The sequence below is a fragment of the Telopea speciosissima genome, chromosome 8 (genome assembly GCF_018873765.1).
Source record: "Telopea speciosissima isolate NSW1024214 ecotype Mountain lineage chromosome 8, Tspe_v1, whole genome shotgun sequence".
Taxonomy (NCBI): domain Eukaryota; kingdom Viridiplantae; phylum Streptophyta; class Magnoliopsida; order Proteales; family Proteaceae; genus Telopea; species Telopea speciosissima.
The window spans coordinates 45619460-45676830 of record NC_057923.1 but is presented as its reverse complement, the minus strand read 5'-3'; the positions used below and the strand labels follow the sequence as shown (position 1 = coordinate 45676830).

The window sequence follows — 57371 nt, the reverse complement described above, 5'->3', positions numbered from 1 at the left end:
ATCAAGATCTTCTCCTGTTTTCTTATCTCACATGTACTTCTCAAATTCTTAGTGGGAAGAATAGAGAATGAGATCAAGTGACTGCAAGGACCCCAATTTTGTATTTATAATAAAAAACCCTAATCCTTGTCCACCCCACAATAGAAAAGATTAGTATACCCCCATTAACCTTAAAGTGGTTACAAACCGGATTTTATGCCTATGGACCCACACCAATCACTAGGGTATAATTAACTAAGCCCAATGTACTATTGGAAATATCTTACACCAAAGAGTATGGACTTAGTTTCTGGCCCAGCAAGATCTAACCTTAAGAGTATGGACTTAGCTTCTGGCCCAAAGAATATGAATTTAATTTATGGTCTAGCAAAGTCAGACCCAAAAATTGGGTGACCCAAAGAGTATTTACTTAGTTTCTGGTCCGACAAGGTTTGTGACTCCAAGGTTGGGTGACCCAAATAGTGGGAAGTGTTGCAGTCACTCTCGCGTGCATAGTGGGCAATGGGAAAGTATGCCTAAGTATTAGGCGGGCAGTCATTTCTCCGTCTTATGGTGGTTGAGTGGTTGCCGCAGACTCCTGCGCAGAGTTCTTTTTCCCTTCAATAAGTAGAGTTCTTTTCCCCTTTAGTGTAAGAGAAAGAAGTGTGAGAAACGTGCAATGAAAACCCTAGCTGGATTTAAATGAAATTAGCGGAATCTCATCTCTCTCTGGAGAAAGCCTATCCGTTCATTTAAACTACCTAAAACCCTACCTACGAGCTGAATAGAATTAGGGGAGTCTCATCTCTCTCCAGCATTTAAGTCTTGTACTTTACCTACGAGTTGAACATAACTAAGGGAGTCTCATCTCTGTGCGACGTATGCTGCATCTTAGCTATTTTCCATATACAAATGGAAGATCAAGGACATTTAGTAAATGTTCATATCAATGTGGTTAATGAAGATTCCATGTTTCTACGACATGAAACTAGTATTTCTAGGGTTTTAGCTACTAATCAAGGTTTAGCTACTAGTTAGAATAACTGTCACATGTTTAAGGATTTGAAGGATTATACTTTCTCATGGCGCAATTTTGAGATATATCACAAAAATTATTGGATAGTGAAGTTGAATTTGTATTACAACCTTGGACATATCTACCTCCCACTTAGGGGTGTCAACGGGCCGGTTCAGGCCGGTTTTGTTTTGGGCTTTTCGGTTTCGGTGTGACTTTTATACAAACCGAAACCAAACCATTAAGAAATGTTCGGTTTCGGTGCGGTTTGGTTTCGTGTCGGTTTCGGTTTATGATAACGGTTTGAATTCGATTTGGTACCGGTTTTATATAACTACTAAGATCCGATTAGTGCTTAGTAGTATAAAAGTAGGATTCAAACATGAGGAAGAAGGACAGCCTAATAACATCCAAGAAAAATAAAAAAGAAAGTTGTGACTTGTGATTCAAAACCAACCTCAACCTTCCAAGAAATGAAAAACACAGAAGGAAGAAACAAAAAAAGAAAACCGCCCAATAAATAAAGAGATGGTGAAAGCTTTCTTCTTAGATAAGAATGTCGGTTTACTGGTATTCTTTCAAACTTTCCTTGGACATCCTGATAACATTAACTAACTTTTATATAAAGCTTTGAGGCTTGATTGCTTGCACAGTTGAACTCTTGAAGCTTGAGTGTCGTTGAGTGACTAAGGACTGAGGAGTGATGTTGCTATCGCCGCTGCTGCCGTTGATCCCCTATGATCTACGGTGTCTTTTTTTTTTTGTGATTTGATCCCCTATGAGCAAACGTAATCAAATGCATAAATGACTTAAAAAAAACCATTTGCTTCGAGTGTGCGAGACGAGATCAGAAAGAGATCCAGTGAAAACTTAAAAAAGACATCAAGAGATTTAAGAATTCTCAATTGGAAAACAAAAATGCAGGTACAAGAATGAAATGTCATTTCAGAGGTGAATTCTCTAGATCTGAATCGATATCATAGATCGTTAAAGATCGTTCCATATAGAAGAACCAAAAAAAAAAAAAAAAATTTGTAAATATCGTCGGAGATATAGGGCTTCTCAAAAGTGGGTAACAAAAAGGGATAATCAGAAAGAAGTTCAAAATTTGAATCTAAAGATCCAAAAAAATTAAAACAAAAAAAGAAGTTCAAAAGAAACTCATTCCAAAAACGAAACAAAGCAGTGACACAAAAAATAGAAATGAAGAATCAGGAGTTGAGATTGGTAAAAAACAAAGAAGGGATAATCAGAACCTACCTCCGGTTGCGACTTGCGCTTGTGCCGTTGCCGGTTGCCGAATGCCGGTGCTGCCGAGTGACCTTAAGCCCTTGAGCCTTGAGGCTTGATTGCTTGAACAGTTGAACTCTTGAAGCTTGAGTGTCGTTGAGTGACTGAGGAGTGAGGAGTGAGGAAGTGAGGAGTGATGCCGCTGCCGCCACTGAGAGTCGAGAACAGAGAACTCAAGACGAGAGAGGAGAGACTGAGAGAGTGAAAGAGATTAGGGCATTTAGGGGGGAATAAGTGATTTTCGGGTCTAACGGGTCGGGTTGGGTTCGGGCCTAGTGGTTTGGGCTGGGTTCGGGCCTAACAGTTCGGGTTTGCGGTGCACCGTCGGGCTAGCCCAGACCGAACCGAACCCGATTGATCTCTGGATCCTCAAACCAAACCCAAACCGCTAAGGGATCGGTCCGGTGTGGTCCGGGCTCATTCGGGTTGGTTCGGGCCGGTTTCAGCGGGTCGGGCTGGGTATTGATACCCCTACTCCTACTGAATATGGACATGAAATGTTAATATTTGAGAATGTGATGAACTTGTAGATTATATAAGTTGACATCAACACGACTTTGTCATAAAATAACACTATCGGAATATATCCATTTTTCCTTCTATAAGACTTCAAAAGATGATTAGAAAAATTATGAAAGGATTGGAATACTTACATGGTATAACAGTAGAGGTCCATAATCTCGATCTTCTACAATCTATCGTTGTGACAGATTGTGAAAATTTTAAGTTTGTTCGACTTAAAAAATTTGATGTATAGGAGTAGAGAGCCACACAATCGAAGAAGGATTTAGTGCAAAAATCCAGCCTGTCTTTTACTTTTTTGGAAGAAATAGTTCATGGTTTGAAGGATTTATTTAGCTTCAATCACTTGCTTTGTAATTTGACATTCAAGTTCTACTAGCATCTTTTTTTTTAGCTAAGAAAATAGATAGGAGTATGTGATGCGCGTTATAGAAAAAAAGCTGCCAAATGATGAAAGTAAAATAAAATAGCCTATTGTTATAACGTTAAAAAACAAAACAAAAAACCTATCAATAGGGGGCTTCGAGCACCGATGGTAAATGTGTTAATTTTGGACCAAAACGGAAACTGGATTGGAACTAGTCCGCTTGGAACCGAAACCGACCCACCCAATAGCTTATTGGTCTAGTTCCGGATCTACCAATTAGGAACCGTTGGAACTGGAACAAATTTACATCCTAACCCCATATATTATATAATTTTTAAGACTCAAGATCATTAGAGCAAAGGTCAAACCCTTTATTTTTTAGTCTTTCAATTTTGGCTACTATCATTTGTCTCATATAATATTGTACCAAAGATTTGATTATAAATATAAAGGTCCATTTGGGAATACTAACTTAAGGACATACCACTACAAGAAAAGGTATTTTTGGCAACGGTTTTGGCAATAGTAAAATTATTTTCCTTGCTAAATATAATATATAGCAATGAGAAAAACGTAACTGTTGCCTAAATTATATATGACGACGGTAAAACTAATACTGTAGCCATATTTGATTTTTGGTGACTATCGAAATAATTCCGTTGCCGAATCTAACATACTACAACAGAAGCAAAAAATGCCGTAGCGTATGTAATTTAATTCAACAGTAGAATAAATATCGTTGTCTAAAATAAAATAGGGCAACGATATTTATGTTGCCATCACTGAAACTTGATATTTTTTTAATTTGGGCGACGGTAACGTTATTTCTATCGCAAAAAATAATTTTTCTTTGGTAGGGTGTTATTTTCTATATCCCACTCAATTATATTCCCCTTACGAAACCCTATTTCCAGTTTTCCACCCCAAGGAAATCCCTTTCTCCCTCTCCACTCCCTCGTATCTCCTCTATATCGGTTCTGGATGCAGAGCCTCCCTCATGAAATCGTACTTCCACAAAATGAGAGCCTCTTTCATATCCCCTTGGACATTGATGATATTGGTTTACTCTCTTTGGACGATAGAAACAAAGAGAGAGAGAGAGTTGCCTTTTGTTGCTGTTGAATTGAAATAGGGACCTATTTTTCAATTTCCTTCACTGGGCATTAGAGTTTGCTACACATTTGCTTGTTTGCATGTCAATCAATTTATATATATAGTATGAGAGTGGGGCAAGGCAAGGATGGAGAAAGTTGAAGAGATTGGGGGTGAGGGTAAGGCAGAGTTTCAGAGCATGGGGTTGGGCGGGAGATGAGAAAGATGGGAAGGTGTAAGTACCGTGGTCCTCGGGACAAGGGTTCCTCAGCCCTCCTATATATGGCGACAAGGGTTTGTGTGTATATATGGATATGGATAATATTGTCAATGTATAATATTGATAAATAGGGGATTGGGATCATGCATTAAAATATGCTAATATAATGTGAAGTCGCCACCTAGGGTTAGGGCCTAGGACCCATTAAGTGTAGCCCTATCGGTTGTGAACGGGATCGGGCTACGTGACTTCATATGATCTGACCAGAGGTTTGGGTAAGGGGTCAGGTTACGAGTGTGGGAAGGTGTTAGGCACCCACCTCGCCCGGCCGAAGCCGGTCTCTCTGTATTAGGTGCTACATAAGGACGAATGTTCTCTCTCTTTTATCACGGGGATGGGGGATATTATGAACTATATTCAGATGCTATGAATTGAACTAAAACATAATAAACTACATTACATATATGAAAAATATGGACTAAAATGATGGAATACGAAAGGACTACATCGAATCAACAAGAATGCAGTTATTATACCTGTATGGTTGTATTCCCCTGGCTCAGGGGAGATAGACGAATAGACTGACACCGATTCCTTTCTGGGCAGAGTAACGGCTCTTTCAAGTGATTTGGAGAGGAGTAAACAGATAGAATAATGTTTGTAATAAAAGAGTTTTGATTGTTAGGCGCACATTGGCAGGATAACAATGCCTAGGAGTAAAAGCGCTCTATACTCAGAGGGATAATCGAAGGATCTATCCGCAACCAAGAAAAACTTCACTTACTCACACTCTTATGAGAGAAGGATGAGAAATGAGGGTGAAAAGAGAGAAAAAGAGGGTAGGAATTAAGGGGGAGGGTCTCTCCACCCAAAAATTCCTTTGGAAATGTGGGAGAGGACCCTCCTATTTATAGGGAGGGACCTCCTCTCTCTCCTGGCCAGATAAGTCCTCCACGGCGCTGTGCGGGACTTTTCCTCGACGCCGTGGGTGACGTCAGCAAGCTGATGTCACACCCCCTCATGGCACCATGGAAATTCGATACACATCCCCACGATGTCGTGGGAAGGTGCCCACAGTGCCATGGGAAGGAGTCCATGGCATCGTGCGGGTGCAGTGCCATTTTTCCTTGTTTTTGGGCCTAAAATGGGCCATTTTGTGCTCAGCATGGTTCTTGGTCTTATGGGTCAGGTATCTTGGGTCTAGAAAGAAGGAGAGTGCATCGTCCATCATCCATGTCCCATTGTCATCATCGCCAATTAGGGGGTGACAAAAATCAGCGCCTACAGTATGCCCCTCTTTGGTCGAGGCCTGTGCCAATAGCCAAAGGGTAAAGACAAAAGACCGACTAATTTTGTCACCAAGAGCATGTATTGCTGATGCTTTGCTCAAAGGCGACAGAGTTTTCTAAAAATAGGCGGTTAATCATGATGAAATCTTTCGATAATCCTCAAAAGAAAAACTCGGAAGAACCAAATCTTTATCTTGTGAGCATTGCTTAATCAATTTTTGAGGGTGATAAGGCACCGCTCGACCAAAGATCTAGATAAGGTACCATTCGGCCCACAAGATCGAATATGAGGGACTTCACTGAGGATAGAATTTTGAGGGTGATAAGGCACCACTCGGCCCAAAGATCAAATTTTGAGGGTGATAAGGCACCGCTTGACCGAAAATCAAACTTTGATTGAAACATCAAGTTTGGAGGGTGATAAGGCACCACTCGACCGAAAGTCAAACTTGGATGGTTATAAGGTGCCATTCGACTGAAACCATCAATTTTGGAGGGTGATAAGGCACCACTCGATCGAAAATCAAACTTGGATGGTTGGTGATAAGGCACCACTTGACCGAAAGTCAAACTTGGATGGTTATAAGGTGCCACTCGACCGAGACCATCAAGTTTAGAGGGTGATAAGGCACCACTCGGCCGAAAGTCAAACTTGGATGGTTATAAGGTGCCACTCGATCGAAACCATCAAGTTTGGAGGGTGATAAGGCACCACTCGACCGAAAGTCAAACTTGGATGGTTATAAGGTGCCACTCAACCGAAACCATAAAGTTAGGAGGGTGATAAGGCACCACTCGACCGAAGCATTCAGTTTTGAGGGATTTCACTGGGGATTTTTTATGTTCTTTCTTCTTTTTTCTTTTCTTTTCTTCTTCTTTCTTCTTTATTTCCTTCTTTTTTTTTTTTGTCCACGGCGACGTGTGAGGGTCTGCACGACCCCGTGTATGGGTGGCACCATGCTTGCACGGCTCCGTGCCAGACTTCACGGCTCCGTGGGAAAACCTCCACGGTGACGTGGGCCGCTGTCCCACGGGATCGTGGAGATTTCCACGGCGCCGTGGGTGTGATGGAGAATTCTTATAAATAGAGGGTTCCTCCCTCATTTCTTCACTCTCATTTCTGCTGCGAAGCTCTGCTGTTTTTGATTTTTGAGTTCACTCTCTTTTTATTCACCCACATCATGTCTTTCAGCCGACGAGGATGCCAGTCTCATAGGGAGCCACTGCTCGGCACTACTGCTCACGACGCACGAGCTGCATGGTACCCCTCAGAGGCTACTTTGGTCAACACTGCCCGCCATGGTTGCCGCTCCATATGGGGCCAGGTCAGTAGTCTTACTCTTTTCCTTTCAATTTATGCATTTTATTTATATTATTAGCTTCATACCTCACAGCATAGATTTGAGGTAACATCCCTAGATTCTGCCCTAAGCACTTAATGACACGCAAATCAAAGCGAGGCCATCAGACACTATCGTAAGTGTCTTTTGGCATGCAAATCTAGGTAACACCTCTAGATACCATCCTAGGCACCTAGTGACACACAAATCAAAGCGAGGCCATCAGACACCACCCAAATGTCTTTTGGCACGTAAATCTAGGTAACACCTCTAGATACCATCTTAGGCACCTAGTGACACACAAATCAAAGCGAGGCCATCAAACACCACCCTAAGTGTCTTTTGGCATGCAAATTTAGGTAATGCCTCTAGATACCATCCTAGGCACCTAGTGGCATGCAAATTAGAGCGAGGCCACCAGACACTACCCTAAGTGTCTTTTGGCAGGCAAATCTAGGTAACACCTCTAGATACCATCTTAGGCACCTAGTGGCCCGTAAATCAAAGCGAGGCCACCAGACACTACCCTAAGTGTCTTTTGGTACGCAAATCTAGGTAATGCCTCTAGATACGATCCTAGGCACCTAGTGGCACGCAAATCAGAGCGATGCCATCAAACACTACTCTAAGTGCCTTTTGGCATGCAAATCGAGGTAACGCCTCTAGATTCATCCTAAGCACCTAGTGACACACAAATCAGAGCGAGGCCATCAGACACCACCCTAAGTGTCTTTTGGCACGTAAATTGAGGTAATGCCCCCTTTTTTATAGTCTCTCTCTCTCTCTCTCTCTCTTTTTTATTTTATTTATTTAATTGTTGTCCCAACTATTTTGGCTAACCATTTGCCTTGTTTTTCTTTGCAGGGCAGCCCCCTTCCTTCGTCCAAGAAGTATTGTGGGCTGGAGGCTATTTCAGAGTGGTACTGTACACTCTGCCCGGCGGTACAGTCATGGGTGGTTCAGACCGGGTTGGGACACATCGCCTCATCCCTAGCTTTGATAGAGAGGTAGTGGTCGAGCACCCATAAGTTTCACCTTCCCTTTGGTGAGGCGACGGTCACCCCCCTAGATTTCTACATGATTACGGGGTTACCCTTTGGAGGGGTACCTATGACACTGACTCCGGAGGAGAGGATTATAGCCTCGACGGAGCCATCAGAGTGCCTGGAGTATTACAGGTAGCAGCTGGGGATCGCCGTTACAGGGAGAGAGATCCCCGCGTCGATCCTGAGGGATACTTGGGACTAGAGGGTCGTTACAGACCAGTCGTCGTCTGACCTTCAGGATCAGCAGGCTCGATGCTTCCTCCTCTTCTTGCTGGCGGAGGTGATCTTCAGTGATATGACGGGTACGGTGACAGTCGATGCCGCATATGTTAGCTTTTTGAGCACTTTGACGTGGCCGTGGGCTACGATTGGGGCGGTTTAACGTACGCCTACTTCCTAGATATGTTGGACTATCTAGTTGTGGGGTCGCCGAACCTGATCGGATGCTGCTACGTCCTATGGGTAAGTTTTCCCAACTTTGCCTTTCTCTTTTTTCTTCTTTCTATTTCTATCTTATTTTTATTTATTTGAGCTCATTTACGACTATCTATTACAGATGTGGAGCTATGAGATCCTTTGATTCCAGGTCCCCACCGTCAGACCTGGGGATGATCCCGGGACCACCTTTCCTTGGACTATGCGATGGCGTAAGTCCCATTTGCTCAAGAGTGGTCACGATAAGGACCTTGGGTCCATTCGTGGCCTCCTGAACGAGCTGCAACCTACTGAGGTAAATCTAAACTGATTGTTTATCTTATTTTCTCTTTTCTTCTTTTTTTTTGCATTGATCTGACTTTTACTTGACAGGCTTCTCTCCGCCCTTACTTGGGGGAGATGATTTTAGAGCCGGACCTATTTGATAGGGCTTCAGCTCTCTCCACCCGCAGGGTCCTCTTCGAGGGCCCATGGGGGTTTACCTTTTACTTGGGAGAGCACTGCAGTGGTCGGAGGCTAGCTTGGTGCCCTGCCCTCCTCCTGCTCGGGTCCATCAGCCAACCTTGATGGATAGGGATGAGATCGAGCACTGGAGGGTTGGTGAGCCCACGACTGGGCTGGTGCTAGCTGAGACGGACTATACCGACTTCCTTCTCCGAGAGACAGTCTGCGTCCCCCTCACCCGCGAGGGGCCTCAGGTGAGATTTTCTCCATTTTTTCCTCTTTTCCTTAGATTGTTAAACTAGGCTTTATCTTGATTTATTTCTTTTCTTCACAGTTTCCAGGTAGCCCCATGATTCCAGGGGTCTATGGTGGTGGGAGCTCTTCTCGCGCCTCCTGAGTAGGGGAGGTGGAGTCAGGTGTTGGACCTTCTGGAGAGGTTCCAGCCCTGTAGATTGCTGGTCTAGATGATCACATTCCAGGGTATCATTCGTGGTTTATTTGCCACCACGAGCCTGAGATGGTTGAGGTCATCTTACCACCTCCTTGGGCTGCAGACACGGACCTAGGCCTCCCTCTTCCTTATGATGGGGTAAGCACATCCAACTTTCCTCACTTTATCTGTTATTTTTCAAATTCTTGACATCTTGGATGATTATCATGTTTAGGTGGATGCGAGTCGATACGCCGACATGAGGCGCATGATGGCGAGTATGGACGAGACGATCATCTCGCGTGTGGACACGGGCCATAGGATGGTAATGCTTCGTCTCTTTCCCCCCCCTCTCTCTTCGTTTTTTTTTTTTAGAGGGTTGAGCTTGACCATTGCAGGAGAGAGATTGAGAGACTGAGGCTTGCAAATGAGCAGCTGCAGCTCAACCTTATGCGGGTTGAGGTCAAGAGAGATGCCCTGATGGCGTCCCAGAGCGGAGAGGGGGAAGGCTTGGATGTTGACGATTATTCCCCTGAGTCGTGACCCCTCCTCTTTTTTTTGTTCTTTCTCTTCTTCTCTTTTTTTTTTTGGAAATATTGTTACAACTATGTACATTTACTCTCCTTTCTTTTTTTTTGTTTATATATTTTGGTATGGATACTGGTGCAATTTTTATGTACATTTTTCTTCTCTTTTTTTTTTGTACACATAAACGAATTGTTTATGAATTCATTGGATATTTTCTTCTTTGTAATGCACATAAGACTCCATCCCTTTCTTTAGAAGCACAAATTCCATTGATAAATGATTTCATTACATGAGAAAGGACAGAGAATTTGAGAAAGGACAGACAATCAAGTAAAGATAGGAACATCAAATTGATATCACTTATTTATAACACTTTTCGGATAACAGAATCACCAGTTCTTGTGAAATTCTCCATCTTAGGTTGTTCCTGCCTCGGAGATACTAAGGAAGGGATATAAAAACTGGTGTGAGTTAAACCCATGAATCTCACATAATTGTACCCAGATGTTTCTGATTTTTCTATCTCGGCCTTCATCCAAGGGCAGTTCCATTGGATTTCTTGGACATCTCTCTCCTCCAAATATTTCTTTCAGTCTTAGACCTTGTGGAATTTTGACTTTTCCTTTTTATTTGATAATGCATAGGTCGGAGGTGAGGACACGGAATTGGTGTTACCAATTTTAGTTTTTCCATCAACCACATTTAGAACACCGCCGGAGATCCATGAAGAAAATCTGTTCCGTATTTCTGAGACTAACTCATGGTATCAAACCCTTTAAATGTCTCTGCCAAAATGGTAGGAGCGATGTTGCATCCTTCTTCGATCTGTTTAACCACTTTTGCAATCATTGGAGACATACCTTTTCCCGAAGATGCTAATAAGTACCTCCCAATCATACAGAATAAGTACGCCCACTTTCTGCGATGGATCTGTCTTTCTTCTTCAAATCTATTGTTGTTGAAGATCTTCACAACTTTCAACACATCCACCTTGTTATAATTGAGAACTTGCTTTAACTCCTTCTTATTCATGGTAAAGAAATCTTTCAAATTTTTGAAAAGTTGTTCTTTCTTCATAGTTGGGAGGAACAACTTTCCTCGAGGGGGTGACATCATGCAAGCCCGGAATTCTTCAATGGTCGGAGCCAGTCAGACTTTTCCGAAGTGAAATGCATGCAATTGGGGGTTCTAGCACTTCGTCACTTCCCTTAGCAAGTCATGATGGAGCTTGAAGCAACCGATTCTTCCCAATAGTGTCAGATGGTGATCCTCTAGAAGTGTAGGCTCATCCACATTCATCTGGAGAGTCCACTGGCGCAACTGTTCGTCGAGTCCTTTCTTTGGTCCCCTTATACTACTTGCATCAAGGATTGGGTTAGCATTTTGCGACATAGAATGAATAAATCCTTTGTTAATAACCAGCTCTAGATGACTCTACTCCTAAGCTAAGTCAAGGAATGGAAGGCCAAATGGTGAGATTTACCCATATGTGTAAGGGACGCCGGCTGGTGGAATTTATGGGAGGAAACCAACACAATGCCCTCTCTTTTTTTTTTATTATATTTTTTGTTATTTTTTTTTTTGAGACCGTACCCGAATACATCGAGTTGCCTACGTATCCCTTTGGAGGAATCAGGTCGAACGTAGTTTAAATTGCTTCACATATCTCAGACAAAATACTTCTTTAGCTGGTCCATGTTGACCAATCCCCGAAGATCTTCTCCGTCAAGATCAAAGAGTTGGACCGCCTGTCCTGGCAATATGGTCTTGACTTTGTAGGGTCCACTCCAATTGGGTCGGAACTTTCCTCTTTGGTCATGAATTGGAGCTCGCTGCTCTCTAAAGACCAAATCTCCTTCTTCAATGCTTTGAGTGCGGATAAATTTATTGAATGCCCTAGCCATTCTTTGCTGATATTTCTTAAGATTGTCCATGGCCTTCATCCTTTTCTCATCCAGGAGATTGAGCTCTTCGTATCTGGCCCTTAACCATTCCCCTTCTGGAAATTGACTATCGAGTAAGACTCGAAGAGAAGGGACCTGAATTTCTATCGGCAATACAGCTTCCGTCCCATATACCAGAGAATATGGGGTAGCTCCGGTAGAGGTTCGGATGGATGATCGATATGCCCATAAGGCCAGTGGAAGTTTCTCGGCCCAGTCATTGTGTGTGTCTGCCAGCTTTTGCAATATGACCTTCATATTTTTGTTGGCTGCTTCTACCGCTCCATTAGTCTGTGGCCGGTAAGTAGTAGACTTATGCCTCTTAATGCCAAATTGGTTACAGAGTTCTTCAGCTTTTCCCCTGAAATGCAAGCCTTGATCTGAAATCAACTGCTGCGGCACACCGTATCTGCATATGAGATTCTCTTTTATGAATTTTTTCACCTTGGCGGAAGTTAAAACTGCATAAGATTGAGCCTCCACCCATTTTGTGAAATAGTCGATAGCGACTAACATGAATTGATGTCCATTTAAAGCTTTTGGAGTTATTTTACCAATTACATCAATTCCCCAGGTAGAAAATGGCGAAGGGGCATTTAATGAGCGCAACTCTGTCGGAGGAATATGAATGATGTTGGCAAATATCTGGCATTTATGATATCGCCTCACGAAGGCAGCACACTCAGCTTCCATAGTGACCCAATAGTATCCTATCCTGAGAATTTTCTTGGCCAGCATCCTTGCATTCATGTGTGGTCCACATATTCCTTGATGGATTTCTTCCATAATGATTTGAGCCTGATCCTCATCTACACATAATAGTTGGATACCATCATAAGACCTCTTATACAACAAATTTCCTTGGAGGATGAATTGAGTAGCATATTTTTGCAAATGCCTCTTCTCTTTTTCTGAAAACTCTTGGGGGTACCTCCTTTCCTTGATGTAGTCGACCACTGGAGTATACCAAGGCCTTCCATCCTTGGTGAATGCATTGACTGGCTCTCCATATGCTGGGCGGGTCCACCTTTCTATTAAGAAAGGTTGGATCTTGTCCTGGGTATCACATTCTACCATGGACGCCAAAGTGGCTAAAGCATCGGCAAACCGGTTGCTATCCCTAGGTAGATACTCAAAAGAAACTTCCTTGAAGCATTGAGTCAGTTGTTCCAGATAAATTTGGTAGGGCTTCAGCTTCTAGTCCTTAGTCTTCCACTTTCCTTATGTTTGACAGATCACAATGGAGGAATCTCCGTAAACTTTAATTTTGTCAACCCCTACAGATAGAGCCATTTCTAACCCAAGAGCACAAGCTTCATACTCTACTATGTTATTGGTACAACTAAATTCCAATCTAAAGGCCATCGGCAAGTAAAAATCCTCTGGGGTTATCAATAATACCCCTGCGCCAAATCCTTTTTTATTGGCGGCTCCATCAAAGTACAATTGTCACTCTCTAGTCGGTTCGGCTTCTATGGAGTGTAAATCTTCATCTGGGAAGAGGTCCTCTGTTGCTCAAGAATCATCCTCTGAGGGAAATGCTACTAGATGGTCAGAGATTGCCCGTCCTTTCACAAACTTTTGATTGACATAAGTTATGTCAAATTCTGAGAATAACAACAACAACCTAGCCATTCTCCCTATCAATGCTGGTTTCTCTAAGAGATACTTAATTGGATCCATTCGAGAGATCAACCTAACGGGATATGACACCATGTAGTGCCTCAGACGCTTAGTTACCCAAACCAGAGACGTGCATGTCTTCTCTACTGGAGCATAACGAGTTTCATACTCGAGGAACTTCCTGCTTACATAGTAGATTGCGTACTCTTCTCCATCCGCCTTACCAACTTGGGCCATCATGGATTCGACCGCTGTTTCTCCTACTGACAAATATAGGAGCAAAGGTTCACCGAACACTAGAGGGACCAGTATAGGAGGAGAAAGTAGATACTCTTTGATTTTCATAAAGGCATCTTGGCATTTCTCATTCCATTCTTTCGGCTCTTTCTTCCTTAGGAGTTTGAAGATAGGTTCACAAGTGGATGTCAACCGAGATATGAATCTATTGATGTATTGGATGCGGCCCAAAAAACCTCGTACCTCTTTTTTTGTCTGGGGTGGTGGCATTTCCGTGGTGGCTTTTATCTTGTCAGGGTCCACTTCTATCCCTCTTTCGCTGACAAGAAACCCCAGTAATTTTCCTGCTTTGGCCCCAAACACACACTTCTGAGGGTTCAGTCTTAGCTTGTATTCTTTGATTCTTTCAAAAAACTTTCTGAGAGCTGCAAAATGGCCTTGTCGGTCAACAGATTTGACTATCATATCATCGACATATACCTCTACTTCTTTGTGTATCATGTCGTGTAGGATAGCCGTGGCCGCTCTTTGATATGTTGCCCCAGCATTTTTCAACCCAAAAGGCATTACTTTGTAACAAAATGTGCCCCAGGGTGTGGTGAAGGCAGTTTTCTCTCTGTCCTTCGGGCACATACTAATTTGGTTATATCCTGAGAAACCATCCATGAAGGGCAATGTGGGGTAACGGAAAATCATCCTTCGGGCTGACCCTGTTTAGGTCACGGAAATCCACACACATTCTGACCTTCCCGTCTTTCTTAGGGACTAGAACAATATTGGATAACCATTGAGGGTACTGGGTTACTTGGAGAAATCCTGCATTGCATTGTTTGATGACTTCTTCCCTGATCTTTTCACTCCATTCCGACCGCATCCTTCTTAACTTCTGCTTGACTGGGCGAGTCTCCGGATATGTTGGTAGTTCATGTTGCATAATCTTTGGATCGATGCTAGGCATATCCTTGTAGGACTAGGCGAAGACTTGCTCAAATTCCTTGAGGAGAGAGATCATTTGGGATGTTTCGTCATTGTTGAGAGAAGCACCAATTTTGATCATTCGAGGGCATTGATCAGTCCCTATATTTATGGGGTGGGTGTCCTCTCGGACGGGTTGAGCTCTTCTTTGCTCCAATTGTTCTAACAGATTATGATGTTCTAGGGCATTATCATCATCAGAAGAATAGGAAGAAGAAGAAGAAACATACTCGGAATCAACAGTTTCATTCATGATAAGGGGAAGAGTACAGATAGCCCCTATGGACTAGACATTTCCACAAGACTCAGATACAGACTCTGAGACAGACTTAGACAGGACTATGCTAGAGCTGGTTACAACTTCAGACTCATTAATATGGAAATCTTCCATCATTCTTGTCCAATTCGCTATGGATCCTTGGAGAGGTTGTATGAGAAGATGTGGTGACGGTTCTTCTTCCTCTTCTTCAATGATCACCGCCACTTCGAACAGCTTGCCGATCCCTCGATCCCCTGTGACTTCCTTCTTGCTGGCTTGATCCAATTCCATGGCTATCCAGTCCACTTCATTCCCGAAGAATATTTCGAGCCCTGGCAGATGTTTGCCCTGCTCTTGATCGAACCATGGTTCTTGATTTCCACAGTAAGGGAAGTCTTCTCCCTCTTTCACGAAGTACCCATTTAGAGTCTTGAAGTATGGCTCACCATTTACCGCACTATTCTTCTGTCCTGCGGTTTTCTTCCTTGGGTCTTTTAGGTTAAAACCTAATCCACATCGGTTGGCATTGGCTGGTATCTCTGGGAATGCTGGTCCCTGTTGGTTCTTTCCCAATCCTAGTCCAGGAAAATATTTCATCTTTTTCATGATCTTTACAGAGGCCTCGCTCCATATCGTCGGGAATTTCCCTAGACTTTGATCTTCTTCACTTGCAGAGGTAGTACAAATGTGGCCGATTTCAAACCCACCCAGCTGTACCTCCTACGAGGATGAACCACCTACTTCAATATTGGCCAAAGTGTGCACCATTTCTGGGTCTCCAAAGATGGTAATCACTTTTTGGTCATATATGAACTTCAGTTTTTGATGAAGATTTGATGCTAGGGCTCCTGTTGAATGCAGCCATGGTCTTCCAAGCAACATATTGAAGGATGCTTGAATGTCGATGACTTGGAAGTCTATGGTAAAGCAAGTAGGTCCAATCTTGACGTTGGTGGTAAGAATCCTAATATGCCCTGATGGTTTGACTGGACGACTTCATCTTGTCTAGAGATAAACCCATGCATCTGGCTGCTTTGAGGGGCATTACATTGAGGGCAGACCCATTGTCTATTAGAACCTGGGGGACCCGATTCTAGTTACATTCCACTGTAATGTAGAGTGTCCGATTGTGATTCTTTCCTCCCGGTGGTAAATCCTCTTCTGAGAAAAAAAGTGACTGAATGGCATAAGTGGCCCCCACTATGTGAGATAATTCCTCAGGCCCCATTTCTATGGGCACTTGAACCTTGGTAAGAGCTTTCAAAACAGCTTCTCGGTGGGTTGGTGACACCATTAATAATCCCCAGATTGAGATGTTAGCTTGGGCCTTCTTCAATTGGTCTAGTACCCGATTTTTTGGCTCAACAACCACCGTTGATTGGCTAGACCGGTATTTTTCCACTGTCTACTCCTTATTCTTGAAGTTTCGGCCACTCCTGGTTTTCGCAACCTATGACTCTCTTTCTTTAATGACCAACTGGACTGGGCAAAAGTCTCCATCTTCTTCGTCACTATCAGTGATGATAAGAGGACCCTTGGGACAAATTTGGGTTTTACCTCCTTCATTAGACAAGGCCACAATAGACTTCCAGGCCTGATTTAGGATTCCTGATAAGGTTTCTTGCTTTTCAGCAACCTGCTTGACTATATGAGATTCTTCTGGTATCAATTGGCTAATGGCATGAAAGGCTTCCGAAGCTGCTTGGTACATCTTTCTTGCTTCCGCCTATGACTTATAGAAGTTGCGATCCTTCTTTTCTCCTTGAGAAACTGAATTTTTGGACCTCTCTTCCGGGCTTGAAATAACTGAGTGAATATTCCCTATTGGGTCATTTACTGCTCCTCCCTCATTGACATGACATATATAGAAATTGTCATGTGCTCTTGCCCATGCACGGTATTCTCTGTTACCCTGATACGGAGATGGGGGAGGAGTCCCACAGAGGTCTTGTGCTAGGGCTAAAGTTAGCTTTACAGAGTTTTCCAAATGATGAATTGCTTGAGGGAGCGCCCATTGTTCTTTAACAGGTTTTAGCTGTTGAAGCTCTTCTTGGTACTTATCATCCAAGATCACCGTTCTCATGAGCATTTCCTGGATTTTATCCACATTCCATTGGATCTTGTTCACCTGGACTGATAATTCCCATTGTGCGGGTCCACAAATGTTTTCATACTTCTCTAGATGCCTCCTTGGTTGCCAAGGTTCCCCATCCTTTGTTTCTTCTTCCCCTTCGGACCCTTCATCATCGGATTCTTCTAATGTAGATTCTTGCTCACTTTCATCTTCTTTGGATTATTGTTCTTCTTCTAACAGTTCTTCCCCTTCATCATCGATGTCCATAGGAAAGATACCTCTGGTGGGGTCATTCTGAAATTCCCCGAGGCCGATATCATTGATCCATGCATCTCATGTTTCACTTCTTCGGGGTGGATCCGGATAGGAGAATGAATCCGAATACAAGGCCAGGTCTTCTGGAGGAGTTTCGAACAGATCACAGGCCAAAGCATTGACTAACCAAGTCATGTTTTTCAGCTCATGGAGGGTCCGAGCGAGTCCATCGCTCTCATTTGGCATCACCAAGCTCTCACAACGTGCTGCGAAGTTACTACACACCAGATCTGGGAATAAAGAAGTAGCCTTGTATAGGATCTCTTGAGTATTGGTGGAAACATCGAGTATATCTGCAACCTGGTAGAAGGCGCTCATGCTCCAACGCTTGAAATCTTCTCTGGACACCGTCCAATCGCCTCTGGGGACCTCTGAAGATGATATCTCCTCGTCATCTCTGCTTTCATCCTCATCTGATGATATGGGTTGAATAAGGCTGGTAGGATCATTATTATCATTGCTTCCGATGTTATTTACCCAATCCATCGCTTCTACTCCTTCGTCCTCCATCGTTGGACTTTGGTCGGCATACTCTATCCATCCCTCGTGGATTTCTTGGTCGTCCACCTCATTTGAGCTGTTGTCAGTATCTCCCCCTATATTGATAAGAGAGACTTCTTCTGCCAGAGCTTGACCAATAGCTAGTACTGAGACTGATTTAAGGAGCTGAGGTGTGACTCTGGTGATTTCATTCCCTTCTTCTTCTTCAGGAACCAGGTGACATATTTCAGATGATGAGAAACCATACTTGCACAATGGCGTCATTGTCTCGAGACCTTTTAATCCATACTCCAAGAAATCCAACTTTCGAAGTCGGTTGATGGATGCTATACCTCTGCCTTGATCACATGGTTGCCCGCCTGTTCGAATATTCCCGTCATAGTTGGTTCGGGCGCAGTAAATGCAAACTTGGATCCTTTCTGCCCATGCTTGCCGTGACTGCTCATCTCTTCCTAAATACCACAGGATGGGCTGGATCAATGTAGTAGGATCTTGGAATGGTGTCTCTTCCTGCAACATGTTTACTGACCCTATAGATGAATCTAGAGAATAGGTCCCCTCCACCAGTGGTTGCGAGATTTTCCATGCAGGTATCTAGAACTCTACCCAGGTGGCACCTTCTGACTTTGGGTGATAGAAAGGGGAATCGGGCCGATCTACTTCCTGAGACATCTCTTGTTAAATCTGTGTTCTTTTCCTCCTTAAGTCTCTTGGTTAACATTGCTATATAGACGTGTGCCTTCATTAGCTTCCTCTTTCCGACTGGATGAATCAAAGTGGTAGGATTTGCTTGCTTGGCGTCCTCTTGAAACATGTTTACTCCATGGTTAGGCAGAGGATTTGTGGTGACATTTGGCGGCTGCTTCTTCTGAAGTTCAATTTTGCCCTCGTCAATCAAGTCTTGGATCGTATGCTTAAGTGATAGGCATCTATCCGTATGATGGCCTTGTTGGTCATGGTAATGACAGTACAAATTGGGCTTATACTAGGTAGGTGGATTGTTCAAATCCATAGGCCTAGGAGGAACTGAATTGATCATTCCCTACTTCTTGAGCTTGGTGAATAACAACGAGGGTGTCATTCCTTCAAAGTTGAAATTCCTCCTGGATGCTTCAGATTCAGTTTGGATCACAAGAGGGATGGATCCTGTGGCTACCACCTGGACTTTTGCCTCCTGGCCGCTTGTCCCTGCAGTATTTTCTCCTTTGGCTCTTGGGCCTTTCCTCGGAGAATAGCTCCCTGATGCTTCACGGGTCATACCCTGATTCTACCTTTCTTTAAAGATCTTGTCTTCAATCTTTTTCCCAATCGTCATAAGAGCATCAAATGTTTTGATGTGCTTGTAGTATATCTTCTCATGGTACTCCCCGTACAGATTTTCTAACAATATCTCGACCTGTTCCTCCTCAGTAGGGCGGTTCCACATCTTCGTGGCCTTCTCTCTGAACCTCATGATGTAATTTGAAAATTCTTCACTTGGTTCTTGCCTCAAGGTTTCCAATTCTCTTCAATTAATATCCATCTCGGTGTTGTATGAATATTGCTTAGTGAAGGCTTTAACCATAGAGGCCCATGACTGGGTTTGAATGTGATCAAGCTGGGTTAACCACCTCAAAGCAGATCCAACCAAAGAATACAAGAATGCCTATCCCATTTGGTTTTCAAAGAGTCCCCATGATCTGACAATGGTGGCAAAAATCTTGAGATGAGCCCTAGGATCTCCTGATCCGTCTTACTTATCCAATTTCCACTTGAAATTTTTGGGGATTTTCCCTTCGGGAAAGAACACCAGGTCTTCTTCATCTTTTTCTTTGACTTTGCCCTTGACAACCACTTCCAACTCGGCTACTTTTTCTCTCATTTTCTTCTCCCTTTCAGTCTCAGGAGGGTTCATAGGGTGGCTATCTTCCCCTTCTTCTACTGGTATGATGATTGGAGTCTTGAGGGTTGCGGGGTTAGTTTTTCGGACTTCTTGCTTTGTTAGTCCAGCTATGGATCCACCCTTAGATAGTTCATTGACCGACTGAACTAGTTGTGCCATGAGTTGCCGCATTTCGGCCATGTCTACTTACAGTCTATCCACTCGATCTTCGACGTGACTTTCAGACAAGTGATCCTCCGGAGGATTCATGTTACTCACAAGTGATATCTAAGAAGAGGAACTAGAAGAATGAAAAAGAATCAGGGATCTGGAGAAGAATGGTGGGCTGGCTCGAGTCAGCCTTCCACCACGTCGGATCCAGATGGGCAAGGATGGAATTGTGCTTCTACAAAAAAGAGAAGAATAGTCTAGTTCAGGTCCTAAGAAGGAATAAATCTTATTCAACAATCCTTTTTTTTCTTATTTTAATTCCCTTTTTTTTTTTGTTATTATTTTTTGTATTTCTTCATATATTTTTTTTATTCTTTATTTTTATGACATTTTTTTTTATTTTGTTTGGCTCAGGTAATTGAAACCATCATCAGAGTTCCGGTTGGGCTTCTCTGAATGCGGGCTTCAAATGCCGTCATTGCCCAAGCATGTTTGAACACAATAAAGAAAACAAACAAAAGAAAGATCCTAGTTACCGGGTTATAGATGATTATGTCTGGAGTCAAAATGACAAGCCCTTATTTTGAGGGACATGTAAGGTTCCATCATATGGAAGTGAGCTTCCATTCTTCTTTGAGGGACCATCGCGGGACTATGGAATTCCTTACCTTCGGTGGCATCTTATATCAAAGCCAGGTTAATCGTCAAATGACCCTAAAACTCGATCTCTCTCTTACAGCTAACAAGGGTTAGTTTGTGTCGTACCCTAGTCATATATGGTCTATTTTCCTACATGATGCATGTAATGGGTAGGCTTTTATAGGACAGAACAAGGTCACCCTTAACAGAATCGATATACCTATCGCTTGTGGTCATGAATTGTAGGCACGTGGTTCTTTTGATATACCTGGAGAATAGGTCACACAAACTCAGAGTAATCGAGCTAGTGCCTTTTTTGAGTGGCAAAGCACTCCACAGCACACTAGTGAATACCCTCGCTGGTGATTCTAAACTCGTACAGTAAATATCAAGGGCTGTAACTTTGCCGCGAATTACCCATGACTACTCATGTGGTCCAACGACTAACTACGGGGGTAAGAGGGGTTTCCATGCAGTGTATGTGTGCAAGAAAGTGGTACAGGAAGCGACTATCATCCGATCTTAGAGTACTTAGTATGACGTGCCTCACCTCCCTGGGGGTAAAGGCATGGCAGGGAGTACCCTCTCCGTTTGATTTCACTTCGAGCACTATGTATGATGCGGTTAGTACACACAGGGGGTTAGCCAAACAAACATATTATGGTTTTTTTTTTTTTTTTTTTATTTTGTTTTGTACATTTTTTTTATATTATATATATATATATATATATATATATATATATATATATATATATATATATATATTTTTTATATTTTAACTTAAAAGTTTGGAGAGAACATTCTGTCTTTTATTGATAGCACCTATTTAGAAAGTTTGACCTCGGGTGGACGTTTGTCCACCTAATCCCTAGTGAAGTTGCCACTGTAAGTACTGTGGTCCTCGGGACGAGGGTTCCTCAGCCCTCCTATATATGGCAACAAGGGTTTGTGTGTATATATGGATATGGATAATATTGTCAATGTATAATATTGATAAATAGGGGATTAGGATCATGCATTAAAATATGCTAATATAATGTGAAGTCGCCACCTAGGGTTAGGGCCTAGGACCCATTAAGTGTAGCCCTATCGGTTGTGAACGGGATCGGGCTACGTGACTTCATATGATCTGACCAGAGGTTTGGGTAAGGGGTCAGGTTACGAGTGTGGGAAGGTGTTAGGCGCCCACCTCGCCCGACCGAAGCCGGTCTCACTGTATTAGGTACTACATAAGGACGAATGTTCTCTCTCTTTTATCACGGAGATGAGGGATATTATGAACTATATTCAGATGCTATGAATTGAACTAAAACATAATAAACTACATTACATATATGAAAAATATGGACTAAAATCATGGAATACGAAAGAACTACATTGAATCAACAAGAATGCAGTTATTATACCTGTATGGTTGTATTCCCCTGGCTCAGGGGAGATAGACGAATAGACTGACGCCGATTCCTTTCTGGGTAGAGTAACGGCTCTTTCAAGTGATTTGGAGAGGAGTAAACAGACAGAATAATGTTTGTAATAAAAGAGTTTTGATTGTTAGCCGCACACTGACGGGATAACAATGCCTAGGAGCAAAAACGTTCTATACTCAGAGGGATAATCGAAGGATCTATCCGCAACCAAGAAAAACTTCACTCACTCACACTCTTATGAGAGAAGGATGAGAAATGAGGGTAAAAAGGGAGAAAAAGAGGGTAGGAATTACGTGGGGAGGGTCTCTCCACCCAAAAATTCCTTTGGAAATGTGGGAGAGGACCCTCCTATTTATAGGGAGGGACACTCTCTCTCTCCTGGCCAAATAAGTCCTCCACGACGCCATGGAGATATCCATGGTGCCGTGGGGGACTTTTCCACTGCGTCGTGGGTGATGTCAGCAAGTTAATGTCACACTCCCTCATGACATCGTGGAAATCCTATACACATCCCCACGGTGTCGTGGGAAGGTGCCTACGGCGCCGTGCGGGCGCAATGCCATTTTTTCTTGTTTTTGGGCTTAAAATGGGCCATTTTGTGCTCAGCATGGTTCTTGGTCTTATGGGTCAGGTATCTTGGGTCTAGAAAGAGGGAGAGTGTGTCGTCCATCGTCCATATCCCATTGTCATCATCGCCAATTAGGAGGCGACAAAAATCAGCATCTACAGAAGGGTTTTTTTTTCTTCTCTTTTTACCCCATCTGTCTCTCTCTCTCTTTTACCTTCTGGTCGATCTTCTGTGCTCTCCCTTCTGTTGAACTGGTTCTTCCCTAGGCATCAGTGAAGTTACCTTTTTCCTCTTATTCTCTACCCCTCCAGTCGATAGGTTGTTTCTTCATTATCTTTGGGCTGTCACAAGTGTTAGAACCAGATCTGATTTTCATCGCTGCATGTCATGAATAGTGATTTTATAGACACAGATCGGATTAACATTTTAGGTGTAGTACTCATCCCACTTGGAGTACCTTTTTTTATTTGGTAATTCACACTTGGAGTTCATGACCGATGCTATGCTAGTATGTTGTATGAATCCAACGTTATCCCACTTTTGGTGAAGTGCTCGTCTCACTTTGGTTTTCATGGATTTCAGTATTATTTTCAATGTTATTTGTACACACTCTCACATGGTCTCATTGCTCATCTTTTGGGTGCAATGTTCATCATACCGTGCAGGTGATATATGTAGCTTCATGGTCTCATTGTTCATCCTTTTGCTTACTATTGTTAGTTCTTTGTTTGGTGATTTGATTTAGTTTAGTTGATTTCAAGGATTTCTTGGCATTTTCCTCTAGGTTTGGGGCTTTTTAATCTTTGCAAGGTATATCTCTCTCTTTTGCAAGTTATGAAAGGCTTTTCAGAGAACTTTGGATTTAACAATATTATTGAGCAATGGATGGGGTTTTCATTTGGGTTCAAGACTTAGGTTGTGTTTGATTGAAGGATTCTGAGGAGTCGGACTCGAAGGAATCTGGATTTCATAATTTTTTGCGTGTTTGGTTTCTCGGAACTCGGTTCCGTGTTGGATTCTAAGAATCCACAAGAATCCAATTTTATGTGTAATTTTATAATCCATAAGAATTCACCCCTAGGGGCAAATTCTAAAATGAGTCCAGGATTCTTGGCCTAGGTATTTAAGATGAGGACTGGTGGATTTTAAAAATCGAGACTCAAACTTATCTCTCTCATGCAAAACCCTTCTCTGCAGCTCCATCAACTGAAGAATCGTATCCACCTATCGAGACCTTCACCCGAGTTCGCTGAGCAAGGAAGACAAGCGAAGCAGGAAAGCAGGTCTCCTTCAACCTCTACTCATCGCCTGCAACCTCTCTCTCTCTCTCAAAGGTAAGAAACTGATAGAAATTATATCTGCAAGCTCTAATCTCCCATTTTCCCTTCAAAAATTCAGACCGAGGAAAGCCCTACTTTGCAACTTCCTAGTCTTGACTCCTGACTTGTGGCAACTAGAGCTCTCGCCTGCGAGCCATTTCGTATGGGATCTCTCTCTCTCTCTCGATCCAAACAACAAAATTGGGGTTTTCTTTTTAATTTGGGGATTTGGTGATGATTGATGAATTGATCGATTTTCTTGCAAATATTTGTTAATCCCATTCTGATGTCCTAATCGCCCTCCATTGTGCCCCAATCGCAGAATAATCGATTATCTACCTTGAATCAACCGACTCTCCTTAGTTCATCCCCAACCCGAGTACATAGAGAGGACTCTGCCACACCCAGGTCCACTTGTAGGTATAACTCTATCTCGCTCTCTGTTTCATGATCTCTCTTATGGACCTTGTCTAGTGGTGGCTGGAATGCTTTGATTTAAGTCAACAATATTGAGCTCAGTTGCTAGTATGCTTGCAAGTCTGTAGTTGGATGGCTATGTGAGTGTCTGATTTGCTGGATGGCCTGGTGAATTCTTACTACCTAGGTTTAGATTGTTAATTTGAATTGGAATATATGATTCCATTTGAAAAGTTCAATTATTTCCTCCATCATATTTGGGATTTTAAAGTAGTTACAAATTACATATTCATGGTTACAAAGTTGTCAATTTCTCTTTTTAAGATTAGTTTCAATGTCCTTAAATTTCCTTTACTTGCGACTAGACAATGGTTAAGTTCAAAATACAGAATGCATAATATGAGATTTAGGGCAAGGGAGAAATTAAAGAAACTCCGCTGAATGAGCATCCCACGTGAATACATGTAAATACATAGTATGAGATTTGTTTGTTCTGTCATCTAATTTGATGTATATGGTATAACATAATGTATAGTTAGGTTCTGTTCTTAGTAATACCTATTTGTGACTGATCTGGACCTAGGATAGGGTCTAGCGTGGGGCCATAGTATTTAGGAACCCTAGAATTAGTTTGTCACTTGGTATAGGCCTACTCAACTAAGCCTCCTATTTGAGAATTTGATAACTAATGTGGAGTCTAATAACAATTTTTTCTGAAGAAAAAATCCACCTGGGATCTATGTATTGGTAAGGGATGTAATGCTGTACAGACATACTTCATGATCAATTTGAATAAGCTCCACCTATAGGAGCTTACATATTAATTTTGGGGGTGCAGGAATTGTTTCTTCTTTATTCAGTCAAATTTATTTCGAATTTGAAGTTTGAACCATTAATTTTCTACCCTGAATTCTTGGGTATTCAACAGTATATACACATATAACTATACATATTGAATCTTGATTGTACTTAGGATTTGGGAGGGACCCACTTGACATGTGTTCTTGCTTTCTTCTAATAATGGGTGGGGCTAAGGAAGGAAGCTGTTATCCATCTCATGCTGTCAAAAAACACAAAGTAGGGAGAGGGGTAGAGATATTTAGCTTTGTCTCCTCCACTTTCCTTGGATTCTGATCAGTTGGGTGTAGTGGAGATTCGCTTCCCCAATAGTGTTAGTCTATCCTTACATACATCTAATCATATATATTAAATACACTACCTAGGAAGAAGCCTTTACAAGTCCACAGAACTATAATAATCTTGCTACGTTTCAATCCTGTGGGTCCTCTATTTATGGCTGCAATACAGTTAGGTTCTGTGGTGATATCTATAGCAAGTTCATACTAATGTTATTCAATTTTAAATTTACCCAGATGGACATTGTGGGTACCTGTGAAATTTGACAAGTTCTTACTGATGTTGTGATACTTGCTTTTAGTGTTGTTATTACAATATTTGGTTTGAGCGCAACAAAAGAAGATGGTCTAAATCCAAATCCCTCTGTCAATCTTTCTCGTTGCACTAAAGAGTTTTTATACCATTTTTGAACAACAAGTTTTTCTGATGGTCAATACATATATCAGGACATAACCCTTTCCATAACATCTAACTATTTAATTTTTCTAGTAGAACTATTTTACTGTCCAAACTTGGATTGGCCCATTCCAACCTAACTAATGATTGGTACTCACAGAACTGTCGAAGACATTCAATGTGATGGTTAATTAGGATTTTTGAAGGGATTTTCTGGAATTATTACAAACTTGTGTGATCTCATTTGTTACTTGTTAGCATCTTTGAAAGTTGAACAATGTGTTATTGCGTATGAGTTGATGTTTACGGGTATGAGTAGTTTTGTTTTGTTGAATATTGAGTGACATTTTAAAGTGAGACTTCTAATAATTGTTAGCTTTTGTAGCTGATGTTGCTTGATTTTTCTTAAAAATTCTGTTTTGACCTTGAGGTTTCATATTGTATTAAACATTGAGCTATATTAAGAGCAATGCATTGTTATCCTTTGTGACAAGGTCTCATAGTTATTTGTAAATTTCAAACTTTACTTGATGGGTCTTTAGCTCAAATTGGTAGAGTACTTGGAACATGAGCATGTTCCAAGGGGATGGTGGTTCGAATCCACTAAGGCCCTTTTTATTCAACTATTCATAGCATAGTCAGTTATGACACTAATCCACACAAGAACCCAAATTTAATGGCATCTTTGAAATTTGACAAAAATTTTATATCTATGTAATTAAATTAAATGGATATGGATTTTTTTTACCATATGTAGAGATCTTTGTTGTTTGAAAATGCCCGTACTATGAGTTTTGCTTTGTTGAAGTAACATTAACACCACTTAGTGCTAATTTTGTAATTTTTATGGACACATGAAAAATTAGGAAAGACTTTCTTTTGAAAATTTTAATCCAATTTTTTTATTATCTTATTTTTTATAAAGTCATATTAAATGTATACATATGTTATATAACAAAACAAGGTTAAAATATTTTTTTCAGACAAAATTCAAGTAGAATCCAATTGACAGACTCAGGGTAACCAAACAGTCTTACATATGGATTAAGAAGGATTCCACCTGACAGACCCAGGGCAACCAAATAGTTTTTCAGCTGGCTTCCACTTGACAGACCCAGGGTAACCAAACAGGTTTTTTATCCGAATCCAAATCCACATGAACCAGATTCTTAAGAAGCTGATCCAATTTAAGAATCTGAATCGTCTGACACCTTCAATCAAACACAACCTTAGAAATTTCATTTGGCTCGGACAGAATTACATTTATGTGCCACAAAAATGTGATGCATTTAAATTTTCACGTCTTCTCTGCTTGCTCCTCAAATAGAAAATGGATAATTACATTTATGTGCCATAAAAATGTGATGCATTTAAATTTTCACGTCTTCTCTGCTTGCTCCTCAAATAGAAAATGGGAAAGATGTGAACTTTAACTGTTGAATGAGTACTTGTAATGATTTTATATTGTCTGAGAACTTTACTAGTGGCTTTGGTAAATGGTTCAGTGATCACCACACAACTGATAAATTAAATTAATTTTATTGTTGAAGATGGTTATTATAACGTTACTACTGCTTGAATGTTTCATGTGTGAGATTATATGGGCATCGATGTTCCTAGTTCTGCTGATGGTCTTAGGATGAGGACATCGATCAATTTATTATAGACCGAGGAAATGAGACATGATTTTTAGGCTGTTGGTAGACCTGTACGTGAATACATATTATGGTCATCATTTTGTATGTCAAAATCATAATACAATAGTATGACTTCTAATCATTGTTATGAGATTCTTTAATGCATTCTTGCAATATGAAGCTGAAATTTGATATATCTGCTGCTAGTGGAGGTGTGGATGAAATAAGAATATAATAACATGTGTGCTAGACAATTCCTTGGAGATGCATTGTAGCACCAAACAATATTTAGGCATAAATGTATTGACATATAGTTGTAGGGTGCTCTCTAACTTTTATAAACGCCCTCCCCCCCCCCCCCCCACCCCAAAAAAAAAAAAAAATCTCTTTCTGCACCACTGGATATAACCTCAATATTGTAGAAATCTAGTTCTAACTTTCCTCAATGGTAATCTCGTCTCCTATCTCTACTTGCCGGTTATTTGGCAGGGTACTAATTGATAAATTATTTCAAAGAAATTATCTAGCCGACCCCATTTAGTTAGGATAAGGTTGAGTTGTCGTCGTTGTTGTTGGGCCATGGATGATTATAATGATCTTAATTGTGGAACATGTATGATTGTGTAAAGATGTTGTTCCTTAATGCAACCTATTTTGATGTTGGTTTCCTAATGCAATTATTTGATGGTCTCGTCCACAAAAAAGAGGAGAAAATTCTTCCCTTTTTTGCATTGAATTGTTGAGGGATATGATGCTTACTTAATTTGTATTGATAAAATACAATGATTGTTTTTAACGTAGTTAAGTTGGCAAATATGTTCAGTAAGGGAATTGATATGATTTTATGAGAAGAACCATTCGACGTGGCGAGGACTAGAGCTACTACCTCACCAACAGGACACGTGGCTGCTGACCAGATGCACCAAACAAAATTATAGACAAACCCAGCATCTCGTAGGAGCACCAGGGCACGCACAAAAGCTGTTACCTTAGTTGATTACGTGTAAGAACAGGATAGGCCTTTATGTAACCGTTTGGTTATGGGAGTGCGTGTAATGAGTGATATAAAGAGATGAATGTTGATAGAATAAAGCAGACTTGATATTATAACCATTCTCACTCTTTTTCTTTCTCTCTCTCTCTCGTGCTTTCTAGAGGTTGCTCCCTCAAAGAGCAGGGGTTACCCTATCAACTGTTGCCTTCGTTGAAAGTTTCTGAAACACCACAATGGCCGAAGGAACTCGTCTACGATAAATCGACGAGAGTATCAAGTCTCTAAGTAGTGCCTCATCGGAGCAAGGAGAACAACTGGAGTCTCTCTACACCACAGTCGCTGAACAGCAGAAATCCCTCTCGGAGCTGGTACTTCGCTTCACTGGCATGGACGGGAGATTGGAGCAAGTGCTTCGGCTGGGAACCCCAAATCGTGATCAGCATCAGCTACCATATGAGTCGTCGTCTTCCCATGGAGCTTCATCTCAGACCTCTGCTAACCCCATCCAAACATGCATTACACGTTTGGATTTTCCCCGATTCGACGGCACGGATCCAATTGGGTGGATATTCAAAGTGGAGCGTTTCTTTGAGTACCACGGAACAATCGATGAGCAGCATCTTCTCATAGCTTCATTCCACATGGATGGACCTGTGTTACAATGGTTTTAATGGATGCATCGGGCAACTCAATTCATAACATGGATGGCGTTCGTTTGATTGTTAGAGATCCAATTTGGTTCCTCTGAGTTTGAAGATCCATAGGCATCGCTGGCGAAACTCGTGCAAACATCCACCGTCGCCGAATATAAGACACGGTTTGAGGCTCTAGCGAATCGAACGGTTGTAGTACCGACGTCATTCCTCATAGTTGTTTCATCTTTGGTCTGAGATCCGATATCAGAAATGAGGTGACTGCATTCCGTCCGGCCACGATGTCTTAGGCGGTAGGCTTAGCACGTCTTCAGGAGGTGAAGTTCAAGGAAGTGCGACTCACTCCCTACCGATTGAATGCTTCTCATGGGTTATTACCAACACCGTTGATGTTGCCACTGCTACCAGCGCCACCCTCAGATCCACGAATTCCTATCAAGCGTCTCACTCCCACCGAGATGCAACTGTGGTGCGAGAAAGGGCTATATTATAACTGCGAAGAAAATTTGGCCCGGGTCACCACTGTAAGAATAGGCAATTGTTCTTATTGGAGTATGACGAAGGACATCCTCTAGTGGAGGCCCCTGAGGAACCACTATTGCAGAGCTCGTAGGAAGTAGCGTCACCAGAACTGGCTCTAACTCCAACAACAGAGGTCTCGTATTATTCGATGACCTGAGAGGCTTCTCCCACCACGCTTCGATTTACTGGGTACATCGCCGGTGCCCCAATCCAAGTTCTAGTTGACGGGGGGAGCACACACAATTTCATACAGGGACGTGTAGCCCAACACTTAGGGTTGCCCATAGAAGTTATCTCTAATGTCATTGTGATGGTTGGCAATGACAATCATGTTACATGCGAAGGGCACGTCAAACATTTAGATGTTAAGCTTCCTCACCATCCTATTACTATTGATGCACTGGTTTTACCTTTATTTGGTGCAGACCTTGTTCTTGGTGTGCAGTGGCTAGCCCAATTGGGCCTGGTGTTATATGATTATAAGAAACTAACATTGGAATTTGTTGAAGGGGATCAATAGATTACTCTCGTAGGCGATCTAGCCCATGTTCCTTGCCAACTTCAATACCATTGTGTACGGCACTTGGTGGATACAGATGCGTTGGTAGCCCTGTTCCAATTGGAATTTCAACCAACCACTGCACAAGCCAACACCAGTCATGACACGACACTGCAAGCACTTTTGAAGGCTTATGCTGGGGTATTCACAGCACCAGTGGGGTTGCCCCCTTCGCATGACCAGAACCATGCGATACACCTCCAACCTGGTGCACATCCCTTCAATGTAAAGCCATACCGCTACCCCTATTTCTAGAAAATAGAAATAGAGAAATTAGTTGCTGAGATGCTTTCTTCAGGGATTATCAGACCAAGTACCAGCCCATTTTCATTGCCAGTCCTCTTGGTTAGGAAGAAGGATGGGACATGGAAGTTCTGCGTCGATTATCGAGCTTTAAATGCCATTACAATTAGGGATAGATTCCCCATCCCTACGGTAGATGAGCTCCTCGATGAGTTGAACGGGGCACAATATTTCTCCAAACTTGACCTGTAGTCTGGCTACCATTAGATTCTGGTTCGGCCAGAGGACATCCACAAAACGGCTTTTAGAACTTTCGATGGGCACTATGAGTTCGTCGTTATTGCGTTTGGGTTATCCAATGCGCCATCAACCTTTCAAGCCACAATGAACTCTATTTTCAGGCCATATCTATGTCGATTCGTACTGGTGTTCTTTAATGATGTACTGGTATACAACCCCTCTTGGTCATCCCATTTGTCTCACCTTGAGCAGGTCCTGCAGGTATTGCAACTCCATCAGCTTCATGCAAAACTATCTAAGTGTACTTTCGGCCAAACAACAGTCGAATATCTAGGCCACATAGTCTCTGCCCAAGGAGTTAGCATGGACCCTTCTAAAGTCTCTGCTGTTTTGGATTGGCCAGCATACCACCATCAGGGAGTTACATGGGTTCTTGGGGCTCACTGGATATTAACGACACTTCATCCGTCGCTATGTGCACTTGGCTGCCCCACTCATTGATTTATTAAAGAAAGGGGCCTTCACATGGTCCCCAAGTGCATAAGCGGCATTTGAAAATCTCCAACAGGCAATCACCACAGGCCCTATTTTGTCTTTACCTAATTTTGCTCTCCCTTTCACGGTGGAAACCGATGCTTCAGGAGAAGGAATAGGGGCAGTACTACTCCAATAGGGGCACCCGATAGCCTATTTTAGTAAGAAGTTGTCACCCAAATTACAGTTGACATCAACATATGTCCGAGAACTATATGCCATCACACAGTCCGTTATGTGTTGGAGACACTATTTGTTGGGGCGACGGTTCACCACTGTGATAGACCAAAGGAGCCTAAAGCAATTAACAGAGCAAACCATCCAGACGCCTGAGCAGCAGCATTGGTTGGCCAAGCTCTTGGGTTTAGCCTCCGACATAGTGTATAAACTGGGAAGGGACAACAACGTCGTCGAAGCCTTATCATGGGTAACCTATCCAGCAACAACTCTATTTACTTTCTCATTCCCCACCCTCGATTTCTTAGAACAACTCAGAGAGGAGGTCGTCAATAGCCCAGAACTAAAGGTAATTTGTGATGGTCTTCAAAATGATCCCAATGCCTATGATGGGTACTCATTGAGAAATGGCTTACTTTACCATCACCAACGTCTGGTTCTATTCTCTGATTCTCCACTTAGAGAGGCATTTTTAAAGGAGTTTCACACATCCCTATCGGTGGTCATGCTGGGTTCTTGAGAACCTTCAACAAAGTTTCCACAAATCTATTTTGGAAAGGCATGAGGGCTTTTGTTAAACAATGTGTTGCATCTTATGAGGTGTGCCAACAGATGAAGCCCATAAACGCATCCCTTGCAGGTCTTCTCCAACCATGTCGGTACCAGAGTAGGTTTGGGAGGACGTTACAATGGATTTCATTACGGGCTTGTTGCCGTCTAGGGGGAAGAGTGTAATCTTTGTGGTAGTCGACCGCTTATCTAAATATGCCCACTTTTGTGCCATGGCCAGTCACTTTACCAGTCAAAGAGTTGCTGAGGTTTTTGCCACCGAGATAGCTAAACTACATGGTTTCCCTCGCTCCATCATAGTGGCCGTGACCCCCTCTTCCTGAGTAACTTCTGGCATGAGCTCTTCCGGTTACAAGGAACCATGCTTGCCATGAGCAGTTCATACCATCCCCAAATGGATGGCCAGACCGAGGTGCTGAACCGATGTTTAGAGATGTATTTGCGGAGCTTCGTCGCTGATACCCCGACCCAATGGGTTAAGTATCTTCATTGGGCGGAATTCTGGTACAATACATCCTTTCACACGGCAGCAGGGATGACCCCCTTTTAGGTGTTATATGGACGCCAGCCACCGGTCATATCTCGCTATATCATGGATGCTTCTCACAACCAAGCCGTGGACCAAGAACTTCAATATAGAGACGAAATTCTCAAAACTCTCAAGTTGAACCTCTCTCGTGCTCAGGCACGCATGAAATCCCAAGAGGATAAGAGGCATAATGAGAAGAATTTTGATCTAGGTAATCTGGCCTTAGTAAAGCTACAGCCTTATAGACAGCAAACGGTGGCTCTTCGCGCCCATCAGAAGTTAGGCCGTCGTTATTTTGGACCGTTCCAAGTCTTAGAGCGCATCGGCAAGGTGGCATATAAACTAGAATTGCTAGCCACGACATGAGTTCACCCAGTGTTCCATGTTTCACACCTCAAGATACGTGGGAGAACCCATAGGTCCCCCATGCCACCTACTTCCTGCCTTTGATACTACTACAACACTCCCCAAACCAGTGGCCATCTTAGATGTTCGTCACCTTCGCCAGCGAAGTCGCTCTGTTCATTAAGCCCTTCTTCAGTGGAGTGGGTTACCATTGGAGGACAGCTCTTGGGAAGATGTCTCAGTGTTGCGTCAGGCATTTCCCTAGTTGAACCTTGAGGGCAAGGTTCCAAATGAACGGGGGAGGTAATGATATGATTTTATCAGAAGAAGCATTCGACGTGGTGAGGACTAGAGCTACTACCTCACCAACAGGACACGTGGCTGCTAACCAGATGCACCAAAAGGAATTATAGACAAACCCATCACCTCGTAGGAGCACCAGGGCACGCACAAAAGCTGTTACCTTAGTTGATTACGTGTAAGAACCTGATAGGCCTTTATGTAACTGTTTGGTTAAGGGAGTGCGTGTAATGAGTGATATAAAGAGATGAATGTTGATAGAATAAATCAGACTTGATATTATAACCATTCTCTCTCTCTCTCTCTCGTGCTTTCTGGAGGTTGCTCCCTCGAAGAGCAGGGGTTACCCTATTAGGAATTTTGTGAGCTTTGACAGCTTCTCTCTCTCTCTCTCTCTCTACAATCGATTGTATCTTTCAAGATCAGAATCTCTATTGTGAGGTACAGTTTTACTCTTCATTTCTCTCCTTGTTATGATCTCCTTGCCTCTCTGGTTTCAGGTTGTGAGGAATCTAACGGATCTTGCTTAAAGTTTCGTTTGATTCCTTGAAATATGGAGAATTGCAGTGATTTACTATCATGGCTCGTACCAGACGCATCAATGCAGTTTCTCATGAATTTAGATGACCCAGCTAATCTATGTCTGTGGTACTGTTGTCTCCCTTGCTTAGTGTGAATTCGGTAAGTGTCAACTTTAGCCAATTCATTAGGCTATGCTGTTTTTCCAATTATTGATTGCTTATACATCTGGTTCCTTTGGTTAATACAAATGCAGGTAAAATTATTGTTGTTGAGAATCATTGAATATTTTACCGATTCGATAAGTATGCATTGGTCATCATTTCATATCAATTCCCAATCCTCAGGAATAGCTCCAATCATCTCTCATGTTGTTAATGAACTTCATTTACCACTTATTTTGTTTGTAGCCACAGATCCCCCTCTTGCTGGACTACAGTACCTATAGCAAATCTACACATAGAAAATGAATATTTCCAAGAGATGTACTATGCTGCAAAACTGAGCTAATAGGATGATAGCAGGATATGAATATCACCCTATTTTGTGGACCATTTCACATAATGCAAATATAGTGAACAATTATGACTCACCAATTGGAATTTTTTCTACTACTTTGTATACAAATTTAACAGCTATGACCATCCAATTGGATTTATTTTATGTGTTCTTGTTGGGACCCATTGAATGTTAGTCTTAACACATTGTTGGTGGTTGGTTTTATTTTGGATTGACATTGTGAATTACTTATGTTTTGTTCTCATCGTTAGTTTTGTAGGTTGAATTCTTCTAAGGAACTTAATTTTATCATTTCTTCTTTGCAGAAATTTGATGCAGCTGTTGGAGATATAACCATTATTACAAATAGGACAAGAAAATTGAAGATTTTGTTAGGGTTGTGGGTTTTAAGCACAAGGTTGCTTAAAGCATTACACCCTCGAGTATCTAGTTTGGAATACTCTTGATCACGTCTCCAGCCTAGTATATAGTATATATAGGAAAACTGCAGGGTTTAGGTCGGGATGGGCTAATTACTAAATTGCCCCTCACAGCCTGGCATTAATACAAGTAGGATTATATTAGAACATATAAAGGGATATTACATAAAATACCCTACAGATTTCACCTAGCCTTACATTGAGTTCTGGTCTTACTTTGGTTGATGTATTGATTACATTGTTGAGGCCCTTTGTATGCCTCTTTTGATTATATATAAATAGTGTAATTAGAGCAATGAGTTCTTATGATTGTATTACATTTTAGAAGTATATTGAAAGCAATGTATTCTTATTTGGAATTGTAGCTAATTTTTTTTTTAAAAATGAAAATGTATATTGATGTAATTACAGGTAATATATAATTGTGAAAAAATAAAATTTTTTTTTTTTTGTAAAAATCTATTTTTAGCAATGGTATTTTTTATACCATAGTCAAATATATTTTTTGGCAACAGTATTTTTTATACTGTAGCCCAAAATATTTTTTGGCAATGGTATTTATTCAACCGTCGCCTGATATATGTTTCCCACTCCCAACGCCACCCCTTTTACCGTCGCCTATTTTCAGTTGTGACATTTAAGGCAACGGTTAGAAAACCGTCGCCTATATTTTTAGCAACGGACTTTTATTTTTGAAAATGGGAAAAAACTATTGCCAAAAATACCTTTTCTTGTAGTGTACCTTAAAATAATCCTACTTATTAATTAATACAAAATAAGAGGTAGTATACACTAGTTCTGAGATTTGAGAGAAAAAAAATGAAGCATATCTCATGTGATTGAAAGTAATGTCTTATTATAATTATAATATTATTAAATATATGTAACATTCACCCATTAGTTAATGGTCTTGGATCTCAAGTTTGAAACCAATTAGCTTATTGGTCCGATTTTAATCTTGACCCCTTAGGACTAGAACCATTAAAGATTCAAACCAATTGACACCTAACCGATGATGCTAATCAAAATTAGGCTTCAAAATTGGTTGCTTTTATGGAATGACCCAACATTCTCTTCAAAATATCTAACCTTCACATTTGGTTGGTTTGTGGTTATTCAGTGTCAGGGATCCTCTCCTGGAGGAAATATCAATTCAAAGACGACCCATTTGATTGATCTTACCAAGTTAGCCGGCCCTTCTATTGAGAGGATGTGTTCTGGCCTTTCAAACCCGACATGTTGTGGCACAATAAGTACCCAATTTGGAAGAGTTGTTCAACCAACACCTTCGGCAGAGATGAACTAGACTAGCATTCAGGAACAAAATGCAAATAACCTTTATGTTACGTAGGTCACAAAGATTATCTTAGTTGGTATTAGGGATGTAAATGGATTGGATTCGGCTTAGATTTACTACTAATTCGAATCTGTTTACCAGATGACATATTCGATTCGATATTCGATGGAATTTTAAAAACTAATATGATATTTGAATTCAAGAATTTATTAGATCTAATCCGAAAAACTATCCGATTAGTATATGAATCTGACCTATATCGACTATGATTAGGGTTTGGGTTAGAACTTAGGATTAGGAATAATACCAAAATATCCTTATAAAAGTGTTTATGATAAGGGTAATATAATAATATATCATATATTTTTACAAAACTATTAAACTAATCACATTTTATGATCAGATTGTAAATTAATCGGATATTTAGCAGACCCGAAATGAAAATATCCGAATCTGAATCATTATCTTTTAGATGGATTCGAATATTTTTTAAAAACCAAAATTTTGGATTCAGAAAACCCTAAAGAGATTCGAACACGAATCGAATCCAAGCGAAGAGGTCACCCCCTCTACGGGTTATTGTCTTATTGAAGAGCTGGAGTCAATGCATCCTATTAGATTTGCTGCCCCCCAAAAGGAAAGCAACTTGCATACCTAGCCTAGTGATAAAAAACCTCCTTATCTCTCCCCAATTTAACCATGGAGTGCATCCTCCAACGCTCTTTAGTTGGCACCCTCCTCAACAACGGATCAAGGTGCGGATCATTATCTGTTCCATTTTCCTGTTCGGTCCATTTTCTCAAGTTCCTCTAATAAAGGGCAGAAATGATCACCCTATTCCGTTTGCCCGAACATACGAACTAGGGATGTAAATGGATCGGATTCGGATCGAATACGGATCGGATGTGATCGGAGTCGGATATTCCCTGGCGAATACGGATACCTCTAAACGGATTCGGATGCGGATCGGATTCGATTTTCGACCATCCGCTTACATATCCGCCTTGTGTAACCCGACCTTCCTCCCCTAGCGGATACAATTCTCTCTCAATCCATATCTCTTAGATCATGATTCTCTTTTCATCATATTCTAGAACTTGTTTAATCTTCAAAACCTTAAAAATCATTATTTACTTAATTTTTATTATTAAGTATTCGGATTTTTTCGGACGATTTTAATCGAGTATTCGGATTATTTTCCGGATATCTCTAAACGAATACGGATGCCCCTAAACGAATACGGATGCGATGGATTCGAATTTCGGTTATCCATTTACATCCCTAATACGAACACATTGCCCGGGTGAGGTTCACTTGCACCACTCCCCCCTATTAGAGGAACTTGGAGAAATAGACCAGATAGGGAATGAAACAGATAATTTTCCACAAAGGTGCACGCACAACACGTGGATTGGGGAATACTACACATAGTCGTTGGAAATTAAAGATTTAGGTAACGATTTCGTCTGTTACCGATACCAATTTAATAACGATATGTAGTTCAAGAATAGCAGCGAAAAACTGATTTATTTGAATTTTCATCCAATACTGTTCGACATGAGCCGATACCAACCGATCCGTTTCAATACGATATCAGTATCAACGGTGACTGATAGTCCGATACCTAAAAACCTACCTGTCCTGCGGCTCTTGCCACACAACATTTTGGTGAATCTCACACTAAACACCGAAGTGTTCCGGGCAATTAAAGGGTAACTTGCCTGGAAAGGTTTTATCCTTTTCTCTCTCTCTCTCTTTCTCTCTCTCTCTCTCTGTCTCTTGGTGCAAGAAAAGGTTTTTCGTTTAGTCATTGGGAGTGTCGAAGGATTTTGGTGTGAGAGATCGGTAACCGATCGTCCGGATATCCCGATCTGCATCTCAAACAGCGAGAGGTACTCTCTACTCCCTCTCAAATGCCAGCGTTCGAGTTACTGAAATTGCAGAGAAATGGGATCCAATTCCAATCTTGTTTCTTTATTTCTGTTCAATTTAATCTTGTTCTTTCGTGTGATGTTGATCTTTCTTCACACCTCGATTTTCTTTTTAATCCATTCTATTGAAAAATTGATAGGCCTCAGAAAACGATCTATGGTATGTCTGTTTAATTATTTATACTATTCGATTGAGTTTGTTTTCTTTTCTGGTGGTGTTGTAGGTTCTTGTAGGTTGATGAATTGCTTCCTTATCGAGTTTTAACTGTTCAGGTTTCAAGAAGGTGACTTCAAGATCTTCTTCTCGGAACTTAATTTAATGAACTCTAATCGATTTAATTGGCTATCAGAAGGGGATTTGTCTGTATTGGTTATAGTGTTTCATTGATGTGTATTGGTTATAGTGTTTCTTGATGTCTCGAAGATCATAGTTATGAGCCTGGTTTCTTTTTTCGCTGTAGTTAGGAGAATTCAAGTCTTGAGGTTCCAAGCATCGGTTTAGATCGGCAAGATGGTTTCATTCGAGATGAACGATCGGAAAAGTACGTTTCATCGCTTTGTCACTTTTATCTTATTTTTCTGTTGCATGAGGTTGGAGTTATTTTTATCGGAAACTAAACTCAGCTTGTTTTACCCAGTAACAAACTCAGTTCATTTTACAGCTTTACATTTTGTGTTCTCGTATGTTGCTATTGTGCCTTTAAATAGTTAAGTTGTTTCATGAACAGCAATAATCATTTTAGAGAAATGAGTGTTTGATTTGGCTGTATCCTAATCTTTTTCTACGAGCACCCCTTCTTCTTTTCCCCAATACTTGTATTCCTTTTTAATGACCATCTAAATTGGTCCACTTTGAAAATAATTGAAGGCATTTAGAGAATTTTTTTGCAATTTGTGTGTTCAAGTTGCATGAAATGGTGCACTACTGCAATCATGGATTAGTTTGCCTTGTATATCTAGATGTTGTACATTATATATATAATACGTATTTTTCTGGGGTAAATTAACCCATGCACTCAATCTCTTTTGCTACCCATGCAGACGTTGAGTGAGCCTAAAGTAAGTACATAAATAAATGAATAAATAAGAAGAAAACATGGCAACCTGCACCCTAGAATTATGTGTAAAATGTTCTAAATATGGAAGAAGTTGCATTCTCAATCTTGTAGATTTATTCATGGTCAACTTAAAAAGGATGGTTGTTCAGATTCTTAGCAGTTGACGGCTCTACTATCAACACCACCGTGCTGGTGAATCTCAATGAAGTAAAAAGATGACATACATCTTGCAAATTTTAATAATTTTAGTTGTTAAATTTGGTAATTTTCAGTTATGTTTTAGCTGTCATAAGTAGGTTGTTATTGGAAACCTATCAATTCTCTATACTTCTTAAATGTTCAATTATTTTTTTGCTTGATCTAAAATATATTTGGTCCTTGATATATCAAATTGTTGTTTCGATAATTTTCTTGATAAGTCAAAGTAATTTATTCTGTTATGTAAAGCAGGCTGTACTATATTTTAAGTGTCTCTATCTAGAGATGTAATGAAACAAGAAACAACAGTATTATTTATCTTAAAAAAAATAAAAAAATTCCTGGTTCTCAGTTGCAGACTTTTCCTGAACTTGATTCACTGAAGCCCAAAAATTGACTTCCTTCTTGGCCCTTCTAGCTATGTTCTTTCATGCTAAATGCTGCAAGTTGCTGCTGCCAGAATGAGATGCCATAGTTTTCTTCCTGTATGACATAAATGATTACCTTTCCGGCTCCCTAAATGGCTAGAAATATCATGTCTCATTTGTAGTTCAGTTTTATTCTTGCAGAAAAGTCTTCTAGGGTCTAGTTTTATCTATCATTTAACTTCAATTTTGAGTTAACCTTGCATTTTTTCCTGCGTAACTTTGGTAATCAGAGTGAAATTTCACAGTAATGTTGTCATGTGTGGTTGGTTTTACTCTTGTTGATCACGGAACATCATAGGGATGAGCATTAGGGATGTAAACGGATCGAATTCGGTCGGATAGTGGCATTATCATATTCGTATCCGATTATATTCGAACGGATTCGGATAATATCCTATCGGTTTTCGGACGGATTCAGATAATTTCCGGATAGTGATTTTTTGAATACAGGTTCTCCTAAATGGATATGAATATTGATCGAATACGATTTTTTGACTATCCGTTGACATATTTACCGTTTTTATGATGAGGATTAGGGTTGAGACTTGAGAGTTCAGTAACTACCCTTTCTTCTACTCTTCGTAGTCTTTTATTCTCTTACGTTTTTTACTTTTGATTTTTTAACAGATATGTAATTCCATGTATCACATTGCATAAAACAATATATATAAACCAATAGCAAATCTAGAAAAAGAATCACATTATCTTAACTTATAAATTTATAAAAATAAGATAACAAAATCCAATAAGGTAACTTAAAAGGATAGAAAAACATAGAGTTATATTTTAAATATTTTATTACCGTCGGACTGCTAAACGAATCGAATAATAATCGGTCGGATAGGGGGATTATCATATTCGTATCCGATTAGTTTCGGACGGATTCGGATGCTTCTAAACGGATACGAATACGGATTTATGAATATCCATTTACATCCTATGAAGAGATAATCCACATAATTTGAATCCAACAACTAAAGTGGATTGTACATTGGACAATTTTAAGAAGCAACGCACATTGCGCTATGTGGAGAATTGTGGTTTGTTTGGGGTGATTGAATAATGTGGACTAAAATTCAATTGATTGAAAAAAGGGATGTGTTTGAAAGGCTATGTTCAAGAAATAAAGAAGAGGGATGAATCTAATCTATTAGGCTGTGTTTGTTGTTTCCTTAGATTAAAGAAATAGTAGAAAGAAGAAGAATTTTTTTCCCCCTGCTAGTTCTTTCGTTGTACCGAGAAAATCAAGAGAAAAAATGATAAAATTCTTCATTGCTGTCTGGTTGTCCATGAATTTGAGTTGGTTATTCCCCACCTTGTGAGAGAGAGGGAGGAGAAGCTAGGTGTGACCTCCTTTCCCTTCAATTTTCTTTTCTCTTTGTTTTGACATGTAATGAGTGAGATGCAAAACCAGGGATAACCTTTCCTAAAACTGAAATTTTAGCCCTAATTTTCTCAGAAAGTACAACCATATAACCAAATTCTTCATATTTCCTTCATTTTCTTTTCCCTCTGTGCCTAGAATAGCAACCAAAACGTGCCTGAGGATGGTGATTATGGCTTCACAATCTGATTTTGAAGCTATTCCCTGTGAATGTTAGATCTGAATCTGGGTTGGAGAGAAAATTTGGATTCAACATGTGTATGGTGATCCAGTAACTCTTTTTAAGTCATTATTAAAACTCTCTAGTCCCTATTGTCTCGTTCCTTTACTGTTTGATGTGATTTCTAAGATATTCTATTGTTATGTGATATATGCTTCATGGAATATCATAGGAGAAAATAGTAGAATGTGGAAGGGGTTTAAAAAAACGATGGAAGAAAATATGATGCCTTTCTATTATCTAGCTGGTGGCTTGAAATATTTTAATTCACGGGGGACTCTTGTGAAAATGCTTTTGAAGTGTTTATTTATAACTATCTAGTCAAACTATGTGAAGGATATTCTTAGTTATTGTAATCAGTAAATCTACCTAAACTACACATATCATAAAATCTATGGAGATGAAGAAACTTGATTGCTTTTAAAGCTGCTGAACAGATGGATGTACATGCTAACACCATTCCAAATTGAAGTGGAGATCAGAAAAAAGGAAGTTGCATATTTTCTTTGATTACAAGAGGAAATTGGAAACAAGGATACTTTATTATTAGTGTTGTTCTCACTTCTCATGTTATCTGGAATTGTTGAGCATCACAATGGAAGATTGGTGTTTGGATTTTAGAAAGAGTTTTGGAGTGCATAGCTTGAAGAGTGTGGAGTTGGAGTACAATTTTGGTTCCTTATGTATCTGGTTGGTACCAAGTAGAAGCTTTTATTAAAAAAGAGGGTACATACATTAGCACGAACTCCATTAGTAGAAATCGGGAAGGTACAGAAAGAACAAAATCTCAGACCAAAATAAAACAAATTTCTAACTTTATTTGTTATGTAAGTTTGCATTTCCCACTATTCCTAACCCTCTTGAGACAGCACTTTTAACCAGCAAATTTTCTACGGAGTTGGTGGGCCATTGCATCAAATGAGGTTCAATATGGATGCTGACATGCAGGCTTCTCTTCAAAATACAACTGCCTCTAAAACCACTAGCCGACCTCTTGATCCACCCACCCAATATTAGTGAATTAGTCCCTCCTCTACTATATCCGTGCATAGTTGAAAATCTGACTGGATAGTGACTATTATGCCTTGGAATGTTGGTGTAACTGCTGTCTGGTAGAGATGCTTTCCAATCATGGTAGAGAAGGCAACTGATCTGTCAGAACTGGTTTAGATGTGACTCCATTGGAAGCATTCACTTTTGTGCATATAGATTACAAATTGGACATTGATGAAATACTACAATTTGGTTTTGAACTTTGGTTGAAAAGTTGTCTAGATCACAAAGTAGACATCGATGATTAATTCTTACAGGTTGGTTATTAACTTTGTTGGAGAAGTCATCCATTCTTGTAGCATCTATGGGAGGTTTTTTAAGTTGACGGTTAGAACCCCATTACAACATATTAGAGAATTTTTTTTTTAATGAAACATTCAATGTAAACCATCAGGTAGGCACATTAGGATGCCATACCTGAGTTGTTTAGGGAAATTTCCAGTTTTTGCAATATTGGTTTGTGATATCCATCTCCTACTTTTCATCGGTTTGCATTATTATTTTTAGATCCCTCTTCTAGGGAATTCTTGAAAACTAAATTTTGATGGTTGCTCTTTGTAAAACCTGGGACTATCAAGCATTGGATGAACTAGCCAAGCTAGTCTTGCAGCCTTTGCATATTCATATCAGCCGGTGTACAGATGTAGTGTCGCATGTTTTAGGGTTTATTCTTGTTTTATCTGGTTTACTTTGCTCCTAGGGATCTCATTCCATATGCTCATTCTGGATTACATATTATAACCATTAGTGATAAAAAAAAAATGATGGAGAGAATTAGCTAGTTCAAATTATGCACCGTCCTTGCAAGTGACTGAAATTTAGTATCTGTTTTCAGTATGGATAAATATGGTATAATTTGATTGATTATAGATTCTTTATTCCTTGTAGTTTGCTAATTCCTTCTCTTAAAATTTTGATGCATGAAAGCATTTAATTGTTCTATTGATGCATGCATAGTTGTCAAGGTGTCCCGGCGGATTTCTAGGGGTCAAGGCTACTATTGCCTTAGTGCAGAGCACCTTGTACTGGTTTAATTGGTATTGAATCAGGTTCTGGCACTTATTTATGCCAAATATCATTTAAGTTAATGATTTTACTTAAGATATTATTTATAAATAAGCAAATATACCCCCTATTTGATTCCAATAAAAATAGTTAAAGATCAAATTCCAAAAGGATAAAAAGTCAACCCCCAATTCAAGAACAAAAACTAGATTTTTACCACATTCCATAAATCTTAATATGGTAAAACATTGTTAAAAACAAAAAATGTGGTAAAATATTCATTTGTTTTGATATCTAAAAAATTATTTTAATATAGAATGATTTTGGCAGCATTTGTGCACACCAAATAAGTTTTGACCGAAACATTTCTCCTTTAGTATAAATCAGAATTAAGCAATCTTGGATTTGTGGGAAAACTGGTTTTGTGCTCTACCTAATACAAAAAGTCTCATGTACAAATAAAATCATTTGATCAGTCAAATTTCTTAGAAAACAAGAGCATTTCTCTATATCGAGTGCAGTTTAATTACTTGTTGTGAGATCATATTTTCTAAGAACAGTATAAACCAAATGTGAGACTAGGTATACCTGGACAATAACCAATTACAAGAACATAGTATAAACCAAATGTATATTTTGATTGTTTCAAAATTCCAATAGCTTGTGATGCGGATCTTGGGTTCCAAAACCCGGTTTGGATCACTTATGGACCCACCCGAATAATAGAAGGCTCAAATAAATGGATTGATGGAAAATTCCGTAAATGTGTGGAAGTTTATATAATCAATGGCGGAGTTGTAAATAAACAGAAGCTTATAATGGGATGGCAGTATCATAATTAATAGAAATCAAATAACAAAAGCGAAGAAGTAAAAGGGCAATCTAAGAATTGGGACTTAAGGGGGAAAAAAAGAAGGGCAATATGGGGAAGTACATTAAAAAAAAAAAAAAAGAATTAAAAGCCAAGTACAGTACGCCTTCTACCTTGAGTCGGGCTGAACCAGCGGCAGTTCGAAGGAGAGAACTTCTCCATGGTTGCTCAAGTGGACCCGGAACTCTTGGGCAAGATTGATATCTCCCAACCCTATGAAATCCACCAAACAACAGAAGTTTCCAACAACTTGAAGGTCCAATGAAAGGGCTGCAACAAGGTTTAGCGGCAAGTACAGAACCAGATTTGAAGTTCTGGTAACAGCAAAGGCCAAATCTCAACTCGGATCTCTGCAGGGTGTGTTGTTTCTATCACAGGAAAGACCCCTTAAATTCTCAATCTGATCTCAAACTGATCAGTAGAGATCGATGCTGATGATTGGGGCTATAAATCATATTAGAACAGAGCAGGGGTTGGATACGAACATAGCGGCAGCAAGGTTGAGAGGAAAGAAAAAGAAAGATTTCAGGGCAGGGGGGAAGAGGTGGTCACACAACCATTGTTCGTACCAACCTGATAACAAAACAACTCAATAAAATTTAATTCTCCAATCTGAATCTTACGATGGTTACAAGAAGAGTATTTAGAGATTCAAAACAATCCTATTCCTATCTTGAAACTAAACCAAAGACAGAGTTCAAAGTAACCCTAAATCATATGTAAACTCAAGTAGACTTTGAGTCTACTTTGTACTCCTATTCTATGTGTTAACGACTTTATTAACAAGAATAAAATTATAAAAAAAAAATTACGACCCCTAATTAATCCAACATCTAGCTGCATCAGCTTGCTTCTTAGGTTCTGCTGTCTTCTAGTTCTATGTTGATTTTGATGATTTGATGTGGCTTAATATTGATTTTTGATGACTTGATGCGACTTAATGTTGATTTTTGGTGACTTAATGTGGCTTAAGCACTTAGTCACCCCTCCACCGCCTTAGGTCACCTTGCCGCCTTGACAACTATGGATGCATGGCATTTCTGTGGATTAGATTCATAATTGAATCGAGTCGGTCCTAACTTGTATAAGTCTGATGACTAGAGATTATTAGGTCTGGCTGTGTGCCTTTTGCACCCTACTGAGAGATGATATAAAACACTTCAATTACATACTTAAACATGCTATTATGGGGCTAACGTATAAAAAGAAAATGTCTGTCTTAGATGTTGTTTCTTGATCTTGTAAATGATTGCTGTATTTTGAAATGGAGATGGCATCACAGTTAAATACAACAACAGTAGAACAATTCTAGTCATGTGGTTAAAATGTTAATTCTTCTGTATATGCTTAGAGTTCTAAAAAGGTATTTAGACAGTGCACTTCTGCTACACCCTGACTATTTAAGGGGGGGGGGGTAATTGTGACGTGTGCTTCCATATTAGATCACCTTCTTTTTTCAGGAATACCTGTCGCGTTTAAATTTACCACGTACTGATTTTGTGTGCATTAGCCACTGGCTGGTTTCTAAACTGTCATTTTATGTTCTTTTTTATACTGTCCAATTTTCTTCTAAATTGTATTTTCATGAAATGAGTTGAGTGTTTTCTTGAAATGAAACAGAGATCGGGCTAGGATTGACAGGGTTTGGCATATTTTTCTCGTTTCTGGGAATGATCTTCTTCTTTGACAAAGCACTTCTTGCCATGGGTAATGTAAGTGTTTCAGTCTCAACTTGCTCACCTGCTGTTCTTTTATTCTCATTATGCGTTCTCCATTCTCCTTTATTCTGGCTATTTCTGATAACGGTTCTGAATGTTATACTTGATCAGGTCCTCTTCTTGTCAGGGTTGATGTTGACTATTGGAATGAAATCCACAATGCAATTCTTCATGAAACGCCAGAGCTACAAGGTGAATCCTTTTTCACTGTGTGTGTGTGTGTCCTCTTTCTTTCCCCTCGTCTTGCTTATGTTGTACTCCTTTTATGACTGAGCAGGGTACAATCTCATTTTGTGTTGGCTTCTTCTTCGTTCTTGTTGGGTGGCCTATCATAGGCATGATTTTTGAAGCATATGGGTTCGTTGTACTCTTCAGGTCTACTCTGCTTCCTTAACTTCTCCCTCTTTTATTCCATATACTTGTTCTGTAACCCATTCACTTGTATTTGGTTGCTGATGTGGTTTCCTCTGCAGTGGTTTCTGGCCTACGCTGGCAGTTTTTCTTCAAAGGATACCAATTCTTGGTTGGGTGTTCCAACAGCCATTTGTGACTTCAGTAAGGATTCTCACAATTTGAAAGTAGTGTTAATAAGACATTCTGTTGGGCGGTGTCAGTGAGGTTTCATTGATTACCCTTTCGTATTTCACCTTTAATTTTGTGCTGCTACTACTATTGTTTTTATATATGTGGATAAGTATTTTTTTTGGGTTTCATATTACATTTCTTAAGCAGAACCCTTTGATTCTGGACCTTTTAACTTGTGGCAAGAGTATGGGCGATCTGAGATGATATGAGGTTTAGAACACATTATATTTTGTAAAAAACTAGTGTCATGAATGTCATGAGACACTGTTTTTGGATTGTGGGACCTCACGGTCTATTTATTCAACCTGCTCCCTCCACCCCCTGGGGAGGGGGTTTATGTTTTGTAAAAACGAACTGATATTCCCATGCTAATTCATTGTTCATAGTTCATCATTTTGTACCATCTTAAAACTGAGGTTCCTTTTTTTCCCTCTTTTCTCACCCTTCTCCTTTTCTGCAGCTCATGAATAGGTATAGGGGTAGACGGGTGCCTGTATGAAGCTCTGAATCAGCTGAGGAGAAAGAAGCACTGCAGCACAATTTCTCCCATTGTAAGATAGTGTTTGTCTGAGATCCAGTGTTTTGATTTGTCCCACATTGTAACAAGTTAGCAAATTGTACTTAAAAAGACTTGTTGGGGATTTTTCCTTGTGTACATGAAGAGGCTTTTTGTATAGACTGGCCTGCTGGCATCCGTATGTTTTTGGTTGATGCCAGGGGCTGTAGATGTCTCATGATATAGTTTTTGTTCTTCTGTTAATACATATCTTTTCTTTCCAAGAAAATAAATTTACTTGATTGGTGATATGTTTGGTTTCTTGGTATAATTCAAATGTTAGTTTAATCATCATATTCCCCCCAATTAAATTTAAAAAAAAAGAAGCAAAATGTCGGTTGTCTCGATGAGGTCTGAGCTTTATGCTGTCTGTGCTTCCTGAATGCATTCCCATCTGGAAGGTCATAGCAAATGGTCTTCCATGAGTATCATTTATAAATAAAAAAGATCTTCCATGAGAAATAATGGATATTTTTGCTGACCTAATTTTCTTGAATACAAAAGTTAGTGTGAAATGTTTTCTGAAAATGGAAGCAATATTTCAACGAATTTGAGAAAAAAATTTGGATATTCTGGTGTTTGTCCTTGTTTTCTTTTAGGCCAGATGGAGGGATGCTTCTGAGACTGAAATGCGAGATTTGGTGACTTATGATCATCGCTTGTTGAATGCGGTGTTCCAACTCAACTTTCTGGTCTACCTTGTATTGGATTTCTCCAGTACAATCATTATAATTCGTTCTTTAGCATCTTCTTTGACAGATATTTTTAATATTCAGCGAGTTGCTACATAAATAAATCCAATTCTATTTATCCTATTGAGAAATTATCCCCAGTTGAGCCTAAGATAAAATTAAACAAAAATCATTATTTCCACAAACTCCCTTACCCTTTCTATATCTCTAAGCATGTTATAAAGTAATAAATGCTAAGCTACTTCAACTTCACTACCATCAATGCTGCCGTAGCTGCAGCTCCAGCTCCAAACAAAACCAGCATGTCTATGAAGAGTATGTCAGTTGACAAGAACAAGTAGAACATTATGATGAAAGGAGAAGGGATTAATCAAACTACTATCATCCGCAACCCAAGTGTGGTTGATGGCTGGACTACCATAGACTGTGGAACCTTAAGTGAGTTTGACAGTTTTGACTTTGACTTTTATGTCTATAGGGAAGAAAATACATCCTATGATACCCATAACAACCTGACTGTAAATATGGTTGGGTCTATGTGATACCTAGACTTTTCTTAGAAGTCAAGTTTTAGCCCTATAGAGATAGAGGAGTCCAGAATTTACAAAGAAAAACTTAAAAAAGCAATTGGATTCCATTATACAGATGGTATTTTGTAATTTTGTGAATTGTTTATGGGGAAATGGTTTTTGTGGGGAGCGTGGCTCTACGCCCAGACACAGAAGAGGGCAAATGATCGCCCCGCCCCATGAAAAATGGAAATGCCTGCCCTGTTGATGCCTCTATGCACACTCCCATTGGCCCACACGTGTAGGAGCCACACTCCTCCATAGAAAACTCTTCTCCTTTTATATTCATTTTTTCTGGCTTTTTAGTTCTTTCAAATCTTTCAAGTTTGAATTTTGACCAGTAAGAAGGGTTTAGAGTCTTCTTTTTTTTTTTTAATGAGAAATTCGAGTCCTCTAAATTAATTTCGTATGTGTAATACTAATACTAATTGATAGGACCTCATTGGTAAACAATACAAGATCTCGTGCATTGGATCCCATGGTTATGGACCTATCACATGAAGCAACCCATGTCCATCCGGGATTTCCACATGGCCAAAAAAATATGGCTTATCTTTCTTGACCCTTGAACTTCAAAAGATAGTCTTAAAAAATTGGGAAAAGAAATTCCACCCGGTCGTGCGTTGTGGTGTGTACCGACGCCTGGACATAGCCGGGCGTGAAATGACCACCCCGCCCCCATGGAAAGGCAGGGGTGTGCCAGTCATTTCACGCCTGGCTATGTCTGGGTGCAGGTATACGCCACAACGCACGACCAGGTGGCGTTCTTTCTCCCTAAAAAAATTTAGGGAAGTGGTTCTTTGTTTGGTAGCATGGCCTACACCGCCGCTCATTGTGGCTCTCTCTCCTCCCCCAAATAAGTGGTAAATATGTCTTTTCACATGCGGAGGAGAGAGATAGACCCATGAGAACGTTGGTGTAGACCACCTCTTGGATAAAGTTCTTTTTCCCAAAATTTTATTAAAAAAATAAGATCAAAACAAAAACATTGGGCTGAAGGACGACAACACCCTTAACTGGAGAAAGAAAGAAAAAAAAATCAGGAGCAACTCACAAGAAAATAATGAGTCTGGATCACCTACCTGTAAATGTACGCTTCACGTATGGTTAAGTGATGATATGTGTATTTTTTGCTTCCACAAATACTCATCTGATGTAGGCCCAGCTCGACAAGGCCACATCAACAGTTGAAATTGATTTCTAGAAGTGTGAACACAACCAGCCGCTATGGTTGGCCACGTTTTTATTAAAAAAAACTCTTGCTATTTTATAGGGAAGGGAGCGCAAGGAAGATCTTGTCCTTCAATTATAGGAGGTTATTGACTTGTGAAGAAAGAAGACAATCACCAACTTGGACAGCTCTTTGTTCATGATTTCTATACTCCTCATCCTTTCCTATTTTTATAGAATAAATCAACATTAGAGGAGTGATTTTTTAATTTTGTTGAAGATCATGTTGGAGCATCCCAAAGAGAATTACAATTTTGGAAGGACTCCCGAAGCTTGACAAGTTTGACTTCCTTAGTCAATTACACAGTTTTGAGAGTCTCTCCATATTGGACGATTTTTGAGAGAGAGAGAGAGAGACGATTTTGATTAAAAGTTACAGTCCAGCCTTCCTAAATTTAGGTTTTCTTAATTTTAGTATTTCTTAATTTCTAAGGAGTTTAGCTTAGATTAGGATTTACTTTAATATTTATTTTTCTTTTATTTTATGATGTAATTTTTTATTTAGTCATAGCCGTAGGATAGGTTGCAATTAGGCTTGAAAATTAGAGTTTATTTTCTCTTTAAATACGTAAGAGCTATGTTAATTCGGTAGAGAAGAATGGATTAATGAAAGTTTACTTTGTTGAGTATTTTGAACCTTGAAATGTTCTCCCTCATAACCCTGAAAAATTACGTTGCATCCTTGAAGAGTTGCAATCTTCCCGTGTCTTTGAAGAGTCACGTTATCTTTGTTCTTGTGTTTGTATTGCTCTTGAATCTCCCGATCCCTAACTTCCAACCAAGCTGCATTATTTTGGTATCAGAGCTTTGGAGGAAAGCGAGAAGGTGTGGTAACGCCCAAGCATAGAGGTGATCATACAGCTTTCGTGGAGGACAGCAACACAAGAGATGAAATTCAACCAACGACGAATGATGTTGCAGACGAGCGAATATTTGTTCAGGTTGATTTGAGTAAACCCCCAGTCTCAAACCGGATTACGTTTCGAAAGCACAACAATATTTCTACCCATATCACAGTGAGTGGTTCGACATTGTCAGTACGTATGATGATCCGTATTTGGATTGTACTACTTACACATCTCTATTTTAACTTGTTTGAGGTATTAGCATCATCAAGAAGTCGTATTTGAATGCCTCATTTATTCGAGTCGGAAAGATATCAATAGCTATCTTTATCAAATCTGAAGTGGTAATGCAAATTTTATTTCATTTAATCGGTGACAACACCAATGAATTTGCTTGGTTCCAATTTGACCCCAGTGGACGACAATTATCATTGATCGGAGCAAGAGTTCGAAGACGAACTCTTTTCCAACTTGAAGGGAATGATGTAGGCCTAGTTCGACAATACCACATCAATAGTTGAAATTGGTTTCTAGAAGTGTGAACACAATCAACCGCTATTATTAGCCACGTTCTTATTTTTAAGGAAGCTATTAAAAAGAACTGTTGCTATTCTAATTAGAATGACGCGCAAGGAAGATCTTACCCTTCACTTATAGGAGGTTATTGACTTGTAAAGAAAGAAGACAATCACCAACTTGGACAGCTCTCTGTTCACGATTTCTATACTCCTCATCCTTTCCTATTTTCATGGAATAAATCAACATTAGAGGAAATATTTTCTAATTTTGTTGAAGATCAAGTTGGAGCACCCAAAAGAGAATTATAATTTTGGAAGGACTCCCCAAGCTTGACAATTTTGACTTCCTTAGCCAATTACACAGTTTATCATCCATGCGCTTAATGGCAGCAAAGCTGGACACAGGTCATCACCTAACCATACGTAAAGCATACAAGTACGGGTAGGTGATTCGGGCTAAAAAACACATGACTTTCTGATGTCTATGAAACATGACTTCATGTCTTTTTTTAGTGTTACAATGAATTCCCCCTAGGTGGACCCGATCGCAGTTCTCCACTATCAATATGTAGAGACTTCACCACCATGCCAATGAAGGTATCTCATTCATTTGTTTTGAAATGCTAGTGTTACTTAATGATAATTTATTTGCTCTAATATTCTATAGAGAGAGGGTTACTCCCATTGTCAGTGTGGAGAAATTTTTCACAACATACCAATGGTGATTTAGGAAATAGTATCATCCACATAGGATCCACATGATCAAGGGAAAAAAGAGAAAATAAAAAAGTAAAAAAATACATTGTGAGAGGGCCATTAAGAAGAAACTTTTACCTATTCCTAATTTTTAAGTAACAACTATGTCTCAATATGGCTGTAGTGCTTAATTCATGGAAAATAGTTTGTTGATATTAAGACAACCATCTACAACCTATGCAATGAGACTCTACAAAAACAAAAGGCAAAAGTTTTCCTTTAACCAGTGGGGTAGGAAGAATCCCCTCATCACTGAGTGATGAACCATGTGAATGGTATTCTTATCCCATCACAAACTCCCATCCCCTCTTGTTTAGGGTCCAAACTACCCTTCCCTCGGGCATCCGATAGTATTGATGCTCATGATAAAGAAATGGGTGAAGGAAAACTCGGTCCTAGAACAGAAAATTCTTTTCACTCCACTTAGCCATATTCCCTTCTAGCGGTATTTTAGTGATAGGTTTGTGACATATACGACAGCATAGATTTCATATTTAGGATTGTAACTTGGTTTTTCAGAATAGGGTTGGCAATTCTTAACCCAACCCACCTAGAGTGATAGATTTGCCCTATCCAAGACGGGGCTTGTATTTAGCCCGATCCTATACTGCATGAGATATTATATGTGATATCTCTCGAGGTGAAAAATGACAATCGGGATCTATCTCTTGCATTGTCGGACAGCAGCACATTTCATAGATCGAAGTCAATACTATTGTCTGGGATATCAAGGAATTAGATTTCTATTTTTAATCGTGTTCTTTTTGATACATTCTCAGGGAGAATAACAATGTGGTTGACTCCTTGGCCTGGAGAGTTTTGTCTGTTGCGTGCCGAAAATCTTGGCTTAATTCCACTCATTGGTTATTAGAATTATGTAATTCGGATACCTTGCATTGGTCACGCTTTAATATATAAACATTTTCTTACCAAAAAAAAAATATTATATATGATACATGTGGAGATTCTCTTGTTTGTTTGATATTGATCATGTGGTTGAGATCATTAATAAGGTACTGGTATGAGGAAGACCATTGCATGAGCTTATGAGGTTCATTGGAGGTGTTGAAATTCAAATGATGTGCAACAACTACGCATTTAAGCTTTGATTTATGCGTAGTTATAATGTTAATCCCGAATAGTCAAAAATATTTGGAAGAAAAGTAAAAAATAAAAATAAGTGATATATAACAACAATAATATTCTAAAGTGTAACTATGAGATTCTCTATACAAGTAGTATAAAAAATGGTGGCTTGAATGATGAAGCCACACACATGACTCAAAAGTTGAATACGTGAGTCGGTTCTTATATGGACTTTAACATGTGAATGGAGACAAAGTCTTCATCCATTAATGAGGAGACAAAATGTCTCTATATCATTTTATGAGAAGAAGGCAAAAGTCATTCTCCCTTAATTATACAGAGAAAAAGAGTCTCAAAGGTCTTGGACGGTGCACTCCAAGGAAGAAAAAAGGAGTTCATACGTGTTAGGCGCACATGGGATAGAGAATTTGAGAGGTAGCATACACATTGTATAGCTTCACCCCCTCACCTATAAATATAAAAGGAGAAGTTATTAATCAAACTACTACCACTAGCAACCCAAGTGTGGTACTATGACCCATCCATATTTACATTAGTAAATATGGGTGGGTCTATTTGATACCTAGACCTTTCTCAGAAGTCAAGTTTCAGCCTTATAGAGATTGAGGAGTCCAAAGTTTAAAAAGAAAAAAAAAAAAAAAAAAAAAGGCAATTAGATTCTATTACACAAATAGTATTTTTGTAATTTTATGAAAATTTTTATGAAGAAATGGTTTCTGGTGGGGGGGGGGGGGGAGGGTGTGGTCCTATGCCCAAACCATAGTTAGTTAAAACGGGAACTGCAAAAAACTTTGTTCGGGACGATATGTTTAAAACAACTTAGAAATTAAATGGGACGGTAAAAAATAGGGTCAAACATTTCAAGAATGGAAAAAAAAAAAAAAAACAAAAACGAATGGTACGCGTATTAAACATTTAGATTTTTCAACTACAGAACCAAAAAAAGGGCAATATATATACACATTTAAATTGAAAACTTATTACCTAATTAATGTGTGCACTCAAAGTTCAAAACAAACATAACATCCAATTATTTAGAAACTTTAATTACTATTCTTTCATTTGTCAATTAATATCTTATGCTTATATTCAGGCCTATTAGTCTATATTGCTATAAAAGAAGCAAATTCATTAATCAAGAGGACAAGGTGTCCAACCCACATGATAGCTTGAGCCTTGATATATGCCTATCTCTCTGTTGACAATCTGATTAGAGAGTACCATATTACCAAAAGTTAAAAAAATAAACGATAAATAAAATATATGAAAATAGACTTTGATTAAAACCAATTAAAATAGATTAAAAAAAAACTTGTAAAATGGAATGGACAACACTTAAAGTCACTGTGTTTTAACTTTTATCAATTAGATTCCAAAAAGTATGGAATCAAGCTTCTTTAGGCCAAGTGTCACATGCCGCATATAGCAGATGGGTATAGCAACCATTGGTAGATTTACAACAAGACGGTTAGTGATCTCAAGAGAACGTTTTTAATCCAACATCGTTAGTAGATGGACTTAAATAAAAATTGCAAGGCTATAAAAGAGAGTCCAAGTCTCAGTGCACAGTATCCTTCAACATCTTCAACGCTTTTTGAACGTTGAACCTGTTAATGGTAGGAACAAACTCGGATCCCTTTTTTTTTTTTGGTTAACGAGGGTATCCAAACCTTCGGCCTGACTCTTCCCCCGAGTCCATGAATGCCCCACAGTCTTAGGACCGGATCATTCAATGGTTTAAGTGGACACTCGGATCCCATTAATTAATTTAAAATTTTATTACAAATCAATTTTAAACGAAGACACGTTTAATATGCTGATGTCAAACAAATCCATTGTTTGGCATTCTCTTGACATCAGTTCGAGAAAAGGCATTTTAAACGAAAAAGTTTGGGAACGTGTTTTAATGTGCGTTTTAAACACGTTTTAACTAACTAGGGACTAAACATAGAAGGGGGGCAAAATGACCACCTGTACCCCAAGAATGTATATGCTCGCCCTGTTGATGCATTCGCATGCACTCCTATTGACTCCCACACACGCATAGGAGTCATGCTCCCTCACAGAGAGCTTGAATTTTAACCAATATGAATGGTTTAGAGTCCTTTTTTTATTTATGAGAAATTAGAATCCTCTAAATTGATTTCATATGTGTAATAGTAATACTAATTGATAGAACCTCATTGGTAAGCGATACATGATCTCGTGCATTGGAATCCATGGTTATGGACCTATGAAGCAATCCATGTTCATTCAAGATTTTCATATGGAAAAAAAAAAATTTGGTTTATCTTTCTAGACCTCGAACTTTAAGACCCTAATTAAACAGTCCTAAAAAATTTTAGGGAAGTGATTCTCTGTTAGGAAGCATGGCTAACGCCAGTGCTCCTTGTGTCTATCTCTCTCCTCCCCCAAATAGGTGGTAGAGATGTCTTTTCACATGGGAAGGAGAGAGATAGAATCATGAGAACGTTGACGTAGACCACCTCCCGGACAAAGTTCTTTTTCCCAAAATTTTATTAAGAAAAATAAGATTAAAACAAAAACACCGGACTAAATAGAGACTCCAATACCCTAAAATGAAAAAACAGGAACAACTCACAAGAAAATAATGAGTCTGATTCACCTTCTCGTACATGTACACTTCACGTATGGTTAGGTGGTGATATGTGTCTTTTTTGTTTCCAAAAATACTCTTCCATGCACTCTTAATGGCTGCAAGCGGTACATAGGTCATCACCTAACTATACATAAAGCGTACAAGTATCGGGGAGGGTGGGGGATAGGTTATTTGGGCTAAAAAAACATGACCATGTGATATATGTGAAACATTTCTTAATGTCTTTTTTATTTAGTGTTACAAGGAATTCCCTCTAAGTGGACCCAACCATGGTTCTCCACTATCAATGTTTGGATACTTAACCATCACGCCAAGAAAGACATCTCATTCATTTTCTTTTGAAATAACACTAGGAAATGATATCATCTACATAGGATCCATATGATCAAGGGAAAAAGAGAAAATAATAAAAACACATTGTGAGAGATACAATAAGTGAAAACTTTTACCTATTATTAATTTTTCGAGTAACAACTATATCTCGATATAACGGTAGTCTTTGACTCATAGAAAATGGTTTGTTGATGTTAACCATCCACGACATACACAATGAGGCTCTATAAAAAAAATTGCGAAAGTTTTTCTTTAACCAGTGGGGGAGGAAGAATCCCTTAATCACTAGTGATGTGACCATGTGATGATACTGTTGTCCTATCACAAACTCCCATACCCTTTGGTTTGGGGTCGAAACTACCCCTCCCTTGGGCATTTGACAGTACCATTGCCCATGGTGAAAGAATGGGTAAGGTGAATCTCAATCCCAGAATAGAAAACCTTTTTTGCTCCACTTAGCCCTATTCCCCCCTCTAGTGGTATTTTAGTAATAGGTTTGTGACGTATAGGATAATATAGATTTCATATTCAAGATTACAGCTTGGTCTTCCAGAATAGGGTTGGAAATTCTTAGCCCAACGCACCCGGGGTGGCAAGCTTGCCTTATCCAGGATCGGGCCTATGTTTAGCCCGGTCCTATACTGCATGAGATATTATATGTGATATATGTGAAGATTTTCTTTGATTTGCTTAATGTTGATTGTGTGGTTGGGATCATTAATAGAGTACTAGTACGAGGATGACCATTGCATGAGCTTATAAGGTTCATTGGAGGTGTTGAAATTCAAATGATGTGCAACAGCTACACGTTTATGTTGTGATTTATTCGTAGTTGTAATGGCAATCCCGAATAACAAATATATTTGAAAAAGAAAAGTTATTTTATAACAACAATAATCTTCTAAAGTGAAATTGTGGAAGTCTCTATACAGGTTGTTACATCATCTTATGTTTGGTATTTTATAGGCACAACCCTTTTAAATTACTAATCCCTTGAGGAACCAAGTTGGTTTTGCAGTTCATAACAATTACTCACAACTAATGTTTTTTTTTTTTTTTTGTTGTTGCAATTACTTACTACTCTAGCTAGATTATGTTATATTTTGTTTCATTTTTGAAAGAGTATGCATCAAAATCTTGTACACCACGACCAATAGCCCCTTATTCAGGAGGCTTGTGAAATTATCTCACAAAGAGACAGAGTCCAGGTTGTAGTCTGTAATGAAAGATAATATAAGCTAGAATCTAAAGAAGAAGAGAAGAGAAGAGGGAAAAAGGGAGACTAACTAGAGAAGAAGAGTCGATGCTAGCAGCCCCCCCCCCCCCCCAATGTCTTTATTTATACGCATCAGATTACATAACTCTAGACGAAGTCTAAATACACTCTAAGACTAAACTAGAAACTAAAATAAGGACTCACAACTACACCATGATAGGGACGTACAACACTCCCCTTATCATGAGTAGTCTTTAACACTCCCCCTTAAGCTGGAGTATACTTATACCAAAAGGCCCCAAATTAAAATAACAAGAACAAATATTAAGAGCAACACCAGTCTTGAGCATAAACAGTAATGATAGAAACCAGTGAGCACTTAATTAGAGAACTTCATTTAGGTAGCAATATCAACTCAAACACTTCAACCATCAGCAATTTTAGTAAATAATATTCTTTGTGTCAAATCTAATCAACAACGAGCAAAATAGGCGGTAATGAACACAAACCACAATTTACAAACCATCGCATCAACAACAATATCAAATGCACTTTTCAAAGA

The 57371-nt window shown here is 39.7% G+C and overlaps 1 protein-coding gene across 2 annotated transcripts; it reads left to right on the top strand.

Moving 5' to 3' along the window:
* The first annotated feature begins 37726 nt into the window (after window positions 1-37726).
* LOC122670656 (vesicle transport protein GOT1-like) lies at window positions 37727-47174 on the top strand. 2 transcript variants are annotated; one of them, XM_043867613.1, is made up of 8 exons: window positions 37727-37808; window positions 38072-38131; window positions 38313-38389; window positions 45685-45776; window positions 45894-45974; window positions 46060-46157; window positions 46256-46337; window positions 46828-47174. In XM_043867613.1, the coding sequence occupies exons 3-8, from the start codon at window positions 38359-38361 to the stop codon at window positions 46864-46866; spliced, it is 423 nt and encodes a 140-aa protein (XP_043723548.1). In that variant the 5' UTR covers window positions 37727-37808; window positions 38072-38131; window positions 38313-38358; the 3' UTR covers window positions 46867-47174. The 2 variants fall into 2 exon arrangements, with proteins under 2 accessions (XP_043723548.1, XP_043723547.1); XM_043867612.1 differs by having other exon boundaries at window positions 38309-38389.
* The last annotated feature ends 10197 nt before the right edge of the window (window positions 47175-57371 follow it).

Excerpts from the sequence above, each read along its gene's own strand:
- LOC122670656 (XM_043867613.1), top strand. The coding sequence starts at position 38,359 with ATGGTTTCATTCGAGATGAACGATCGGAAAA. Across the intron at positions 45,777-45,893 it reads CACTTCTTGCCATGGGTAAT|GTCCTCTTCTTGTCAGGGTT; the intron begins GTAAGTGTTTCA and ends ATACTTGATCAG. Across the intron at positions 46,338-46,827 it reads AACAGCCATTTGTGACTTCA|CTCATGAATAGGTATAGGGG; the intron begins GTAAGGATTCTC and ends CCTTTTCTGCAG.